We start from the raw sequence: 61232 nt of genomic DNA, 5'->3' as shown, positions 1-61232 counted from the left end.
TACTGCCCCTATCCTCTGCTCTTTTCCCTCTGCCCTCCTTCCTCTCCCCTCTTTTCCCTCTGCCCTCCTTTCCTCTCCCCTCTTTTCCCTCTGCCCTCCTTTCCTCCCCCCTCTTCTCCCTCTGCCCTCCTTTCCTCTCCCCTCTTTTCCCTCTGCCCTCCTTTCCTCCCCCCTCTTTTCCCTCTGCCCTCTTTTCCCTCGGCCCTCCTTTCCTCTCCCCTCTTTTACCTCGGCCCTCCTTTCCCCTCCCCTCTTTTCCCTCAGCCCTCCTCTCCCCTTTTCCCTCGGCCCTCCTTTCCTCTCCCCTCTTTTACCTCGGCCCTCCTTTCCCCTCCCCTCTTTTCCCTCAGCCCTCCTCTCCCCTTTTCCCTCGGCCCTCCTTTCCTCTCCTCTCTTTTCCCTCGGCCCTCCTTTCCTCTCCTCTCTTTTCCCTCTGCCCTCCTTTCCTCTCCCCTCTTTTCCCTCTGCCCTCCTTTCCTCTCCTCTCTTTTCCCTCTGCCCTCCTTTCCTCTCCTCTCTTTTCCCTCTGCCCTCCTTTCCTCTCCTCTCTTTTCCCTCTGCCCTCCTTCTCCTCTCTTTTCCCTCTGCCCTCCTTTCCTCTCCTCTCTTTTCACTCTGCCCTCCTTTCCTCTCCCCTCTGCTGCTGCTAAGCCACTTTCTACCACTCTAAATTCCAAGCATCTGCCTCTAACCGTAGGAAGCTCTTTGCCACCTTCTCCTCCCTCCTGAATCCTCCTCCCTCCTGAATCCTCCTCCCCCTCCCCCCCCTCCTCCCTCTCTGCGGATGACTTCGTCAACCATTTTGAAAAGAAGGTCGACGACATCCGATCCTCGTTTGCTAAGTCAAACAACACCGCTGGTTCTGCTCACACTGCCCTACCCTGTGCTTTGACCTCTTTCTCCCCTCTCTCCCCAGATGAAATCTCGCGTCTTGTGACGGCCGGCCGCCCAACAACCTGCCCGCTTGACCCTATCCCCTCCTCCAGACCATTTCCGGAGACCTTCTCCCTTACCTCACCTCGCTCATCAACTCATCCTTGACCGCTGGCTACGTCCCTTCCGTCTTCAAGAGAGCGAGAGTTGCACCCCTTCTGAAAAAACCTACACTCGATCCCTCCGATGTCAACAACTACAGACCAGTATCCCTTCTTTCTTTTCTCTCCAAAACTCTTGAACGTGCCGTCCTTGGCCAGCTCTCCTGCTATCTCTCTCAGAATGACCTTCTTGATCCAAATCAGTCAGGTTTCAAGACTAGTCATTCAACTGAGACTGCTCTTCTCTGTGTCACGGAGGCGCTCCGCACTGCTAAAGCTAACTCTCTCTCCTCTGCTCTCATCCTTCTAGACCTATCGGCTGCCTTTGATACTGTGAACCATCAGATCCTCCTCTCCACCCTCTCCGAGTTGGGCATCTCCGGCGCGGCCCACGCTTGGATTGCGTCCTACCTGACAGGTCGCTCCTACCAGGTGGCGTGGCGAGAATCTGTCTCCTCACCACGTGCTCTCACCACTGGTGTCCCCCAGGGCTCTGTTCTAGGCCCTCTCCTATTCTCGCTATACACCAAGTCACTTGGCTCTGTCATAACCTCACATGGTCTCTCCTATCATTGCTATGCAGACGACACACAATTAATCTTCTCCTTTCCCCCTTCTGATAACCAGGTGGCGAATCGCATCTCTGCATGTCTGGCAGACATATCAGTGTGGATGACGGATCACCACCTCAAGCTGAACCTCGGCAAGACGGAGCTGCTCTTCCTCCCGGGGAAGGACTGCCCGTTCCATGATCTCGCCATCACGGTTGACAACTCCATTGTGTCCTCCTCCCAGAGCGCTAAGAACCTTGGCGTGATCCTGGACAACACCCTGTCGTTCTCAACTAACATCAAGGCGGTGGCCCGTTCCTGTAGGTTCATGCTCTACAACATTCGTAGAGTACGACCCTGCCTCACACAGGAAGCGGCGCAGGTCCTAATCCAGGCACTTGTCATCTCCCGTCTGGATTACTGCAACTCGCTGTTGGCTGGGCTCCCTGCCTGTGCCATTAAACCCCTACAACTCATCCAGAAAGCCGCAGCCCGTCTGGTGTTCAACCTTCCCAAGTTCTCTCACGTCACCCCGCTCCTCCGCTCTCTCCACTGGCTTCCAGTTGAAGCTCGCATCCGCTACAAGACCATGGTGCTTGCCTACGGAGCTGTGAGGGGAACGGCACCTCCGTACCTTCAGGCTCTGATCAGGCCCTACACCCAAACAAGGGCACTGCGTTCATCCACCTCTGGCCTGCTCGCCTCCCTACCTCTGAGGAAGTACAGTTCCCGCTCAACCCAGTCAAAACTGTTCGCTGCTCTGGCACCCCAATGGTGGAACAAACTCCCTCACGACGCCAGGTCAGCGGAGTCAATTACCACCTTCCGGAGACACCTGAAACCCCACCTCTTTAAGGAATACCTAGGATAGGATAAAGTAATCCTTCTAACCCCCCCCCCCCCCCCCCCCCCTTAAAAGATTTAGATGCACTATTGTAAAGTGGCTGTTCCACTGGATATCACAAGGTGAATGCACCAATTTGTAAGTCGCTCTGGATAAGAGCGTCTGCTAAATGACTTAAATGTAAATGTAAATAAAAATGTGGAAACAGCATGAGCATCCACTAAACAGGTGCCAAATGTTGAGTACAGTACAAGGAGCAAGCTTCTCAGCTGTGGCAACGAGGCAGATGTTGATGAGGTTGCTCAATGCAAAACATGTTTGCATCTAGAAGGAAGTTGTGAATGAAGGACTGCCTAACAACAGTCATAAGTGCACAGCTACCTAGATATGTTGATGCTAGCTATCGTTACTAGGGATAGCCAGCTAACGTTAGCAAAACACAAAGGGAACTTACCTCGTTCATTTCTTTGACAATAGAATTTAACTTTTCATCGTCTTCAAGCAACTCATTTAACTGCGTCATGGTGAAAGAGCTGAATTTATCCATGAATTCTGCCATTTCTCCTATGATGGTTGTCGTCTATCGATCAGTCTTGCTACAGTTCTTTCGGCTCAAAACGGATAAGTGTTTGGATCACAAACCGGAAATAGGGATGATTTCTAGCAAATCAGAAGGGAGTGTAATGTAATAGGACTATGACGTCATCCGCCAGCGACGTCATTAAATGTTTTTTTCCACGACGTAGCCTTGTTAACCAGTTAAATGTAATCGAAATAGTAATCTACGTAATCCTCCAAAGTAATTATTTATCATGAGAGGGCCATGAACAATAACTAGTAATGCTGCATACTCCAAGAAAGGTTAAAGTCACCTTTCTGGTAAATATAGTTATAAATTGACGAGGTGTAGTCACATTTAAGGAGACATGCTCAAGAACACAATACAAATATGAAATTCAGAAATATTTTATATGATGTATTTATTATTCAACAAAACTGTATGAATGCTTGAAATTACTTATATGCTTTCTAAATATAGAATAATCAAAATTTGAAACGACTAACTATAAGATTTAACCTTTCTTATAACTGTAAAATACATATTTGTATGTTTAATGTTATAGAAAATGTGCATATTTTCTAAAGGTCTCTCTTGATCAAAAAGTCTGCCCCCATCGCTATGAATGTTTCACAGAGCTCAAGTTTTAATGTCACATGCACAAGTACAATGAAATGCCTTTCTTGCAAACTCAAAACTCAACAATGAAATAATCATAATGAAATATACATAAAAGTAATTAAGCATACTATATCCAGGAAATATTTAGAAAGTCAGTTCCAATACCATATTTACATGTGCAGGGATACTGGACTGATGGAGGTAGATATGTATAGGGGTAAGGGAACTAGGCAGCAGGATATAAGATAGTCAGAGTAGCAGCAGCTTGCATGTGAGTGGGTGTGCAGGTGTGTAGAGTCTGTATAAATGTATGTGCATATTATGTGTGAGTGAGCAAATGATGGAGTGAGTAGGGCCCTGTGAGTGTGTATAGAGACAGTGCAAGTACTGAAATAAAAGGTCCATAAAGATACAAGATACAACTTGGTCCGTGTAGCTATTTTGTTAGCTATATATCAGTTGTATTGCTTGGGGATAGAAGCTGTTCAAGAGCCTGTTGGTGTCAGACTTCTCTTGTCATGCGGCAGCAGAGAAAATAGTCTATGGCTTGAGTGGTTGGGGTGATTGACGATTTTCCAGGCCTTCTTTTTACACTGTCTGATATAGAGGTCTTGGATGGCAGGGAGCTCTGCCCCAGTGATGTACTGGGCTGTCCACACAACCATCTGTAGTGCCATGCTATCGAGGGCGGTGCTATTGGCAAACCAAGCAGTGATGCAGCCAATCAATATGCTCTCAATGGTAGAACCTTTTCAGGATTTAAGGGCCCATGCCAAAGCACTGTCGCGCCTTCTTCATGACTGAGCATGTGTGTTTGGACCATTTTAAGTCTTTAGTTATTTGGACACCGAGGAACTTGAAGCTGTCTATCTGCTCCACTGCCGCCCCGTCAATGTGGATGGGGGCGTGCTCGCCCTCCCCAATTCCTGTAGTCCACGATCACCTCCTTGGTCTTGCTGACATTGAGGGAGAGGTTGTTGCTCCGGCACCTCACTGCCAGGTCACTGACCTCCTCCCTGTAGGCTGACTCATCATCGCCGGTGATCAGGCCTACCCCCGTCTTGTTGTCAGCGAACTTAATAATAATGTTGGAGTCGTTTGTGGCCACACAGTCGTGGGTGAACAGGAAGTACAGGAGGGGACTAAGCACACACCCCTATGGGGCCCCAGTGTTAAGGGACAGCCTGGTGGAGGTGATGTTGCCTACCCTCACCACCTGGGGTCGGCCTGTCAGGAAGTCCAGGAATCAACTTTTTAAAGAATTTGTATGATCTTTTCTTGTATGCCAGTTAAAAGGTTGTTTTTTATTCCTGAAAAACATGAAGTTAGGTTGTTTACATGTTAAAGGATAAATGCTCCAGGATAAAAGATTTCACACAAACTTTAGACTACAAGGTTTTTTAATACTATTTTATTAACATGCATTTGTAAATCTTTACAATCCAATGTAAGTACACTCTGATATTAGTATCTCACTTTATCCAACAGTCATTTATACACATATATTCATAAAGGTGAATGCACTGAAAACAAAATACCTAATAAATGCAATAAACAATACATCAGTCATCAGTTAAACCATTATTATCACAACGCTCACATTTCTATATTTCTATATTTTTTCTTCTTTTTTTATAATTGTACAGATACATTTGCAATCAAGTAATTAATATATTTTTTTGTTGTTTATTTTTTGTTGATGTACTAAATCGGTGTAATGGGCAAGGGTACTGAATATATAAAAGTTATACTTTGTCTGTCTTCTTATAATAACTGACAGGTACCTCGGGTTAAAAGGCAAATCTTATTAATATAAACTGGAGAGAAACTGTAGTCTTGTATAGTTTTGAGGATTGCGCAACTGGTTATATGTGTCTGTGTGTCTATGTGCTGTCAACCTACAGCAAGGTTTCGCTGCCTACATCATAGGGATGAGAGTGTGAGTTTTTGTATTGGTACTGGTCTCGTTGAGTCTTAGAGGTCAGGTAGCGGCCATTCAGAGGGCAGGGGTTAATGCTGGGGTAAAGGTCGTGACCCAGTGGGTCGAGGTCAGACTCCTTGTATTCAGACTCCACCTGGATGTCAAACTGGGAAACAGGAGGGCGTGATGATGATCCGGGGGTAAGGCTCACCTGGGAGTGGGCAGGTGAGGGGGGGCAGATCTTCAGGTGCAGAGTAATTCTGAGGGAGGAACAGTCAGGTGGAACAGCCCAGGTTACACACACACATGCACTGTCACGAGCACAGGCAATCAGTCTCGTGAGCACAAACAAACATAGTTTCACACTTCTCAACCATACTCCCTGAACAGCAATGCAGACAAGAATGTGTTAACTGACAAGAGCAAGAGCACACATTACTACAAAGGGGAAAACAGACACGTGTGTGCATACAGACACACACACAGAGCGGGAGAAGAAGGTTATGGGGTAGTTAGAAAGATTTGGAGAAGGATGTGACTTTGAACGGTGACAAAAAGTAAACGGATTGGGTTGGGGGGTGAGGTGAAGGGGGTGAGGTGAGGTGAAGGGGGGTGAGGTGAGGTGAAACGAGGTGAGGTGAAGGGGGTAAGGTGAGGTGAAGGGGGGTGAAGTGAGGTGAAACAGGGTGAGATGAGGTGAGGTGAAGGGGGGTGAGGTGAGGTGAAGGAGGGTGAGATGAGACAGACTAGACAGACTAGACCTACTGTACTGCAGCAGGTTCATGACCTATATGTACCGGTAATCAAATACCTATTTCCATATTTCTCAGACAAACATTGATTGTCCCAGACAAACACATGGGTCCAGAATGCACTTGTCTTGCGAGAGCAGTGGCTGACAAACCAGCTGGGACTGACAAGGGAGAGATGTCAGAATAACATTATATTATAATATTGTATTACTGCCTACCGAGTGGCACAGAGGTCTAAGGCACTGCATCGCAGTGCTTGAGGCGTCACTACAGACCCGGGTTTGATCCCAGGCTGTGTCACAACCAGCTGTGAACAGGAGTCCTATACAGCGGTGCACAATTGGCCCAGCATCGTCCGGGTTAGGGGAGAGTTTGGCCGGGGGGTTTTACTAGGCTCTTCGCGCTCTAGCGACTCCTTGTGGCAGGCCGGGCGCCTGCAGGCTGACCTTGGTCGTCAGTTGAATGGTGTTTCCTCCGACACATTGGTGCAGTTGGCTTCTGGGTTAAACGGCGGGTGTTTAGAAGCGCGGTTTGGCGGGTCATGTTTCGGAGGACGCATGACTCGACCTTCGCCTCTACCAAGCCCTTTGGAGAGTTGCAGCGATGAGACAAGATCGTAATTGGATCGCAATTGGATATCACGAAATTGGGGAGAAAAAGGGGGTGAAATACAATTTTTTTTCAATAATAATAATATTATATTACTATAACATTACAACTCTTCCTTCGCCAACTGTGGCTTCAGAGGCGTCTTTACATTAGTACAACAGAGGTTGCTGCCACAAACCACACAGCACACGGTGAATAAATAACACATGGAAGACATCATCAAAACAAACAAACACACAAAAACTACTTCTGCATTGCTTTCAGGTGCATGGGCTGTGGTATTTGAACAACTGTCAGTCTGCCCTCACAAACACATCTACAGTAGGGCCAAAGTATAGCAGAGAAAAACATTACACATACAACATCCAGTGGCTTTGAGTAGGTGCTGGAGCTCAGAGAATATGTTGAACGAAAAGAAGATTCAGTCCACACACTGCGATTTATGCTCCAACAGCTTCGGACAGTAGACTTAAGGTTCAGAATGGCATGTGATCCATGTGTCTGGGTATGTCTACCAGACACTACAGTGATTTGTACAATGTTTAAGAGTAGAGGTGTTGCATAACACACTTATAATACAATAACTACTATCCAACTGAATCTAATAGACATATGTTTACATGTTAAATATCACGTCATATCTACAGTTTATGGAATATTTGTATATATTTATATGAAACTCAATGTGTATAAAGTGTTTAGGTGACAACAGTGCTAAAGAATGCTAATAGTGACTGGAACTTTGCTAAATGGTCCCTAGCATGTGTCAGTAATTGTACAGAAGGGAAAGGGAAAGAGGGATACCTAGTCAGTTGTACAACTGAAATCCTTCAAGTGAAATGTGTCAGCATAGTACGTGTGTGTGTGCGTGCGTGCGTGCGTGCGTGCGTGCGTGCGTGCGTGCGTGCGTGCGTGCGTGCGTGCGTGCGTGCGTGCGTGCGTGCGTGCGTGCGTGCGTGCGTGCGTCAGTAGTCGTAGTTGTGGTCCTGCTGGCAGTGCACTCCTCAGTCGGTGTGTGTGATTGCAGGTTGTATCAGGTCACTGTAGGGGACGTGCAGTTTGAGCACACAGTACCTGCGGTCCAGCTCACTGTCATCAGGATTCACACTAGAGTAAACGTTCTTCTCCTGTACACACACACACACACACACACACACACACACACGTACATAAGCAAATACACGTACATATGCATACATACACGCACATACACGCACGCACGCACACGCGCACACACACACAGAGATAGGAAGGGTTGAATGGCAGAGTGAAGAATCAGGTGAGGTAGGAGAGAAGGAAGACAAAAAAAGAATAAAACCTTCAGTGTCTCACAACATCATAACATACATCTAGCTGCTCCATCTGTCGCACAACAATGACATCACAGTAATACAAACAACAGTTCTCACTCCTTTGGTCAATCTCAAAAGAGAGGTTTACTCACAGTCAGAGACGGGGGGCTGGGTGGGTGGGGTTACAGAGGGATCAGGGTCTTTAGGCAGGTCTATGGTGTCCATGAGTATCTTCACTGGAGGAGGGAGGGGAGTCTTGGGCTGAGTGACAGAGGGGGGAACCGGGGGGAACCAATCAGCATGCAGGAGGAACCATCAGGGGAGTGGCTCAACAGAGGCGTGAGGGATGATGCCCCAAATATACGCGGACATGAACGCACACGCTCACACAATCTGTATGCTTAAATCGAAGCAAAACATCACAATCATAAAATCAAATCAAAGTTTATTCATTATATACACAGGATACAGCGTAAACAGTCAACGGTGCAATTAAATGCTTACATACTACACAGAGAGGATTTAACCATGCAGGTGAAAGTTGGAAGGAGAAAGACATCAAGACAGACAGACAGACAGACGTCGAGACAGACAGACGTCCAGACAGACAGACTATGAGACAGACAGTAGTAAGTGTTATACAGTGCCTTTTCAGCAACACTGTGGGACAGAGAAAGGAGAAACGTATTAGTCAGAGATAACACACAACACAACAGATAGAGCCAGTCCTACACACCACAACACACTCCCACTGTCAGCCTGATACTGTGTGTGTGTGTTTCTGCTAGTCCTCATCTCTTACCTCCTCGTCGCTCTCTGTCTCTGCTGCTGCTTTGGTCTTTTTGTTGTCTTTCTTTTTCTTCCCCCCTTTCTCCTTCTTCTTGTCTTTCTCCGGCAGGATGTCGTCCAGCCAGGCCAGGTCGTGTTGAGAGAACATCAGGTCCATCATCTTACGCACCACCATCAGACCCAGGATCTACACACAGAGGTTATCCCCATCAATCGATGCAACACACACACACACACACACACACACACACACACACACACACACACACACACACACACACACACACACACACACACACACACACACACACACACACACACACACACACACACACACACACACACACACACACACACACAGCTCTCACCATGACAGGGAAGATGATGGCAGCGACAGTAGACTTGAGGATCCAGAGGACAGCCAGGCAGATGATCTGGACCAGGGTGAACAGGTGAACCCTCCTCAGAGGAACATGACGCAGGAAGGAGAAGTCTGGCTGGTGCTTGGCTGGCATCAGGTACAGCTTTATACGTTCCCAGAACTAGGAAGGAAAGAGGAGGAGGGTGAGTAAACACATATACACACACACACACACACACACACACACACACACACACACACACACACACACACAGACACACACACACACACACACACACACACACACACACACACACACACACACACACACACACACACACACACACACACACACACGTGAAATGTACCTGTATTCCAGCAAGTGAGGCCACTCCCATGTAAAGGAAGACACCGTAGAGAACAGGCATGGGGATGTACTGGGGGAACACAATATACCGGTTAACACAATCCTCCACAACACCACCCACTGCATGTGACGGGGAGGCCCATTCTCTCACTGATTCACCTGCAGGACAGGAGCCAGGAAGATGGAGACTCCATTTAGGACAAACACCAGAATACCCGTCAACCTCTGTTCCCTGTACCACACAGACACACACACACATTTAGATTTGACATTTTAGTCATTTAGCAGATGCTTTTATCCAGTGCGACTTAGTTAGTGCATTCATCTTAAGATACACTATATATACAAAGTATGTGGACACCCCTTCAAATTAGTGGATTCAGCTATTTCAGCCACACCTGTTGCTGACAGGTATATACAATCGAGCATACAGCCATGCAATCTCCATAGACAAACATTGGCAGTAGGATGGCCCATCTTGAAGAGCTCAGTGACTTTGTACGTGGCACCGTCATAGGATGCCACTATTCCAGCAAGTCAGTTCGTCAAATTTCTTCCCTGCTAGAGCTGCCCCGGTCAACTGTAAGTGCTGTTATTTTGAAGTGGAAATGCCTAGGAGCAACAACGGCTCAACTGCGAAGTGGTAGGCCACACAAGGTCACAGAACGGGAACACCGAGTGCTGAAGCGTGTAGTGCGTAAAAATCATCTGTCCTTGGTTGAAACACTCACTACCGAGTTCCAAACTGCCTCTGGAAGTGTCACGACTTCCACCGAAGGTTGGCTCCTCTCCCTGTTCGGGCGGTGCTCTGCAGTCGTCGTCGCCGGCCTACTAGCTGCCACCGATCCATTTTTCCTTTTCGTTTGTGTCTGTCTGTATTGTTTACCTCCGCTGCCTGTTAGTCTTTGTGCGGGATTGTTTTCTGTGGTTACGTTTGTAGGGATGCGTGTCTGCACCATTGGGTTTATTTTCTTACGGCTGTTATGCCATTTGGTATTTGAGTTTAGGAGTAGAGGTTTCTCCTCCATGTGTAGCGCTTTCTTCCCTGTGTGTGTGGCAACCTCGTTTGGGCGTGTTTTCAGTTCCATGTTGTAGTTGAGTTGGGACTGCTCAATAAACATTTTTGCCACTGGGATTTCCTTGCTGTCCTGCTCCTGATTCCTGCACCTGCCTCCGTTAGGAGGCACGTAACAGGGAGCAACATCAGCAAAATAACTGTTCATCAGAAGCTTCATGAAATGGGTTTCCATGGCCGAGTAGCCGCACACAAGCCAAAGATCCCCATGCGCAATACCAAATGTTGGCTGGAGTGGTGTAAAGCTCGCCACCATTGGACTCGGGATTAGTGGAAACTATGTGTCACTATGCATTGGGGGAGGTGGCGTTCTCCTGGCATTTGCCAATCCCAGATTTGTCCGTCAGACTGCCAGATGGTGAAGCGTGATTCATCACTCCAGAGAACGCGCTCCACTACTCCAGAGTCCAATGTTGGCAGGCTTTACACCACTCCAGGCGACGCTTGGCATTGTGAAAGGATGATAGGTCCTACGGAAGTTTAGTTTTCCTCCGTTTTTGCTCCGCTGCCCGCAGCCCTCTTCTGTAAGCTCAGAGCATGATGGGAGGGCCAAGCCGGCCGGGAGGAAAGGGAACAGTGCAAGTCATAGGATGCGGTAAGGGAGGAGAGTAGGGTCGAAGAGGCAGAATCAGGAGACAGGAGGGAGAAGGACTTAGCAGAAGGGAGAGATAATAGGATAGAAGAGAAGAGAGTCGTGTGAGAGAGAAAGCAAAGATTGCGATGGCGCATGACCATCTGGGCAGTGGTGGGAAAAGTATCCAATTGTGATACTTGAGTAAAAGTAAAGTAAAAATAAATATAATTGCTAAAATATACTAAGTATCAAAAGTAGAAGTATAAATCATTCCAAATTCCTTTTATTAAGCAAACCAGATGACATCATTTTATTGTTTTTTAAATGTATGGATAGCCAGGGGCACATCCCAACACTAAGACATATTTTACAAATTAAGCATTTGTGTTTAGTGAGTCCGCCAGATCAGATGCAGTAGGGATGTAAAAGTTGTAAAAAAATATAAATAGTAAAGTACAGATACCCCCAAAAACGACTTAACTAGTACTTTACACCACTGCAGACCAGCAATATTCTGATTAATTGGGAGTCTACCTCATCTGCATCTGCGTAGAGTCTGATTGGCTAGGGTTGGAGGAGAGGGAGACAGAAAAGGAAACAAAGTAGTGATCAGAGACCTGGAGGGGGGTGGCAGTGAGATTAGTAGGCAAACAGCCTGACTTGTGAGTGGGAAAGGACTGGGAAAGGGTGAGGTAAAAAGAGGAGAGGAACGGGAAAGAAAGAGTTGGAAGGTTGAAGTCGCCAAGTACAAAGCGCGGTGAGCCATCGTCAGGAAATTAGCTTATCAAGGTGTCTGGCTCATTGAGGAACTCTCTAAGGGCACCTGGTGAGTGATACATGACAACAATGTTAAGCTCCCACACACTCACTCACTCACTCACTCACTCACTCACTCACTCACTCACTCACTCACTCACTCACTCACTCACTCACTCACTCACTCACTCACTCACTCACTCACTCACTCACTCACTCACTCACACCCCTAACCCCTCCCCCAACCTCTCCTTACCTGACTCCCAGGAACTGGGGCTGCTCTCCTGGGGCACTGGACTCACTCTCCATCTTCAGAGAGTCGATGTGGGCGATGGAGATGACAGTGGCAGCCACGTACCAGGGCAGGCCCAGGAAGGAACACACTGCCATCAGAATACCCACCCAGAACAGGTCCAGATGGTACCCACAACCTTTCTGTTGGAGGGGGAGAGAAAAGGTGGGGGGAGGTAACGTTCAAGAGTTTTTATCTGCAGTTTGTTTTCTGTTTTGCTGTTGTGTTTATGGGTATAGAATGGTTGTTGAATGGTTGTGTTTAGATTGACATTATGTTAATATTTTTTTTAGAAGACTCATAACGATGGAGTTGGGGAGCGACAGGCCTAAGTAAGTAAGTATGTTTCTGTATTCTGTTGTGTTATAATTGCGGTCATACTGTACCTTGAGTTTGTTCTCTTTGCGGTTGACGATGACAGCGCTGATCTGTTGGTCCATGAAGATGAGGATGGTGACCAGGAGAGCAGGGACGGCGCTGGCCACGTACACCCACCACGGGTTCTTACCAAACGGCATCACCAACCAGCCACGGTCTGGACGCGTCGGCTATAACACACACACACCTTTATTCACCCTGCAAGCTCATCACTAAAGTCAGGACCCTGGGACTGAACGACGCCTATGCAACTGTATCCTGGACTTCCTGATGGGCCACTCCCAACACATCCACCACACTGACCATCAACATGGTGGTCCCTCAGGGGTGTGTGCTTAGTCCGCTCCTGTACTCCCTGTTCACCCTCGACTATGTGGCTGCGCATGACTTCAGCACCGTTTGTTGACACGACGGTGGTAGAACTGATCACCGACAACGATGAGGCAGCCTATAGGGACAACAACCTCTCCCTCAATGTCAGCATGACAAAGGAGCTGATCGTGGACTACAGGAAACGGAGGGCCGAGCACGCCCCCATGCACATTGACCATCCAGATCGATGGGGCTGTAGTAGAGCGGGCCGAGAGCTTCAAGATCCTCGGTGTCCACATCACTAAGGAATTAAAATGGGCCACACACACCCACACAGTTGTAAAGAGGCCATGGCAGTGCCTCTTCCCTCTCAGGAGGCTGAAAATATTTGTCATGGGCCCCAAGATCCTCATAAAGTTGTACAGCTGCATCACTGGGGCTGAGCTCCCTGCCATCTTATTTTGACTTATTATTGTTATTAGCTATTCACTATGTATTCCTCGTGCCACTATTTATATTTAAAAATATATATCTTTATCTTTAATTGTTGGAAAAGGACCCATAAGTAAGCATTTTACTGTCAGTCTACACCTGTTGTTTATGACGCATGTGCCAATTAAAATGGAATTTCTTTAACTGAGCCCTGTGTGGTGCTAAACACATGCACATCAACCATGCAGTTTACACAGTCAAATCAAAACTAGGTGCATCACTAAATCTGACAAAAAGACACATGCAACTCACACACAATACACCTACAAACAGAGATTGAATTACAGAATGCATGCATCTGTGAATCACACACACACACATATTGGGTTAATGGTTAGAAATACCTTAAACTCTGTGGGTACGATTAGTTTGGGTGTGTCCAGCCCTACAAGCATATCCAGACCCACAAACGTCATGATTGACATGAAGATGGAGAAATCACTGATCAGCTTCCTCAGCTAGGCCCGCCCACACACACAGACAGACAAGAAACAAAATGGGAAACAGACAGATGAACAGAGGGGTGGTAGAGATGGAGAGACAAAGGTACAAAACAAATACACAACCAGGAGAGAGAGATGAAATAAAACGGAGAAGAAAGTGTCAGTATGTTAATGTCTCAATATCACTCAAGTGATGTTTTCTTCCTAATCATTTCAGGAAGAAGGAAGAGATAAAGAGGGAGAAAAATAGGAAAAACGAGAGAGGGAGAGATGGAGCGAGGGATGAGGGGACGAGAGGACCTTGATTTCAGTGGGCACGTGCAGTTTGGGCGTCTCCAGCCCTAACAGGTAGTCTATCCCACAGAATACCAGGATTGAGATGATGATCGAGAAATCACCAATCAGGGAGCGGCACTGGAGCACAGACAGGAAGAGGAGGGGCATGGACAGGAAGGACAGGGGGGGAGGTGGGCGGGGCGTAAGGGAGAGGGGGGAGTTGGCAGCCAAGAAAAGGGAAGAAGTTAAGTTTAAACTTCCAACCTATTACTCAAAAAACATAAAGGTCCCCCTGTGTCTTCTGTCCCCGTGTCCTCTGTCCCCTGTGTCCCTGTTTCCCCAAGTCCCATGTCTTCTATGTACCCCTGTGTCCTCTGTCCCTCTGTGTCCTCTGTCCCGTATGCCTCCTGTGTCCTCTGTCCCCCTATGTCCTCTGCCCCCCCATGTCCCCCTATGTCCTTTGTCCCATATGCCCCCTGTGTCCTCTGTCCCCATGTGTCCTCTGTTCCCTGTGTCCCCCCATGTCCCCTGTGTCCTCTGTCCCCTATGTCCCCCATGTCCTCTGTCCCCTGCATCCCATGTCTCATGTTCTATATCCCTCTGTGCCTCTGTGTCTCACCTTGGTGGGGAAGTAGCGGCTGGTCTTGAACTTCTTGAGTGAGACGGTCATGGAGTAGGTCCCGAAGAACAGGATGAAGGACATGAGGGCCAGGTCAGGGACGTACTTACAGGTGTTTCCCAACAGGGCGCCGCCATACTTCACACACTCCTTCTTACTCAGCTGACTCCAGTCCAGACCTGTTATGTTATACTACAGAGACGGGAGGGGGGGTGGGGGGTGGGGGGGTGGGGTGGAGAGAATAGAGAGATAGAGAGACAGAGTAGAATAACAAGGGAAGAGAGAATACAGAGTAGTGCGGACATGGAAGTGGACAGACAGCACAGGGCTGCTAGTGTAGAGACCTGCCACTAAGTCCTGTGACTATGGTAAGTCCTACTATGTTAAGTCTATTTGGACCACATGCAGACTGTCCCCGTAGATTGTTAGTTCCCAAGCCACTTACCAAATCAGTCATGTTATCGTCCGCTAGTGGAACTGAAACATTCAAACCCATTGCAGCGGCTGTTAGAGAAAGAGAGACAGGGATAGAGAGACGTCAGGTGCCCCAGCTAGATTACATGATGTCAGTTTCATGGTAACATGACAGGTTTGTAGCATGCTGTAGCTGTAGAGGTATACTCACTCAGATAGCAGCCAGCGAGAGATAGATAGAGCGGCAGAAACAGAGAGAGAGACAGGCAGAGAGAGACAAGACAGAGAGAGAGAGAGAGAGAGAGACATAGAGAGACATAGAGAGAGACACAGAGGCAGAAACAGAGAGAGACAGAGAGAGAGAGACAGAGAGAGAGAGAGACAGAGAGAGAGAGAGAGAGACAGAGGCAGAAACAGAGAGAGAGAGAGAGACAGAGAGAGATACAGAGAGAGAGAGACAGAGAGGCAGAAACAGACAGCACACACATCAGTTACAGTAGTTAGGAAAGAGAACACAGACAGTAGTTTATACACTTCCCAAATTATAGTGCTGTCAAGGATGTGCACTCCCTAAACTGTCCTGCAGATGGCAATAGTACACTTAATGTGTGAGGTCTAGTAAAGCTACCAAAAGAGAATGAGGAGGGAGAGGAAGATCAGTAGAAGGAGGAGGGTGAGGATGAAGAGTAAAAGGAGGAGGGAGAGGAGGAGAAGGAGGAGAGAGAGGAGGAGAAGGAGGAAGGAAAGGGAGAGGAGGAGAAGGAGGGGAGAGAGGAGGAGGAAGAGAGAGAGGAGAAGGAGGAGAGAGGGGAGGAGGGAGAGGAAGGGCAGTAGAATGAGGGGGAGCGGAAGAGGGAGAGGAAGATCAGTAGAAGGATGAGGGAGAGGAGGAAGAGTATAAGGGGGAGAGGAGGAGAAGGAGGAGGGAGAGGAGAAGAAGGAGGAGGGAGAGGAGGAGAAGGAGGAGAGAGTAGGAGGGAGAGGAAGAGCAGTAGAAAGAGGGGAGAGAGGAGGAGAAGGAGGAAAGAGAGGAGGAGGGAGAGGAAGAGCAGTAGAAGGAGGGGGGAGAGGAGAAGAAGGAGGAGGGAGAGGAGAAGAAGGAGGAGAGAGGAGAAGGGAGAAGAAGAGCAGTAGAAGGAGGAGGGAGAGTAAAAAGGGTAGAAGGAGGAGGGAGAGGGAGTGGAGGAGAAGGAGGAGGGAGAGGAGGAGAAAGGCTCACCCTGGTCTGGTGCGATACATTCACACTTGTATGAGGTAACGTAGTCGGGCTTGAAGCCACGGTTGATAGGGTAGTACTTGAAGGATCCCACCTGTAGTAACACGTTACATAGACAGTTAAGACACTGTGTGTGTGTGTGTGTGTGTGTGTGTGTGTGTGTGTGTGTGTGTGTGTGTGTGTGTGTGTGTGTGTGTGTGTGTGTGTGTGTGTGTGTGTGTGTGTGTGTGTGTGTGTGTGTGTGTGTCCCCACCATCTTCTTAATAGCATCAGAGATGAAGATGAAGGAGATGAGGCTGGAGAAGCCCTCCTCAGTGAAGCGCGTGATGTATTTGATGATGTAACTGGCGTCCGTGGCAACCAGGATCAGACACTGCAGACAGGAGTGGAGACCAATCCACAGACGCAGCTCCATATAGTCTATAGTGTTAGACCTGGGACACAGATACACACACACCAGTCAGTATCAGAAGAAAGGAACTAAGTTAAGGAACCTTAAAGGTCCTCAATCATGTCACCATTGCCCTTGATTCTAAGCAATAGTGTGCTGCTATTTTTATTGACTTGGCCAAAGCTTTTGATACGGTAGACAATTCTATTCTTGTGGGCCGGCTAAGGAATATTGGTGTCTCTGAGGGGTCTTTGGGCTGGTTTGTTAACTTAACTACCTCTCTCAAAGAGTGCAGTGTATAAAGTCAGAAAGTCTGCTGTCTCAGCTACTGCATGTCACCAAGGGAATACCCCAAGGCTTGATCCTAGGCCACACGCTTCTCAATTTACATCAACAACATAGCTGAGGCAGCAGGAAGCTCTCTGATCCATTTATATGCAGATGATACAGTCTTATACTCAGCTGGCCCCTCCCCAGATGTTGTGTTAAATGATCTACAACAAAGCTCTCTTAGTGTCCAAAAAGCATTCTCTGCCCTTAAACTTGTTCTGAACACCTCCAAAACAAAGGTCATGTGGTTTGGTAAGAAGAATGCCCCTCTCCCCACAGGTGTGATTACTACCTCTGAGGGTTTAGAGCTTGAGGTAGTCACCTCATACAAGTACTTGGGAGTATGGCTAGATGGTACACTGTCCTTTTCTCAGCACATATCAAAGCTGCAGGCTAAAGTTCAATCTAGACTTGGTTTCCTCCATCGTAATCGCTCCTCTTTCACCTCAGCTGCCAAACTAACCCTGATTCAGATGACCATCCTACCCATGCTAGATTACGGAGATATAATTTATAGACCGGCAGGTAAGAGTGCTCTCGAGCGGCTAGATGTTCTTTATCATTCGGCCATCAGTTTTGCCACCAATGCTCATTATAGGACACATCACCGCACTCTATACTCCTCTGTAAAATGGTCCATCTCTGTACACCTGTCGCAAGACCCACTGGTTGATGCTTATTTATAAAACCCTCTTAGGCCTCCCTCCCCTCTATCTGAGATATCTACTGCAGCCCTCATCCTCCACATACAACACCCATTCTGCCAGTCACATTCTGTTAAAGGTTCCCAAAGCACACACATCCCTGGGTCGCTCCTTTTTTCAGTTCGCTGCAGCTAGCGACTGGAACGAGCTGCAACAAACACAAACTGGACAGTTTTATCGCTATCTCCTCATTCAAAGACTCAATCATGAAAACTCTTACTGACAGTTGTGGCTGCTTTTGCTGATGTATTGTTGTCTCTACCTTCTTGCCCTTTGTGTTGTTGTCTGTGCCCAATAATGTTTGTACCATGTTTTGTGCTGCTACCATGTTGTGTTGCTACCATGATGTTGTTATGTTGTGTTGCTACCATGCTGTGTTGTCATGTGTTGCTGCCTTGCTATGTTGTTGTCTTAGGTCTCTCTTTATATAGTGTTGTGTTGTCTCTGTTGTTGTGATGTGTGTTTTGTCCTATTGTATTTATTTTTTATTTTCAATCCCAGGCCCCCGTCCCCGGAGGAGAACTTTTGCCTTTGGTAGGCCGTCATTGTAAATAAGAATTTGTTCTTAACTGACTTTCCTAGTTAATAAAGGTTAAATAAAATAAATTAATTAAATAGAAGTGCATGAAATAAGTATCAGACAGATACAGTGTGTGTGTGTGTGTGTGTGTGTGTGTGTGTGTGTGTGTGTGTGTGTGTGTGTGTGTGTGTGTGTGTGTGTGTGTGTGTGTGTGTGTGTGTGTGTGCGTGCGTGCGTGCGTGCGTGCGTGCGTGCGTGCGTGCGTGCGTGCGTGCGTGCGTGCGTGCGTGCGTGCGCACGTATGGCTCACTTGCAGAACTCGTAGAGCAGTTTCTCAAAGATGAGGATGGGTCCAGTGGAACTGAGGATGATGAGAGGTTGACCTCCTAACAGACAAAACACTGTACCTGCTAACGCTGTACCTAGGAAACTCTCCATCACACCCTGGCACAGAGAGCGAGAGTGAGGGTTTTAGGGAGAAAGGGGGAAGGGGAGAAAGAGAGAGTTAGGAGTTGAGCCAGATGTTTGCGTAGGAGTGAAGACAGGTGTGTGTGTGTTTTGGTGTGTGTGTGTGTATGTGTGTGTTTGTGTACTTGGTAGTTGTCTGTGGCGTCCCCCAGCAGGCCTCCGAAGGTGATGGCGTTGGTGATGCAGCCCAGGTAGATGAACAGCACAGCAGAGATGGACTGGATGTGGAATCCCTGGGAGAAATCACTAAGGATCCACGGAACCTTCCTCTTAATGTCCAGCCACAGGCCTCCACAGAACCTGGGGAACGCACACAGAGGTGACTCCATCCACTCTCATTGACTCTGAAAGCAGCCTGAAAGCAGGCTGGAGTCAGGGTTGGAGTACATCGTGTACTCTGTACATCGTGGTGAAATTACTAAGATATCTATAGTATCTTCAGTACATTATTGTTTATCTCTTGAGGGATAGCATAATGAAGGATAAATAAGTTGTATGAAAGGTAGGGTCAGCAAAATGGCGTTGCCACAAGCAGCACCGCTGCTGTTGTTATAAAAGCACTGGTATAAGTGGACACAAGTGGCATTTTGGCAACTTAAAAAATAAAAACTTTATATCGGAGTTGTGCTTGTTCACACGCGTATCTGCCCTCTCATTGGCTAGAATGGCCCCACCTGATCTCGTCTCCTCTTGTCTGCCTTCCATCTTGGTGTACATGTATTTCCATTGGCAGAGCGGTCACTCGACCATCTTGTCAATATAACTGATAAACTTGCCCCGACTGACTTCCTAAATGTAATTTTGTTTTTGTCGGGGGCCCCCTAGCTGTCGGGGGCAGTACGCGCAGCACGTAGTCTGCATATAGGCAGAGGCGGCACTGATCTACGTCATATCGCTGACTCTACCTTTACATTGAACTGAGTCAAAATCCACAAAATCGGGTGTAATGCACCACAAAGCCCCTCTACCATCGCTCCCAGTTCTCCCATCGCTCCCAGTTCTCCCAGTTCTCTCAGTTCTCCCAGTTCTCCCAGTTCTCCCGGTTCTCTCAGTTCTCCCATCGCTCCCAGTTCTCCCATCGCTCCCAGTTCTCCCAGTTCTCTCAGTTCTCCCAGTTCTCCCATCGCTCCCAGTTCTCCCAGTTATCTCAGTTCTACCAGTTCTCTCAGTTCTCCCAGTTTTCCCAGTTCTCTCAGTTCTCCCAGTTCTCCCATCGCTCCCAGTTCTCCCATCGCTCCCAGTTCTCCCTTCGCTCCCAGTTCTCCCAGTTCTCCCATCGCTCCCAGTTCTCCCAGTTCTCCCATCGCTCCCAGTTCTCTCAGTTCTCCCAGTTCTCCCAGTTCTCCCAGTTCTCTCAGTTCTCCCAGTTCTCCCAGTTTTCCCATTGCTCCCAGTTCTCCCAGTTATCTCAGTTCTCCCAGTTCTCTCAGTTCTCCCAGTTTTCCCAGTTCTCTCAGTTCTCCCAGTTCTCCCATCGCTCCCAGTTCTCCCATCGCTCCCAGTTATCTCAGTTCTCCCAGTTCTCCCAGTTCTCTCAGTTCTCCCAGTTCTCCCAGTTCTCCCATACCTGCCAGTGAATTGCAGTTCCTCTCCCAGCTCGTGGGGGGCGGGCATCTCCTCATCCTCTCCTCCTCCTGCCCCCCCGATCGTCCCGTTTACCTGGCCCAGCTCGTTCAGGTTCAGCACAGACTTCCTGTTGGGGGTTGGAGGGGGGAGGTGGAGGGGTAGCAAGTTTTAGGTGTGGTGGGAGGGGAAGGGGGAAGAGATCCCTGACCCAGTCCAAACACAATCACTTCTCCTTCTTCCCTCCCCTCCTTCACTTCCTCTCCTCTTCTGACTAACTAACTCCCTAACTAACTGCCTAACTGCCTAACTAACTCCTTAACTGACTGCCTAACTGCCTAACTAACTCCCTATCTGACTGCCTAACTGCCTAACTAACTGCTTAACTGCCTAACTGCCTAACTGCCTAACTGCCTCCCTATCTGACTGCCTAACTAACTAACTGCCTAACTGCCTAACTGCCTCCCTATCTGACTGCCTAACTGCCTAACTGCCTAACTAACTAACTAACTAACTAACTAACTAACTAACTAACTAACTAACTAACTAACTAACTAACTAACTAACTAACTAACTAACTCCTTAACCGATTGCCTAATTGCCTAAATAACTAACCAACCAACTAACTAACTGCTTAACTGCTTAACTGACTGCCTAATTGCTTAACTTACTTACTAACTACACTGAACAAATGAATAGATCTGATAGGTGGTTCATCCTCTGTACCTCATGTCGGCAGAGGGGACTTTCTTGGGGGGCTCGATGCGTATTTTGGGGTCCCACTCCCCTGGTGGCAGAACGATGACCTCATCCAGAAACTCATCAATCCCAGCGATCAGGTCATCACGGTCCCGGGCTTTATACGCTACATCACTAAACAACTGACAAGACAGCACACCACACAGTTACACACAGCATATGATGTTATGAGTGAGTGTGTGTGCTTATGTGTGTGTTAATGAAGAGGTCAGAGTTGAACTGCAGAGCCCTGGCTGTAACATATTGATTGAGTGTGTGAGGTAATGTATCCACTGAATATCTTGAGGTTATGAAAAACCCCATGAATCTAAACACTCTTATTTATGGCTCAGCTTAACTAACTTTTAAGCACACAAAAAGATTGTCATTCTTACGTCATCCACCATGAGCGTAGCAATGGCTCGACCAATCTCGTTGTAGGACTTGCCTTTGCCATGAGGACCAAGCAAGACAAACAGAAACCTGCCAGAAGACAAGGGGTTAACACACCTGTAGAGCAGCAAGACACACACAGACGCATGCTCACACACATGCACGCACGGGCACACACACCTGGTAGGTACGGGGACCTCGGTCAGGCCTCCCAGTGTGGTAGCTTGGGCCAGACGTACGAACGCTACAAATGGTTTGTCCAGGAAGTCCACTTCTCCAATCAGAACGTTAGACGCCTCGGCATCACGAGGAATCTTCTTCATGAACTTGTTCTTCAGCTGGAGTGGAGAGAAAGCAGGATGGTCGAGAAATAGAGAGAGAGAGAATGGAGAGAAGGCAGGATGGTAGAGAAAGAGAGAGAGAGAATGGAGAGAAAGCAGGATGGTAGAGAAATGGAGAGAGAGAATGGATAGAAAGAGGTGGCTGAGGATCAATAACTATTTATTTAGGGATCAAATAGAGAGCAGGATTCAGAATAATTATAAGGCATCTTGGCATTGTCATTAAACCTAATGAAGGCTATTGTAGCCAACATGCTGTCTGTTATAGTGCTAAAGTAAAGCAGCATTTACAATGCAAAGGCATTTCTTTACTGTCCTTTCACACAGCATTGCAGCTGAAGTTATGTCATCATTATGTCAGTGTCGATATCTAATCGATAGCTGATCACTCAACGCATGTGATGCCTAGGACACGATGCAAGTACACACACTCCAATGGTGCTGTAGCTCATTATTGCTACACACACACACACACACACAATCTCCATTGGCCACTCAATACTTCTGCATACTTCACTCATACAAAATCATACAACCCTGCTGAAAAAAACAGCATGCTGGTCTATGCTGGTCCATGCTGGTCTATGCTGGTCTATGCTGGTCTATGCTGGTCTATGCTGGTCTATGCTGGTCAGTGCTGGTCCATGCTGGTCTATGCTGGTCTATGCTGGTCTATGCTGGTCAGTGCTGGTCCATGCTGGTCTATGCTGGTCTATGCTGGTCTATGCTGGTCCATGCTGGTCAGTGCTGGTCCATGCTGGTCTATGCTGGTCTATGCTGGTCTATGCTGGTCAAGCTGGTCTGACAAGTATGGCCTAACAGGTTATGTTGGCCGACCAGCATGGTTTAGCTGGTTATGCTGGCAGACTAGCATGGTCTAGCTGGTTATGCTGGCAGACTAGCATGGTCTAGCTGGTTATGCTGGCAGACTAGCATGGTCTAGCTGGTTATGCTGGCAGACTAGCATGGTCTAGCTGGTTATGCTGGCAGACTAGCATGGTCTAGCTGGTTATGCTGGCAGACTAGCATGGTCTAGCTGGTTATGCTGGCAGACTAGCATGGTCTAGCTGGTTATGCTGGCAGATGAGCCTTCATTGTGTTTTCACCGGTGACCAATTTTCATTGTGTTTTGGACACTGGAGACTGGCTTACAAAGTGATGTTTAATTCCTATTGGAATCCAGCCAGAGTGGCTTCCCACAATCTACATTCAGAATAATGGCCGTGGTTTTGCAGACCAGCAGTGGTGGAAAAAGTACCCAACTGTCAGTTGAGTAAAAGTTGACCTTTGAGTAAAAGTAAAGACACCTTAGTCGAAAATAACTCTAGTAAAAGTGAAAGTCACCCAGTAAAATACTACTTGAGTAAAAGTCTAAAAGTATTTGCTTTTAAATATACTTAAGTATCGAAAGTAAATGTCAATGCTAAAATATACTTAATGTAAGTATCATAAGTAAAAGTATAAATCATTTCACATTCCTTATATTAACAAACCAGACAGCACGATTTCCTTGTTATTTTATTTAGGAATAGCGAGGGCACACTCCAACACTCAATTTACAAACAAAACATTTGTGTTTAGTGAGTCTGCCAGATCAGAGGCAGTAGGGGTGACCAGTGATGTTCTCTTGATAAGTTTCTGAATTGGACCATCTTCCTGTCCTGCTAAGCATTCAAAGTACTTTTGGGTGTCAGGGGAAATGTATGGAGTAAAAAGTACATTATTTTCTTTTGGAATGTAGTGAAGTAAAAGTAAAAATTGTCAAAAATATAAATAGTAAAGTAAAGCACAGATACCCCCCAAAACTACTTAAGTAGTACTTTAAAGTATTTTTACTGAACTACTTCACACCACTGCAGACCAGCAATATTCTGATTAATTGGGAGTCTACCTCACTTGGAATTTGAACTCACAACCTCTCAGTCACTGACATAGCACACATCCCTGCAGCCCCCGCGAATTATTTTAGATTTGTATGATTTTTTTGTATTATTTGTGAGCCATAACTTTTATTACTTTGATTTAATTATTGGAGTCCTCCAGGTTGATGCATTAATATGCACCGAAAGTTATTGATACCACTAGGTGGATCCAACAGATCTGTTTGTTGGTGGCCTTTACACTAGTGATCGTGACCTCACTACCTCATTCTATTGAGATAACTTTTCCTGAAACCAACCAACTTTCTCTTCTCTCATAATAGGTTTGTAATACATAACTATACAAAATATACCTTGAATAGTAAGATAACATGTTTTGCTAACACTTTTATGGGTTGTGTGATGTTTAAGGTTTATTTTTTTGTTGTTTTTATCGAACCTAGAAAATGCTAAGTCTCCCCATTGTAAGTAATGAAGCCACGCTAGGTGGAAAGGATTTAACATGGAGGTGAACCTAACAAAATGGCGTTGCGTACTTCTCAAAGTTAAAGATTACTTTATTATATTAAATGAAGGCTCAGATTTATATACTTATATGTTGCACTATTGAATACTTGTGGTTGATGTTTTAGTAATTTATATTTTTTACCTAATTAATGGTTAGAAAGTTCACTAGCTAGCCTAGCCTCATGCTAATTACTAGTTTAGCCCTAGCTATATGCTAAGATGTTCATGTATTTTACTGTTAGCTGTAGCATAGCTAGTGGGGGTCATTGTGGTCGATTGTGTAGCATTGGATATCATGTTTACACTACTATAATGGGAAATCTGTTGAAATGTGTTGGACAAATGCACATACAATTTCATGGTTTTACATGCTAGATATCATACCACTATAAGTGAATAGCCTTTTTTTTGGAACAGATACTAGCTAACTATTTGAATAGCAATAGTTACGTATATGTACTGTTAAAGAGACTGAATATAGGACATGAAAGCATGTGAATGTATATTTTTTTATATATATATTTTCTATTGATAATGAGAACTGTGAATTTATATTTTTCTACAAAACAATTGTACTGAACCAGATAATTGACCTTTGACACTTTTGGAAAAATATGTTTATTAAACTCATTGAAAGTACTTTTTCTGAAACCAGCCAACTTGCTGTTTTACAGGCAACATAATATATGTTTTTCTGGTCTCAATCCTGGGCCTGTTAACAAACACGTCATAAGCCATTTATTACAGGAAAATAGCTTTCAAACTGCAAAGTTATCTCAATCTCATTGCAAAATGTGTAGGATAGCATGAAATTAGCTCTAAAACAGTAATTTTTTCAATCTGCTAGATGGGACAAAAAGAATCCCCCCAAATAAAAAATAAATTGTTTTATTTTGTGTTTTTGGTGGGGGTTGGGGTCCGGAGGTTGGGTCCCCCAGACAAAACAGGGTTGTGCATGGCTTGTATGCAAGGCACACTTGATCTACTGGTGGGCAAACACTTTTGTGTTGATCTAGTAAACAATTGGACAGGTCTTTGTCATTGAACAGCATCACTTTCACTCTATCCTGATGGTACTTTAGTCACATACGCATTGCCAGCACTGCCCATCCCCCACCGAAATGGTCGGAACCCAACATGGCTTGTTGCTTTTCAGCACGTGGACTTGTTTTGGAGGAAGAAGCATTCAAGCAAGCAAGGGATGGCCTTATTGATGCTGTACATTACTTGTAAGTAGCAACATTGGATATTTATATTGATTATTGGTGTTATTGTTATAATGTGTAGTTATTGCTATAATATTAGTTACATATTGAGTTCAGCTAGTGTAGCTAGTAGCTTAGCCTAAAGAAAGGGACAGAGTGGAAACATAAGGCACATTATAATGAGAACAAAATGTTAAGATTGAAATATATTATAGAACACTATGCATCTGACATGTAGAATATGGAATCCTGTCTGTTCTGTTTATGACATTTGTTTCTGCCACGGAAAATGTATAACTATCGCCGGAGAAACTTGAATCAGAAATGCTAGTCTACCAAGAGACTCAACTAGCGATTACATTAATTCCTGTAATGCGCGCGTGCGCAAGGAAGATTCAGGCAGAAGTCAAGGGAAAATTGTCACGTTCTAAGCTACAGGAAGTAATCGCATTTTGAGTGAAAGTTGGATCTTGTTTTTCTATCGACTACTTTCCATTATATGTCAAGTTTCATAAGCGATATAAACATTTTTCAATAGCATAACCAGTTTGATATGTCTTTTATTGGAAACATGTTGTTATGATCATGTTATCTGTCTTCGGGCTGACTAACGCTACCACACATTCATTGACGATACCCTGCACATATTGAATCATTTTACTTCAGGAATGATGTTGAACCCCTGCTCGAATGAAACCTCTCTCCTGGATGAAACAATTGATCAGTCACTCTCCCCAATCCTCACCTACAGGTACTCCTGTCTGACTGAGTAAGTGCTGTATAGCCTATTTGAGGCGATGATATAAAGAAATGCTGAACATGCTGAAATCTATTGTGGTCCCACAGGGACCCTGTTTATAGTGTCTGTAAGCTATCCAGGGCTTTAAAACATGTATCTAGACATAATTACTAGACATTTGCACAAAGTATTCAGACCCCTTCACTTTATCCACATTTTGTTACGTTACAGCCTTATTCTAAATTTTATTAAATAAATAAAACATCATCAATCAACACACAATACCCCATAATGACAAAGCAAAAACAGGTTTTTAAATTGATTGGACATGATTTGGAAAGGAACACACCTGTCTGTATAAAGTCCCATAGTTGACAGTGCATGTCAGAGCAAAAACCAACCTTGAGGTCGAAGGAATTATCCATAGAGCTTCGAGACAGGATTGTGTCGAGGCACAGATCTGGGTAAGGGCACCAAAACATTTCTACAGCATTGAAGGTCCCCAAGAACACAGTAGCCTCCATCATTTTTAAATGGAATAAGTTTGCAACCACCAAGACTTCCAAGAGCTGGCCGCCCGGCCAAACTGATCAATCGGGGGGAGAAGGGCCTTGGTCAGGGAGGTGACCAAGAACTCGATGGTCACTCTGACAGAGCAACAGAGTTCATCTGTGGAGATGGGAGAACCTTTCAGAAGGACAACCATCTCTGCAGCACTCCACCAATCAGGCCTTTATGGTAGAGTGGCCAGATGGGAGCCACTCCTCAGTAAAATGCACATGACAGCCCCCTTGGAGTTTGCAAAAATGCACCTAAAGGACTCTCAGACCATGAGAAACAAAATTCTCTGGTCTGATGAAACCAAGATTGAACTCTCTGGCCTGAATGCCAAGCGTCACATCTGGAGGAAACCAGGCACCACTCATCACATAGCCAATACCATCCCTACGGTGAAGCATGGCGGTGGCAGTATCATGCTGTGGGGATTTTTTTCAGCAGCAGGGACTGGGAGACTAGTCAGGATCGAGGGAAAGATGAATGGAGCAAAGTACAGAGAAATTCTTGATGAAAATATGCTACAGAGTGCTCAGGACCTCAGACTGGGGCATAGGTTCACCTTCCTACATGACAAGACAATGCAGGAGTGGCTTCGGGACAAGTCTCTTAATGTCCTTAAGTGGCCCAGCCAGAGCCCGGACTTGAACCCGATCTCTGGAGAGGCCTGAAAATAGCTGTGCAGCGACGCTCCCCATCCAACCTGGCAGAGCTTGAGAGGATCTGCAGAGAAGAAAGGGTGAAACTCCCCAAATACAGGTGTGCCAATGTTACGTTCCCCAGTTTCTGGTTTGTATTTGAGTGTGTGTGTTTCAGGAGATAGATTCCTGAAAACTCCCCAAGCAGCTGATTGGTCGACCCCAGGCTAATTGATGATTGGAGAGCTGACCCCGCCCCCTCGTCAAGAAGCAGCTGACTCTAATCACCATTGCGACCAGAAGATATAAAAGCCAGTGTTCTGTTCAGAAGAAGGAAGATCATGAGAAAGATTAGAGAGAGAGAGATTTTTTTGCTGGAGAATTAGATTGTGATATAGTGTTGGTTGTTTAACAGAAAGTGTGGTATGTAATGTGTTAGTTGTTGTTGGTAGCAGCTTTGATATGTTCTGTGTTTGTTGCTTTGTCAAAGCTTCTTTAGTGGCCTGAGTTAGTTTACTCAGTTTTGTTGTAAAGTGTTTGTGAAATTGTTAATAATTATTCTGTTTCATTTGTTCCCAGGGGGGAAGGGGAAGGCACTTAGGGAGTGCTTAGGCAAGAGGCCCGAGGGCATACATATACCCGTAGTATATTCAATGTCTAGGCACACTAGGTAAGACCTGGGCGGACCACCCCCTGTATTTTGGTTAGGGCACCAGGTGGTGCTAAGTTAGGTAAGTTAAGTGGGTAGGCAGGTTAGATAGGAGAGGGGGAGCTTTGATATTTACTTTCTTTCCTTTGGTTCCGTCCAGCCCCTTTTCCCCATATTAGCGTGTAGGAAATAAATCCTAGTAACGGTAAATTCTGCCTTTGTCGTCCTTTCTCGCACCTACGGTCCATACCTCTTTCGCTTCACGGAGAGTTGAGTTGCAGCAGGGAGTTGCGTTCCCTCTTTTTAGAGGCGTGCGTAACACCAAGCTTGTAGCGTCATCAAATCAAAATTTGTTGGTCACATACCCATGGTTAGCAGATGTTGTTGCAAGTGTAGCGAAATGCTTGTGCTTCTAGTTCCGACAGTGCAGCAATATCTAACATGTAATCTAACAATTCCACAACTACCTATTAGTATGCGCCCGGCCCGCCACAGGAGTCGCTAGAGCGTGATGGGACAAGGACATCCCCTCCCCTAACCCGGACGACGCTGGGACAATTGTGCGCCGCCCCATGGGTCTCCCGGTTGCGGCCGGCTATGACAGAGCCTGGACTCGAACCAGGATCTCTAGTGGCATAGCTAGCCTTAGACCACTGCACCACTCGGGAGGCCCCACAAGAACTAGCTAATACACACACATCTAAGTAAAGGAATGGAATAAGAATATATACATTTAAATAAATGGATGAGCATTGACAGAGTGGCATAGGCAAGATGCAATAGATGGTATAAAATACAGTATATACATATGAGATGAGTAATGCAAGATATGTAAACATTATTAAAGTGGCATTATTAAAGTGACTAGTGATCCATTTATTAAAGTGATTTCAAGTCTGTATGTAGGCAGCTGCCTCTCTGTGTTAGTGATAACTGTTTAATAGTCTTATGGCCTTGAGATACAAGCTGTTTTTCAGTCTCCTGTACTGACCTCGCCTTCTGGATGGTATCGGGGTGAACAAGCAGTGGCTCAGGTGGTTGTTGTCCTTGATGATCTTTTTGGCCTTCCTGTGACATCAGGTGTTGTAGGTGTCCTGGATGGCAGGTCGTTTGCCCCCGGTGATGCGTTGTGCAGACCGCACTACCCTCTGGAGAGCCTTGCGGTTGTGGGCGGTGCAGTTGCCGTACCAGGCGATGATACAGCCCAACAGGATGCTCTCAATTGTGCATCTGTAAAAGTTTTTGAGGGTTTAAGGTGACAAGCCAAATTTCGTCAGACTGCTGAGGTTGAAGAGGCGCTGTTGCGCCGCCTTCACCACACTGTCTTTGTGGGTGGACCATTTCAGTTTCCACCTTCTCCACTGCTGTCCCGTCGATGTGGAAAGGGGGGGTGCTCCCTCTGCTGTTTCCTGAAGTCCACGATCATCTCCTTTGTTTTGTTGACGTTGAGTGAGAGGTTGTTTTCCTGACACCACACTCCGAGTGCCCTCACCTCCTCCCTGTAGGCTGTCTCGTCGTTGTTGTTAATCAAGCCTATTACTATTGTATCCACTGCAAACTTGATGATTGAGTTGGAGGCGTGCATGGCCACGCAGTCGTGGCTGAATAGGGAGTATCTTCATACCCAAGAAGTTTCTCGGCTGTAATCGCTGCCAAAGGTGCTTCAACAAACTACTGAGTAAAGGGTCTGAATACTTATGTAAATGTAGTATTTCAGTTTGTATTTTTTTTAAATTAATTTCCAAACATTTCTAAAAACCTGTTTTTGCTTTATCATTATGGGGGGGGGACTATTTAATCAATTTTAGAATAAGGCTGTAAGGTAACAATGTGGAAAAAGTGAAGGGGTCTGAATACTTTCCGAATGCAATGTATTTCAACTTTCATGCTACACAAAGATAAAAAGCATACATTTTTCTAAGGTAATATAATCTGTTAGTTGGATTTATTGCACCTTTTACTGAAATGGTTGTTCCAGTTTAGATGGTTTAGGTAGTCTCATGTATTCATCTTTCTAACCATGGCAGTCATTCTGAATGCAGATTGTGGGTGGATAAAGGTTAACATTTTTGGATGTTCCCAGTCAGGCTGGATTCCAATAGGAATTAGACATCACTTTGCACTCCAGCATAATGTGACTTGATTCTGGTTTTGCGGGTGACCGGCATATGTTTCTAAAACACAACACAGGCTGGTCACCAGCGAAAACACAACGAAGGCTGGTCACCAGCAAAAACACAACGAAGGCTGGTCACCAGCAAAAACACAACGAAGGCTGGTCACCAGCAAAAACACAACGAAGGCTGGTCACCAGCGAAAACATAACTAAGGCTGGTCACCAGCAAAAACACAACGAAGGCTGGTCACCAGCGAAAACATAACTAAGGCTGGTCACCAGCTTATGCTGGCCTGTGCTGTTTTTTCTTTCAACAGGGAAGCTCAAATCTCAGTGCAGTAAACATGCCTCACTCCTACCCCCCAGTAGCACGTGGGAGTGGAGTGGTTGGTGCTTAGGTCAAAATCACCTAATCTTTTAATGCTGCTTTCAGAGTCAACTCATTTTCTGCCTCTCTCACCCCCTCTCGCTCTACCTCCCCCTCTACTCCTCTTTCGCTCTCTTTCTATATATATATATCGATCTCTGTGATCTACACTCTAGAAAAGAAGGATCTAGAACCTAAAAGGGTTTTTCGGCTGTCCCCATGGGAGAACCTTTTAAGAGCCCTTTTGGGTTTCAGGTAGAACCCTTTTGGGTAGAACCCTTTCCACAGGATTTTACCTGGAACCCAAAATGATTGTTCCATGGGGATAGCAGAAGAACCCTTTTGGAAACCTTTTTTCTAAGAGTTTAGTCTGTTAACTTACTGCCTGAAACAGACATAAACAAAACCTCCATACAGTTTAAACGTGTATATCTAGTAATTTCTCTCTCTCTCTCTCTCTCTCTCTCTCTCTCTCTCTCTCTCTCTCTCTCTCATTGTGGATGGACCCAATCAATTAAGCCAAGACGAACAACAGGAGCTTAGGGTTGTGCAATGTAAGGACATTCCCATCATCATCATTCATACACAGACATACACACAGACATGGAAGTGCACACACACACACACACCAGGCTACACAGGCACACGCAGAATAGTGATGTTCGTTGTTACCTGGTCTGTGCTTGGCGTGTCTGAAATATCGTTCATACTTCGGCTTTGCGCATGATCTGAAACATCATATCAAAAACACGTGTATCAAAAAAACACACACACACAACAATTAGTACTCCACACAAATTCACCTCAAGTTAGCAATCTTCTCTGTCTTCTCTGTGTGTGTACAGTTTAGAGTTTGTTTAGTGGGTGTTTAATTTTTACATTGAGTAGAAAAGGCACTATCCACATGAACAATTATAACATGATATAAATACTGTGGTATTATTATATTTATATACTATAGTATACACACTGTAGTGTTTTTGCGGACTTTACTGTAGTAATTATTCATTGTAGTGTTTTTGCACAAAAAACACTACATCATATGGACAGTTTACTGCATACAGACCCACGTCTGACGCGACCCACGTGACTCACGATGCAGGGAGAGCTCTGACTACACTGGTCTGAAAAGGAGAATGTATGCAATATTCCTGCAGAAATTGTACAACAGGTTTGATTTGTTTTCAACAACAACAACAAAAATTCCCCTCAGGGTTGAGGCCTCTCTTGTTTGGATTTGAAAATCCAACCGTTGTAATGGAAGGGTGTGGTGCTCAGGGGGCGGTGCTCAGGGGGCGGTGCTCAGGGGGCTGAATGAGAAAGACACAGAGGAAAGCACCAGTAAAAGCTCAGCCCCCTTCATTATTGACGCATTGTGACGAGAACATCAACGAGCCATTCCATACTCTGAAGTCAGGAGGACTTTGAGAGTTAGGTGTTAGCTAGACTAGGATTGGACCCCCCTGCGCTGGCCGTACGCGGACCGTATGTTTGACACCCCTGCTGTAGTATTTACTGTAGTGATTTTGTGGAAATTATTGTAGTATTTACAATATTGTTTTTTGTTTTATTATCTTTGACATAGAAGTGAGGGCTTTCTCCTCGAGGAAACCTACTGGACAAATATTAAAAAAGCACATTTTCCATAACCTGTAAGTAGGTAGGACTGGACTGAAGTAGGTAGGTCTGAACCTCTTTTCTATAACCTGTAGAGAACACAATATATGGTCTATAATTGGCATATGGTCTCGTGGATAGCACAAATTGGGCCATGGGGGAGGGGAATGGACAGGGTGTATGCAAATGACCTATTAGCAAATCAATACAGTGTGTAGTATAGTATTCTACAGTTTACTACAGTGTACTACTGTACTTAATGATATAGTAAGTACTACACGATCGAGGGATACTACAGTGTGTCCCATACGGAGAAATAACATATACAGTGGGGAGAACAAGTATTTGATACACTGCCGATTTTGCAGGTTTTCCTACTTACAAAGCATGTAGAGGTCTGTAATTTTTATCATAGGTACACTTCAACTGTGAGAGACGGAATCTAAAACAAAAATCCAGAAAATCACATTGTATGATTTTTAAGTAATTAATTAGCATTTTATTGCATGACATACGTATTTGATACATCAGAAAAGCAGAACTTAATATTTGGTACAGAAACCTTTGTTTGCAATTACAGAGATCATACGTTTCCTGTAGTTCTTGACCAGGTTTGCACACACTGCAGCAGGGATTTTGGCCCACTCCTCCATACAGACCTTCTCCAGATCCTTCAGGTTTCGGGGCTGTCGCTGGGCAATACGGACTTTCAGCTCCCTCCAAAGATTTTCTATTGGATTCAGGTCTGGAGACTGGCTAGGCCACTCCAGGACCTTGAGATGCTTCTTACGGAGCCACTCCTTAGTTGCCCTGGCTGTGTGTTTCGGGTCGTTGTCATGCTGGAAGACCCAGCCACAACCCATCTTCAATGCTCTTACTGAGGGAAGGAGGCTGTTGGCCAAGATCTCGCGATACATGGCCCCATCCATCCTCCCCTCAATACGGTGCAGTCGTCCTGTCCCCTTTGCAGAAAAGCATCCCCAAAGAACGATGTTTCCACCTCCATGCTTCACGGTTGGGATGGTGTTCTTGGGGTTGTACTCATCCTTCTTCTTCCTCCAAACACGGCGAGTGGAGTTTAGACCAAAAAGCTCTATTTTTGTCTCATCAGACCACATGACCTTCTCCCATTCCTCCTCTGGATCATCCAGATGGTCATTGGCAAACTTCATTGGCTTGAGCAGGGGGACCTTGCGTGCGCTGCAGAATGGTTTTCTTTGAGACTGTGGTCCCAGCTATCTTCAGGTCATTGACCAGGTCCTGCCGTGTAGTTCTGGGCTGATCCCTCACCTTCCTCATGATCATTGATGCCCCACAAGGTGAGATCTTGCATGGAGCCCCAGACCGAGGGTGATTGACCGTCATCTTGAACTTCTTCCATTTTCTAATAATTGCGCCAACAGTTGTTGCCTTCTCACCAAGCTGCTTGCCTATTGTCCTGTAGCCCATCACAGCCTTGTGCAGGTCTACAATTTTATCCCTGATGTCCTTACACAGCTCTCTGGTCTTGGCCATTGTGGAGAGGTTGGAGTCTGTTTGATTGAGTGTGTGGACAGGTGTCTTTTATACAGGTAACGAGTTCAAACAGGTGCAGTTAATACAGGTAATGAGTGGAGAACAGGAGGGCTTCTTAAAGAAAAACTAACAGGTCTGTGAGAGCCGGAATTCTTACTGGTTGGTAGGTGATCAAATACTTATGTCATGCAATAAAATGCAAATTAATTACTTAAAAATCATACAATGTGATTTTCTGGAAATTTGTTTTAGATTCCGTCTCTCACAGTTGAAGTGTACCTATGGTAAACATTACAGACCTCTACATGCTTTGTAAGTAGGAAAACCTGCAAAATTGGCAGTGTATCAAATACTGGTTCTCCCCACTGTATGTATATATTTCAATAAAATAGAAATATATTTAAATATATTTAAATGATAAAAAAAAAATCAAAAATATAAATAAATCAACTAGACACTCACACCTCACAACCTTCTCTACCCCAACATTAATGTTGAGTCTCTATTGGCCCCTGCTCTATTGGCCTCTGCTGCTATGGAACCCTGACCTGTTCACCAGACGTGCTACCTGTCCCAGACCTGCTGTTTTCAACTCTCTAGAGACCGCAGGAGCGGTAGAGATACTCTTAATGATCGGCTATGAAAAGCCAACTGACATTTACTCCTGAGGTGCTGACTTGCAGCACCCTCGATAACTACTGTGATTATTATTATTTGACCATGCTGGTCATTTATGAACATTTGAACATCTTGGCCATGTTCTGTTATAATCTCCACCCGGCACAGCCAGAAGAGGACTGGCCACCCCTCATAGCCTGGTTCCTCTCTAGGTTTCTTCCTAGGTTTTGGCCTTTCTAGGGAGTTTTTCCTAGCCACCGTGCTTCTACACCTGCATTGCTTGCTGTTTGGGGTTTTAGGCTGGGTTTCTGTACAGCACTTTGAGATATCAGCTGATGTACGAAGGGCTATATAAATAAATTTGATTTGATTTGATTTGCTACCTTAGACTATGCTTTAATAGCTGATATCTGCCACTTATGAAACATATGGAGTTTATTTTGAAAAGACACTTGAACGTATCTGTAAATATATTTTTAAATAAATGAAAATATGTTTCCAGAGCTGTCAATCATAATTTGAAATGTTCCCGAGCCCAACCCTCAGCCCTGCTTCCAACTGACTGAGCAACCATTACAATATAACATTTTCTTAGAAGAAGAGCAGCCGTCACCGCCAAAAAGCAATATTGTGGATAATGGTGTTTTATTTGATTATATATTCATAACATTTCATTAAAATATGTTTTTAACATGGTAGATGACAGAGGAAGAAGATCATTTATTCAACTGCAAGCAATAATTTTCATCGAGCTTGCTAACACAGCTAGCTACCTAGCTAGCTAGATAGGTAGCTCCTTCTTTAGCTTGCCACCAACATGAAATGTGACTGACCAAGGTAAGAATTGTTTTGAAAATGAAAGTTGAGTAGAATTCAGCAGAGTTAATGTTATGTACAGTTGAAGTCGGAAGTTTACCTACACTTAGGTTGGAGTCATTAAAACTCGTTTTTCAACCACTCCACAAATTTCTTGTTGACAAACTATAGTTTTGGCAAGTCGGTTAGGACACCTACTTTGTGCATGACACAAGTAATTTTTCCAACAATTGTTCACAGACAGATTATTTCACTTATAATTCACTGTATCACAATTCCAGTGCGTCAGAAGTGTACATACACTAAGTTGACTGTGCCTTTAAACAGCTTGGAAAATTCCAGAAAATGATGTCATGGCTTTAGAAGCTTCTGAGAGGCTAATTGACATCATTTGAGTCAATTGGAGGTGTACCTGTGGATGTATATCAAGGCCTACCTTCAATCTCAGTGTCTCTTTGCTTGACATCATGGGAAAATCAGAAGAAATCAGCCCAAAAATTGTAGACCTCCACAAGTCTGGTTCATCCTTGGGAGCAATTTCCAAACACCTGAAGGTACCACGTTCATCTGTACAACCAATTGTACGCAAGTATAAACACCATGGGATTACACAGTCGTCATACCGCTCAGGAAGGAGACACGTTCTGTCTCCTAGAGATGAACGTACTTTGGTGCAAATTGAGTGCAAATCAATCCCAGAACAACAGCAAAGGACCTTGTGAAGATGCTGGAGGAAACAGGTACAAAAGTATCTATATCCACAGTTAAATGAGTCCTATATCGACATAACCTGAAAGGCCGCTCAGCAAGGAAGAAGCCACTGCTCCACAACTGCCATAAAAAAGCCAGACTACAGTTTGCAACTGCACATGTGACAAAGATCATACTTTTTGGAGAAATGTCCTCTGGTCTGATGAAACAAAGGGAACTGTTTGGCCATAATGACCATCGTTATGTTTGGAGGGAAAAGGGGGAGGCTTGCAAGCCGAAGAACACCATCCCAACCGTGAAGTACAGGGTTGGCAGCATCATGTTGTGGGGGTGCTTTGCTGCAGGTGTAACGGCTGTCAATGTCGTTCTCCTCCTCGGACGAGGAGGAGCATGGATCGGACCAAGATGCGGAGGGATAAGTGTTCATTATTTAATGACAAAACAACAAAGCACTTCAACATACAAAACAACAAACGTGACAAACCCGAAACAGTCCTGTGTGGCCCAAACGCTGACACAGGAACAAACACCCACAAAACACAAGTGAAACCCAGGCTGCCTTAGTATGATTCTCAATCAGGGACAACGATAGACACCTGTCTCTGATTGAGAATCATACCAGGCCGAACACAAAATCCCAACATAGAAATAGAAAACATAGACTGCCCACCCAAAACTCACGCCCTGACCAATAAACACATACAAAACAAGAGAAAACAGGTCAGGAACGTGACATAACCCCCCCCTTAAGGTGCGAACTCCGGGCGCACCAGCACAAAGTCTAGGGGAGGGTCTGGGTGGGCATCTGACCACGGTGGTGGCTCAGGCTCTGGGCGAGGTCCCCACCCCACCATAGTCACTCCCCGCTTCCGTATCCCCCTCCCAATGACCACCCTCCAACTAAACCCACCTAAATGAAGGGGCAGCATCGGGATAAGGGGCAGCACCGGGATAAGGGGCAGCAGCTCCGGGATAAGGGGCAGCAGCTCCGGGCTGAGGGACGGCAGCTCCGGGCTGAGGGACGGCAGCTCCGGGCTGAGGGACTCTGGCAGGTCCTGGCTGAGGGACTCTGGCAGGTCCTGGCTGAGGGACTCTGGCAGGTCCTGGCTGAGGGACTCTGGCAGGTCCTGGCTGAGGGACTCTGGCAGGTCCTGGCTGGACGGCTCTGGCAGGTCCTGGCTGGCTGGCTCTGGCGGATCCTGGCTGGCGGCTGGCTCTGGCGGATCCTGGCTGGCGGCTGGCTCTGGCGGATCCTGGCTGGCGGCTGGCTCTGGCGGATCCTGGCTGGCGGAAGGCTCTGGCGGATCCTGGCTGGCGGAAGGCTCTGGCGGATCCTGGCTGGCGGAAGGCTCTGGCGGATCCTGGCTGGCGGAAGGCTCTGGCGGATCCTGGCTGGCGGAAGGCTCTGGCGGATCCTGGCTGGCTGGCTCCGGCAGCTCCTGACTGGCTGGCAGCTCCTGGCTGGACGGCTCTGGCTGGTCCTGGCTGGACGGCTCTGGCTGGTCCTGGCTGGACGGCTCTGGCTGGTCCTGGCTGGACGGCTCTGGCTGGTCCTGGCTGGACGGCTCTGGCTGGTCCTGGCTGGACGGCTCTGAAGGCTCGGGACAGACGGGCAGCGCTGGGCAGGCAGACAGTTCAGACCACGCTGGGCAGGCAGGCAGTTCAGACAGCGCTGGGAAGGCAGACAGTTCGGGCAGCGCTGAGCAGGCAAGCAGCGCAGGCGGCGTTGGGCAGACGGCCGACTCTGACCTGCTGAGGCGCACAGTAGGCCTGGTGCGTGGTGCCGGAACTGGAGGCACTGGGCTGGAGACACGCACCACAGGGAGAGTGCGTGGAGGAGGAACAGGGCTCTGGAAACGCACTGGAAGCCTGGTGCGTGGTGTCGGCACTGATGGTACTGGGCTGGGGTGGGAAGGTGGCGCCGGATCTACCGGACCGTGAAGGAGGACACGCGCTCTTGAGCACCGAGCCTCCCCAACCTTACCAGGTTGAATGGTCCCCGTAGCCCTGCCAGTGCGGCGAGGTGGAATAGCCCGCACTGGGCTATGCAGGCGAACCGGGGACACCACCTGTAAGGCTGGTGCCATGTACGCCGGCCCGAGGAGACGTACTGGAGGCCAGATACGTTGGGCCGGCTTCATGACATCCGGCTCGATGCCCAACCTAGCCCTCCCAGTGCGGCAAGGTGGAATAGCCCGCACTGGGCTAAGCACGCGTACTGGGGACACCGTGCGCTTTACCGCATAACACGGTGTCTGACCAGTACGACGCCCTCTCACTCCACGGTAAGCCCGGGGAGTTGGCTCAGGTAACCAACCCGGCTTCGCCACACTCCCCTTTAGCCCCCCCCCCCCCAAGAATTTTTTGGGTGAGCCTCTCGGGCCTCCAGCCGCTCTGCCTTGCTTTAGCCTCATACAACCTCCTCTCCGCTTTCGCTGCCTCCAGCTCCGCTTTGAGGCGGCGACACTCCACTGGCTCTGCCCAGGGTCCTTTACCGTCTAGGATCTCCTCCCAAGTCCATTCCTCTTTTCCCCATTGCTGTTGTTCCTGCCTTCCTTCTCCACTCCGCTTGATCCTGGTTTGGTGGGTGTTTCTGTAACGGCTGTCAATGTCGTTCTCCTCCTCGGACGAGGAGGAGCATGGATCGGACCAAGATGCGGAGGGATAAGTGTTCATTATTTAATGACAAAACAACAAAGCACTTCAACATACAAAACAACAAACGTGACAAACCCGAAACAGTCCTGTGTGGCCCAAACGCTGACACAGGAACAAACACCCACAAAACACAAGTGAAACCCAGGCTGCCTTAGTATGATTCTCAATCAGGGACAACGATAGACACCTGTCTCTGATTGAGAATCATACCAGGCCGAACACAAAATCCCAACATAGAAATAGAAAACATAGACTGCCCACCCAAAACTCACGCCCTGACCAATAAACACATACAAAACAAGAGAAAACAGGTCAGGAACGTGACAGCAGGAGGGACTGGTGCACTTCACAAATAGATGGCACCATGTTTCCTTGTTCCTTGTCAATCATTGGCTCATTGGTGAAATTAGCATTATGACAATATCTTTAATTAAATCATTCAATCATAATTAATGCAATTGCAGACAGAAGTTGACAACAGGAACATAACCCATGTTTCTGAGTAAGTTCTGCAAAATATAAAAGGTCCCAAGTTATTTTATTAAACCCGAAGTCCAGCCCTTGTGATGTCACTGCATACGTCATTACCTTCTACTTATCAGACCAAGCTCATGCATACACAGCTATATAAACTTGCAAGAGAGATACAATAGTTCCAGTGATTTTTAAGGCCTCGGCAATACATGTTCACTCCCCAAAGTTGATTTATTGTGGAATGTCTGACTAGTCTCTTTTCTCCTACACTGCCCTGCAGTGTTCTGTCTGTCACACATTTCTCAGAGGAGTCTCTTTATAAGAGGCAGAGAGACTAGAAAACAACTGTGGAACAATACTAAACTTCTATAATTAATATGTATATTGTTAATCTGTAGTCTAGGACCCTAGAAATGTAAGGAGAGCGGGTTCTTATAACCCCTCCCCTTCTATTAATACAACGTAAGCATAATCAATTATTATAATACATCAAACATTTGGTACAGCCCCTATCATGACCCCTAGGTGAACTGACAGAAGCTTGTGGAAGGCTACCTGAAACGTTTGACCCAAGTTAAACAATTTAAAGGCAATGCTACCAAATACTAATTGAGTGTTTGTAAACTTCTGACCCACTGGGAATGTGATGAAAGAAATAAAATATAAATCATTCTCTACTATTATTCTGACATTTCACGTTCTTAAAATAAAGTGGTGATCCTAACTGACCTAAGACAGGGAATTTTTACTAGGATTAAATGTCAGGAAAAACTGAGTTTAAATGTACTTGGCTAAGGTGTATGTAAACTTCTGACTTCAACTGTATGTATTAGATATAATTTAATTGCCAAAGCTATTGTTAAATATTCTTGGTTTGCCAACCAATGTGTTTATCTTTAGTGAGGTTTGGGTGTCTCGATAGAAATGGCTAGCTAGATAATATTTTGCTAGAAATAATCTATCTTGTTTTTCCCTCCTGCAGTAGATCCATCTGGTCTGGAGCCTCAGCTGCCAATTGACAGACCCCAGCCAATGTAAGTCGTCTTTTGTATCATTTAGCTGCCTATTTCCTAATGAAATTAAAATGTGTTCATGAACATTAAACCCTGATTTATTATTAATCTTGTGTGGAATTGTTTCACTGACTCTCTGTCTCTGCATTATCCACAGCGTGAGTCTGCAGTGGACACAGGAGGGGAAGGAATCTGCATTGGAAGTATAAATTTGATGTTCATCAACATTAACCCCTAATTCTTCATCTTATGTGGAATGTCTCTGCATTATCCACAGGGTAACTGTCAACTTGTGAGCAATGTTCGCTCAAAAATTTTCAGTCACTGAGCAAATTTCAGGTCTGCTGAGCGCGTTTACTGTAAACACTGCGGCTGTACCTGCTTTAAGTTAGTTTTAACAATGGTCAAGTAGGCTACTGTGGCTATTTGATCATAATGTAGGCCTCCCAGAGTGACCTACCATAAAAAAAAACAATGGAGAAAATGCATCTGATAACATTTTACATGGAAATAGCTGTTCTATCGTTCAGCCTACAGTAGCAGCCAATGTGTGGTGTTCAATGTAGGCCTACATTCTGAGACTTTTGAGAAGAAAAAAAACATGCAGGGCTTGACATTAAGCTGTTTATCTACTTGTCCTTCAGACAAGGAGGAGGTGACTGAAAATGTTGTTGTGTTGTTTGATGCAAGAAACCACTTTACAAAATAAAATGCATCATTATGCCCACACCATTATTACAGAGAATCAGGCAAATTATGCTACCTCCTGCCTATTGGCTACTTAGCTTATTAAAGCCTCTCTCAAATTACCTGACTTGCTTTTCAAAGATAGAAATGTAGGAAGCAATCACTTCCTCATTGCTGACTAGAAATGATTTATACCTGTGCTAATAATAACTCATTAACTAGCAAAGGATATGAGCAAATGTACAAATGTGGACACGTTGTTACATGTAGCTCTCGCTTTGATCTCAAAATAAGGCCATCTATCTACTCACGACTGTTCATGCTATAAAAACAGTCCAGTTCAAAGTGAATGGCACAGATCCATATATGGCAGTGGTCTATTTGCACAGAGGCCTAATGCAGTTCTGATTGGTTATGGCGCACAGGTCTGTGTAGATTAGAGTAAGGTTCTGGGTCGTGCCTGTCAATGCAATAGAATCCCACTCTGATGCGTTCTGCCTACAACAAAATCTCTTTCATAGTTAGTTTTTTATACTAAGTCATAGTTTCTTTTGTTTCGGTATGCTGCATTGAACGTGGCTAATATTGCGTTGATTCGATCACAATTCCCACAGTAAAGGGAAACGTTAATAGTGTTAACTAACAGGGAAAACTCTAGAAAGTTAAGTGAAGTTTAATCTCGTGCTTCTCTGTGCAGGCTGATATTTCTGCTGTGCTGCAGTCCCAGGGGAGCTGCACACCCACGCACGCAGCTTAGAGGGAACATTTCTTGTGAGTCTGAAAATCGATACTGGAGGTGAAGGAATTTGCAATGTAAACATCAATTTGATGTTCAAATACATTATTTTCAAATACATATGTTAATTGCAAAGAGGTAATTTATACATTATATTTTTTGTTTCAGATGCCACAATTCAACAATGGACCCAGTTATTTTAGCAAATTATTTTGGATATAGAAAGCTCTTTTAGTTGTCAGTCATGAGTCATTCATTCAAACTTTTCAAAGTATACCACAGCATGCTATTGTGATTTAGTGCTGAATTTGTAGTTTTATGCATTGAATTGTAGCTACAGAAAAATGTAGCTACAGAAAAATGTTCCATTTATTAAAATACATGGCAACATATATTTATGAAATATATTTTGGAATATATTTTACTAGCTAGCACAACATGCTGTCAAAATATATTTCCACAACATATATTTAAATATAAACATTTATGAAAACAGACAATTTTGTAATATGTCCATATATCTTTGTACAAAATATACGTAAATAAAGTATTCACCCCCTTGGCATTTTTCCTATTTCGTTGCCTTACAACCTGGAATTAAAATAGATTTTTGGGGGGTTTGTATCATTTGATTTACACAACATGCTTACCACTTTGAAGATGGAAAATATTTTTGGGGTGAAACAAACAAGAAACAAGACAAAATAACTGAACTTGAGTGTGCATAACTATTCACCCCCCCCCCCCCCCCCAAATTCAATACTTTGTAGAGCCACCTTTTGCAGCACTTACAGCTGCAAGTCTCTTGGGATATGTCTCTATAAGCTTGGAACATCTAGCCACTGGGATTTTTGCCCATTCTTCAAGGCAAAACTGCTCCAGCTCCTTCAAGTTGGATGGGTTCCTGCTGGTGTACAGCAATCTTTAAGTCATACCACATATTCTCAATTGGATTGAGGTCTGGGCTTTGACTAGGCCATTCCAAGACATTTAAATGTTTCCCCTTAACCACTTCGAGTGTTGCTTTAGCAGTATGCTTAGGGTCATTGTCCTGCTGGAACTTGATCCAAACATTTCAAACAACTTTCCTAATCCAACTTTAGGTATTTTTAAACGTAAATAATCGATAAAATTTAAGACGGGATAAACTGTGTTCAATATGCTGCAGTAGTTTATGTGTCGGGGGGCTAGGGTCAGTTTGTTATATCTGGAGTACTTCTCCTGTCTTATCCGGTGTCCTGTGTGAATTTAAGTATGCTCTCTCTAATTCTCTCTTTCTTTCTCTCTCTCTCGGAGGACCTGAGCCCTAGGACCATGCCTCAGGACGACCTGGCATGATGACTCCTTGCTGTCCCCAGTCCACCTGGCCGTGCTGCTGCTCCAGTTTCAGCTGTTCTGCCTGCGGCTATGGAACCCTGACCTGTTCACCGGACGTGCTACCTGTCCCAGCCCTGCTGTTTTCAACTCTCTAGAGACCGCAGGAGCGGTAGAGATACTCTTAATGATCAGCTATGAAAAGCCAACTGACATTTACTCCTGAGGTGCTGACTTGCTGGACCCTCAACAACTACTGTGATTATTATTATTTGACCATGCTGGTCATTTATGAACATTTGAACATCTTGGCCATGTTCTGTTATAATCTCCACCCGGCACAGCCAGAAGAGGACTGGCCACCCCTCATAGCCTGGTTCCTCTCTAGGTTTCTTCCTAGGTTTTGGCCTTTCTAGGGAGTTTTTCCTAGCCACCGTGCTTCTACACCTGCATTGCTTGCTGTTTGGGGTTTTGGGCTGGGTTTCTGTACAGCACTTTGAGATATCAGCTGATGTACGAAGGGCTATATAAATAAATTTGATTTGATTTGATTTGAATACCGGATGAAAACAAAGTGGAGCGAGCTTTCAGGTCGCACGCCCCAACCACAACAGTACACTAGACTCGACCCTCGTTCTGAACAGCCCTACTTCTTCATTTCTCAAAGGAAAAACATCAACCAATTTCTAAAGACTGTTGACATCTAGTGGAAGCGATTGGAACTGCAAGCAAGTGCCTTAGAAATCTAGATCCACGTAGAAAATTATTGAAAAGAGAGTGACCTCAAACCAAAAAAAATCCTGGATGGTTTGTCCTCTGGGTTTCGCCTGCCAAGTAAGTTCTGTTATACTCACAGACATAATTTTAACAGTTTTAGAAACGTTAGAGTGTTTTCTATCCAAATCTACCAAATATATGCATATCCTACCTTCTGGGCCTGAGTATCAGGCAGTTTACTTTGGGCACACTTTTCATCCGGACGTGAAAATAGTGCCCCCTAGCCTTAAGAAGTTTTTAAACAAGTAATTTTTTTCATTTCACTTCACCAATTTGGACTATTTTGTGTTTGTCTATTACATGAAATCCAAATTAAAATCCATTTGAATTACAGGTTGTAATGCAACAAAATAGGAAAAACGCCAAGGAGGGTGAATACTTTTGCAAGGCACTGTATATGTACACGTTGTTAAAATATATGTCAATATATAATGTTTCTGTATGGGGTCGTATAGTATTCTACAGTATACTACAAAATTCTATAGTAAGCACTACACGATCAAGGGATACTACAGTGTGGAGCATAGTATTTATTCTACAGTATACTACAAAATTCTATAGGAAGCACTACACGACCGAGGGATACTACAGAGTGGAGAATAGTATTCTACAGTATACTACACAATTCTATAGTAAGTACTACATGAAGGATACTACAGTGGGAAGTATAGTATTCTACATTATACTACAGTTTACAACAGAATACTATAGAATTCTAAACTGTAGTATTTTTATATGTGGGATAGTAGACATCTCCAACCCATCTTTGTGGTTAAATATAGCTTTAGCTATTGTGTGAATGTGTGTCTGTGTGGCCGATTAGACCTAATGATCATTACCCAGAAAGCTGATTATTGATGTAGGGACAAATTAAGTTGCAGGGAAAGAACAGGAAAATACCTCGGTTAGGACACACACACAGACAAACTAATCTTGTTCACCCTACAAACCCCAAAGACACACTGTGTACTGGGAGCTCTTGAAAGTACTGTGTGACCAAAGCTTGCACGCAATCACACACAGTAATCCAACATACTGTGTCTCTACTGGTTTATGAGGTTAGATATGTCAATTAAAACACCTATCTCTATGAGGATCATAGATAAGAAAAAGGGTGAAAGAGTATTAGTTTGTATGTATACGTGAGTGTTAATGGATCCGTACGTTGAGTGTGTGTGTGTCTATGTGTCCGTGCTCTTGAGTGTGTGTGTGTGCGTGTACACTCACGCAGGCGGGCAAGGCTGCCTGACTTGGCGCGTAGGTCTTCTGTAGAACGATGGAGGCCAGAGGCTGAACTAGGACTACGACTGAAGTTAGTACGGCTGGCATTATGAACAGACTGGGGACTACGGCCTAGAGAGAGAGACGGAGTAAGGAAGGAGCGAGGGAGAGAGAGAGAGAGAGAAGGAGAGATAGGAGAGAGAGAAAAGAGAAAGGGATGGAGTGAACAAGATAGATGGTGAAGGTGTTTGTTAAAAGAGGAGAGAAATTATTATTTTTGTTTCAGTAAAATCAGCATGATAAGAGATGAAATCAACAAGATCACTCAACACATACACACACACATGCACGCAGACCTACAGATGCACACACACACTCACTGGCGGGGCAATTGTTTGATTTGCCCATGTCGGCTAGTGAGCGATGCATGGGTTTCTTATGCTGGTGGCGATGTTTCCGTAGCAACACGAAGCTGACTTTCTCCCTCAGCTCTGGACCAATCAGACCATCAGCTACCTGACGATCCACAATGTCATCTGGGGTCAGGGGTGAGAGTTCAAGGGTCAAACATAGAGAAACAGAGTGAGATATAGAACAGACGGGTTGCAGGTGTGACTGGTCACAGTGAGATCAGAGTGGTCTCAATCCCAGATCAACCCCCTATCCACTTCAGAGGAGGCTGCTGGGAGTGGCTATAGGAGGACGTGCTCATTGTAATGGATAGAATGGAATCAATGGAACAGTATCAAACATATGGACCAACATGTTTGACTCCGTTCCATTAATTCTATTCCAGACATTGCAATAAGCCCTATAGCTCCTACCACCAAACGCCTCTGATCCACATCCACCTGGCCTATCAGAGGGCAAGATGGAGCTTTACTATATTGCTTACACCTATCAAATTTTCTCAGATCTCCACAGGTGCACAGGAACTATGGGTTGATTTTAGAAGGAAACATAGCCTGGGTCACACTAACCTAACCTAGCAGGCGTAAAATAAGTGCCTGAAACTAAATCCCCTACATATTGGTCTTGACAATAAGAAGAAAAACTGCCGGGGGAGGTTCTCTTCTCCACTGTTCAACCAATCCAGTCAATTTGGAGGAGGATGGAGTGTTATCTTGTTAACGTCCAAAAGTGGAAGTCTCGTCACAGGTTCTCTTTCCATTTCCCCTGAAAACCAGAACATCAGGTTGTTGGGGACTTGGCAGAGGGTCACACAGACACACACTCACCCACTATCTCTGGCAGGGAGTATCCCTCCAGATCCAGCAGTACACTGCCAGTCTGTATACAGGTCCTCAACTCAAACAGACTGTGGAGGGTCAAGGTGGACACATGGGGCTTACTCCACCTCTCTCCTCCCTCCTCCACCTTCTCCTCAAACTTCACCCACCTAGAGAGAAGGAGCGAGAGGAAGAGAGACAGAGAGATAGAGAGCGACACACACACTGAAAAGAGAGTAAGGCAGAGAGAGCAGACAGGAAAATACTATAGAGGCATACGAAATACTGTCTGCTGGACTCAAATATGACAATTTCCCGTTTCTTCAAAAGCCAGAGGGTGTCGTTTTTGTTTCACCGCTTAATTCCCTTCTAGCTCTGCTGTGTATGCATGTGTATTATTGAATGTTTGACATATTGATTGATTAGTCAGCTGGTTTATTGCCTGCCAGCCTGTGACCTTGAGGGATGCTGGGATTGACCTCTAACCCCCAGAGTCATAGAGGGGAGTCAGATGTAGCCCACTGTAGGGCTCTGCTGCTAACACTCTTCTAATGAAACTATCTACAGGTCCCCTACTGACACCTCCCCCAAATCCCACCCAAAGCCCCCCAACAATCCCAAACTATAGAGGGCAAACACTCCAGGGTGGAAACACACAAGGGTTGAAGTGTGTGTGTGTGTGTGTGTGTGTGTGTGTGTGTGTGTGTGTGTGTACCTAGCAGACTCTTTCCACTCCATATCGTCTCCATCGTGTTGCAGTGTGTCCATCTCTGTGAACAGAGTGGGCGTCGGCAAGTCATCATCTTCACCCAGGATGTAACGCAGCCTCTCCGCCGCCGGGGACACTGGGAAATGGAGTTCAAACACAAGAGAAGAACTATCAAACCAAAGAAATAGAATTAGAAAATCTACTGTATGTATCGAACACTTTTACTTACAGTGTGTGTGAGTTCTGTATAGGATATTCTACTTTGATGTACGGGGGACAGACAGTTGCTGCAGCTTTGGATTGTCATGACAGTGTGTACTAAACCATTTACTCAGACAAATCAGACATTTTATAGAATGTGTGTTTATTTGTTTATCTATTTGGAACTCTTTGTAAAATGTATAGCCTGCAACTGTAACTGAATAGAACTGGAAAACTGTAGTGTTCCTAAGACTCTCAGAATTTCCTGTCGGTGGAACAAAACCTATTAACATGCTCCTAGCCCAGGGCCATCACACCACTCGTCTGCATGGGTGTGTGCTGTATGTGTGTCTGCGTGTGTCGCTCCTCTTCTGATGGTCTTAGCTTACTTTGATCATGTGTGAGTTCCCTTCCACCCCTAACCCAAAACAACCACTAATCTCTGATGCTCTTACCCCTGTCAGTCACAAAGTCCCAGTGAAAGCTGGTAAATAAATACCCCCCTGATCCATCTAATCCCCACTTACCCCTCACCCCCTTTATACAGTCAATGAATAACCTCCCTCCTTTCTGCCCCCCCACCCGGTCCATACATTGATTCCCTGAAATGCCAAATGACATGTGACTGATACATAGCACAAACATCTGCATACATACTGTACACACTTCACACAATATACTCTGTAAATTAGTGTGGTGTGCTGGTGTGTTTGCATGGTATTTCACTTTCAGAACCCATATCTGTGCTACGGTTTGAGGATAAGAAGTGTGTGTGTGTGAAGTGTGTGTGTACATGTGTGTTTGTGTGTGTGTGTTGTTCTGCTCCTTGGCAGCAGTAGTTTTTAATCCCAGTGGTCTGAGGTACAGGAGCTCACAGACAGACAGGAGGGAGGGAAGGGTTGGTATGTAATGTATGCAATGTTCCTGATGCAAGCCAGAAAGATAAGTCACGAGCTTGATGATTTTCATCACTTTGGTTCCGGATTGAACAAAACCCACACAAAAACGAAGCAAGTATTTGATATGATTCTGTTAATCTCTTTGTCGCCTACAGTATAAAACTATTGGTATTGGGTTGCTAAGATAAGCATCAAGAGTCAGCGCATGTTAACAGCACATGGACAGACCCTGTCTCTAAGAGGGTTTACTGAGGACAGACAGACCCTGTCTCTAAGAGGGTTTACTGAGGACAGACAGACAGGCCGTGTCTCTAAGAGGGTTTACTGAGGACAGACAGACAGGCCCTGTCTCTAAGAGGGTTTACTGAGGACAGACAGACAGGCCCTGTCTCTAAGAGGGTTTACTGAGGACAGACAGACCCTGTCTCTAAGAGGGTTTACTGAGGACAGACAGACAGGCCCTGTCTCTAAGAGGGTTTACTGAGGACAGACAGACAGACAGACCCTGTCTCTAAGATGGTAAATTACTGAGGACAGACAGACAAATAGATCCTGTCTCTAAGAGGTATTACCCTCTTAGAGACAGGGTCTGTCTGTCCTCGGTAACCTCTTGGAGACAGGATCTATTTGTCTGTCTGTCCTCAGTAACCTCTTAGAGAGGGCCTGTCTGTCTGTCCTCAGTAAACCGTCTTAGAGACAGGGCCTGTCTGTCTGTCCTCAGTAACCTCTTAGAGACAGGATCTAATTGTCTGTCTGTCCTCAGTAACCTCCTAGAGACAGGGCCTGTCTGTCTGTCCTCAGTAACTCTTAGAGACAGGGCCTGTCTGTCTGTCCTCAGTAAACCCTCTTAGAGACAGGGCCTGTCTGTCTGTCCTCAGTAACCTCTTAGAGACAGGGCATGTCTGTCTGTCCTCAGTAAACCCTCTTAGAGACAGGGCCTGTCTGTCTGTCCTCAGTAAACCCTCGTAGAGACAGGGTCTGTCTGTCTGTCTGTCCTCAGTAAACCCTCTTAGAGACAGGGCCTGTCTGTCTGTCCTCAGTAAACCCTCTTAGAGACAGGGTCTGTCTGTCCTCAGTAAACCCTCTTAGAGACACGGCCTGTCTGTCTGTCCTCAGTAAACCCTCTTAGAGACAGGGCCTGTCTGTCTGTCCTCAGTAAACCCTCTTAGAGACAGGGTCTGTCTGTCTGTCTGTCCTCAGTAACTGAGGACAGACAGACAGACTTTGAGGACCAATTTTTTTATAACAAAGGCAATCTAATAGTTCACAGAGGGAGATTGAGAGAAGAGAAGCAGAGTGAATCAGACAAAGAAGCAGAGTGAATAAGAGAAAGAAGCAGAGTGAATCAGACAAAGAAGCAGAGTGAATCAGACAAAGAAGCAAAGTGAATAAGAGAAAGAAGCAGAGTGAATCAGAGAAGAAGCAGAGTGAATCAGAGAAAGAAGCAGCAGAGTGAATCAGAGAAAGAAGCAGAGTGAATAAAAGAAAGAAGCAGAGTGAATAAGAGAAAGAAGCAGAGTGAATCAGAGAAAGAAGCAGAGTGAATAAGAGAAAGAAGCAGAGTGAATCAGAGAAAGAAGCAGAGTGAATCAGAGAAAGAAGCAGCAGAGTGAATCAGAAAAAGAAGCAGAGTGAATAAGAAAAAGAAGCAGAGTGAATCAGAGAAAGAAGCAGCAGAGTGAATCAGAGAAAGAAGCAGAGTGAATCAGACAAAGAAGCAGAGTGAATAAGAGAAAGAAGCAGAGTGAATCAGAGAAAGAAGCAGAGTGAATCAGACAAAGAAGCAGAGTGAATAAGAGAAAGAAGCAGAGTGAATCAGAGAAAGAAGCAGAATGAATCAGAGAAAGCAGCAGAGTGAATCAGAGAAAGAAGCAGCAGAGTGAATCAGAAAAAGAAGCAAAGTGAATCAGAGAAAGAAGCAGAGTGAATCAGAGAAATAAGCAGAGTGAATAAAATAAAGAAGCAGAGTGAATCAGAGAAATAAGCAGAGTGAATCAGAGAAAGAAGCAGAGTGAATCAGAGAAAGAAGCAGAGTGAATCAGAGAAAGAAGCAGAGTGAATCAGAGAAATAAGCAGAGTGAATAAAATAAAGAAGCAGAGTGAATCAGAGAAATAAGCAGAGTGAATCAGAGAAAGAAGCAGAGTGAATCAGAGAAAGAAGCAGAGTGAATCAGAGAAAGAAGCAGAGTGAATCAGACAAAGAAGCAGAGTGAATCAGAGAAAGAAGCAAAGTGAATCAGAGAAAGAAGCAAAGTGAATCAGAGAAAGAAGCAGAGTGAATCATAGAAAGAAGCAGAGTGAATCAGAGAAAGAAGCAGAGTGAATAAAATAAAGAAGCAGAGTGAATCAGAGAAATAAGCAGAGTGAATAAAATAAAGAAGCAGAGTGAATCAGAGAAATAAGCAGAGTGAATCAGAGAAAGAAGCAGAGTGAATCAGAGAAAGAAGCAGAGTGAATCAGAAAAAGAAGCAGAGTGAATCAGACAAAGAAGCAGAGTGAATCAGAGAAAGAAGCAGAGTGAATCAGAAAAAGAAGCAGAGTGAATCAGAGAAAGAAGCAGAGTGAATCAGACAAAGAAGCAGAGTGAATAAAAGAAAGAAGCAGCAGAGTGAATCAGAAAGAAGCAGAGTGAATAAGAGAAAGAAGCAGAGTGAATCAGAGAAAGAGATGTGACAGAGCGAGAGAGACTTGTCCTTCAGAGAGCACTGAGGCAAACAGACACTTTGCTACAGTCTCCACATTAGATCCAAACTATCACACAAGAACTAATTGAACAATCTGTCAACTACATCCCAGAGACAGCTGCTGGTCCAAAGACCAGAGGTTGAGAAACACCAGCCTCATATGACATCTCCAATGCCATGTCCACGTGACAGTGACACACATGTTTCACATGCTTTCTATACCTCCTCCCATCCTCTCTTCCTGTTTTCTATACTTCCTCCCCTCCTGTTTTCTATACATCCTCCCCTCCTGTTTTCTATACTTCCTCCCCTCCTCTCATCCTCTCTTCCTGTTTTCTATACTTCCTCCCCTCCTCACCTCCACTCTTCCTGTTTTCTGTACCTCCTCCCGTCCTCTCTTCCTGTTTTCTATACCTCCTCCCTCCTCCCATCCTCTCTTCCTTTTCTATACTCCCCCCCTCACCTCCTGTTTTCTATACTTCCTTCCATCCTCTCTTCCTGTTTTCTATACTTCCTCCCCTCCTCCCCTCCTCTCTTCCTGTTTTCTATACTTCCTCCCCTCCTCTCTTCCTGTTTTCTATACTTCCTCCCCTCCTCTCTTCCTGTTTTCTATACTTCCTCACCTCCTCCCCTCCTCTCTTCCTGTTTTCTATACTTCCTCCCCTCCTCTCTTCCTGTTTTCTATACTTCCTCCCCTCCTCTCTTCCTGTTTTCTATACTTCCTCCAGTCCTCTCTTATTGTTTTCTATACCTCTGCCCCTCCTTCCATCCTCCCTTACTGTTCTCTATACCTCCTCCTATATCATCTTCCTGTTGTTACCTGTTTTAGGCAGTGTCCAGTGAGAGGCCATGCTGGAGGTGATGGAGGAACCAGAGTCCTGCATGATTTACCACAGGAACCACAACATCTCAAATCAAGAACCAGAGACCTTCAGTATGCACCTGTACTCCCAGTCAATCTCTGTCCAGCCCAGAGAGGTAGCACTCCAATACCAGGCAAGACCCAAATACCGGTATGTTCCGTCCTGTAATGGAACTGTTGTGCTGTGTTCTTGTGGAGCGGGTCTGGTCTGCTCTAAATCTCGGAGCAGTGAAGGGCCAGAGGCTTAAGAGGCCACCCCCTGACACACACACACACACACACACACACATAGGACCGCTGGTGGTTGGACCAGGGTTTGAGTTCCTCAGCTCTAATCAGCTTACCAGCTTCAGAAACTGGCCCCCATGGAAACAGGAACCATGCTTCAGAATGCTGACCCCCATGGAAACAGGAACTATGCTTCAGAATGCTGACCCCCATGGGAACAGGAACCATGCTTCAGAATGCTGACCCCCATGGGAACAGGAACCATGCTTCAGAATGCTGACCCCCATGGGAACAGGAACCATGCTTCAGAAACTGGCCCCCATGGAAACAGGAACCATGCTTCAGAATGCTGACCCCCATGGAAACAGGAACTATGCTTCAGAATGCTGACCCCCATGGGAACAGGAACCATGCTTCAGAATGCTGACCCCCATGGGAACAGGAACCATGCTTCAGAATGCTGACCCCCATGGGAACAGGAACCATGCTTCAGAATGCTGACCCCCATGGGAACAGGAACCATGCTTCAGAATGCTGACCCCCATGGGAACAGGAACCATGCTTCAGAATGCTGACCCCCATGGAAACAGGAACCATGCTTCAGAATGCTGACCCCCATGGGAACAGGAACCATGCTTCAGAATGCTGACCCCCATGGGAACAGGAACCATGCTTCAGAATGCTGACCCCCATGGAAACAGGAACCATGCTTCAGAATGCTGACCCCCATGGGAACAGGAACCATGCTTCAGAATGCTGACCCCCATGGGAACAGGAACCATGCTTCAGAATGCTGACCCCCATGGGAACAGGAACCATGCTTCAGAATGCTGACCCCCATGGAAACAGGAACCATGCTTCAGAATGCTGACCCCCATGGAAACAGGAACCATGCTTCAGAATGCTGACCCCCATGGGAACAGGAACCATGCTTCAGAATGCTGACCCCCATGGAAACAGGAACCATGCTTCAGAATGCTGACCCCCATGGGAACAGGAACCATGCTTCAGAATGCTGACCCCCATGGAAACAGGAACCATGCTTCAGAATGCTGACCCCCATGGGAACAGGAACCATGCTTCAGAATGCTGACCCCCATGGGAACAGGAACCATGCTTCAGAATGCTGACCCCCATGGGAACAGGAACCATGCTGCTTCATCTTTCACACACACACACACACACACACACACACACACACACACACACACACACACACACACACACACACACACACACACACACACACACACACACACACACACACACACACACACACACACACACACACACACACACACACCCTGCTGCTAGCTCTAACCATGCCTGGCAATGACAGGCGATCATTCCTCAAGACGGCAACAACAGTGGCTGGTCGTATGCTTCTCATATGTGCGTGTGTGTGAGAGCGCTCACCTGTGGAGTCAGGGTGAAATATGTCATGTTGTTCCATCTCCTCCTCATCTTCGTAGTGTTCCTGGTTGTCATAGTGATGGTCATGGTGTGTGTGTTGGTCATGGTGGGTGTGATGTTTCTCGCGTTGGGAGCGGTGTTTACGCCGTCTCCTTTTACTGTAACCGTGTGTTAACGGAACACCAATATACACTGGCTGGGGTTCTGAGAGAGAGAGAGAGAGAGAGAGAGAGAGAGAGAGAGAGAGAGAGAGAGAGAGAGAGAGAGAGAGAGAGAGAGAGAGAGAGAGAGAGAGAGAGAGAGAGAGAAAGAGAAGAGAGAGAAAGAGAAGAGAGGTTACCATCGACACAACATTATCTTCCTTAACACTCTACTTGACATATTGGACAAACAGATGTCTGTTCCTTCCATACAGTGGACATTGCGTGTGTGTGTGTGTGGCCGTACTCACCTTCATCATCTTCCTCATATCGGTGGTGACTCCCACTTCTACCTCCCTGCCAATCATGTGCCATCCTGAGAGAGAGACAGAGACAGAGAGAGAGTGACAGAGACACAGAGAGAGAGACAGAGACAGAGAGAGACAGAGAGAGAGTGACAGAGACAGAGAGAGACAGAGAGAAAGCCATGTAGATTGCAAAGGAACAACTTGACAGTGTGTATAAACTTTTGAATTGCAGTTGTGTAGAACATATCACCCTGAGTCCTAGACCTCTAATTTGGCTGTTGTATGTTCTTCTACATTTTGAATATGTGGTCACTTTATTAAAGAGGAACCTTATTAATCCTCAACGTATTCCCCAAGTAAACTCATTTGTATTCCACGTAGTGATCCTGCCCTCTCCTGGTGAGGATCATCACAACATATCACCTCAGCTACCATCTGGCAGTCTTGTACTAGTCACTAACATTCAGGTCACGAACATTCAGGTCACTAATTTTCAGGTCACTAACATTCAGGTCACTAATTTTCAGGTCACTAACTTTCAGAGTTTTTTTTACTAAGATGTTGGATGCTCCTCTCCTCCTTTCATAAACAAAACATAAACAATAACAAATGTGCCTGGGGTAACCAGTGGCACTGTTTCACCAAATGCAGATTCCAGCTTTAAAGGAATAACCCTGCTGGCCATGTGACACCTGGCCAAACCACACAGCACCACACGTGCATTTGGTAACCCGGGAGATCGATGGGTGACTGACATGAGGAAAACTCATTGGAAAACCATAGCTGACCGGAGGTTGACCACACAAGAGCTAGAGAGATAAAGAGGGACAGCAGTGTATGGGGACATGCTCAAGGAGTGTCCCTCAAAATATCAAGTCTGTAACATTATGAACAGTCAATAATCAATCCCTAACTCCTATCCCATAGACACTTTTCACAGATCGGAAAGGGTCGGATTAGTGTAAGCAAAATGCCGGAAATTCCATCTGGGCTAGGTGGACATATACTTGTGGCTTAAACCCAATCCCATTCCTTCAGATCTATGAAAATTGTCCTGGGGGGTAGGGGTTAATTTCTGACTGGGCATTAATGTACACACCACATTCAACAATGCATTTAGCTTTAGGCCTACATTAACCTTTAAGGATGACAATGAGGCAACAGATTTGTAATGATTTAATGATTTTACGTCTGTCTGTCTGTCTGTCTGTCTGTCTGTCTGTCTGTCTGTCTGTCTGTCTGTCTGTCTGTCTGTCTGTCTGTCTGTCTGTCTGTCTGTCTGTCTGTCTGTCTGTCTGTCTGTCTGTCTGTCTGTCTGTCTGTCTGTCTGTCTGTCTGTCTGTCTGTGTGTGTGTGTGTGTGTCACACAGGGTTTTTGTAGGCTGATCAATACCTTTGTCAGTCCAGATCACCAGCTGGCCCCTGAGCTCCTGATCATTGGGTGTGAAGGGCATGTTTCACACCCCACATACACCCTGAGTGCTGTTCATTGTAAGGACAACTCAGAACATGGAATACTTTGACTGAGTGGGCTACTGACAATACTAGTGGTAGGCTTACAGCTGGGGTGCCCAGCTCTGGTCCTTGAGGGCCACAGTCCTGCTAATTTTGGGTGACTGATTCATTTGATTTTGAATGGTTTTCTACCTGAAAACCAGGTGTATGCATTCACTGCACAGCCATTCAATAGCATTCACTGATTAGGTAAGTACAATGGAGAAATTCAAAACAGCAGGATGAGAAGCTGCAGGGCCTGAGTTGTGCACCCCTAGTCAACACATTTCACTGGATCACAATTCTCCTATTTGGTAATGAGTTGGGTTGGAGTCAATTCCATTAAGTTTACTCACCCTGGTAACAAGGCAGAGCAGATCACACAATCAACCCAAGCCATAACTGCCATAACTGCCAGGCTTAAAGATAAAACAGAGATAAAATGATTCTAAAATCTGTAAGGCAGCTCAATTCTGATATTTCTCCACTAATTGATATTTTGACCAATAAAGATCTTTTCATATCAGATCTTTTTCAGAGCTGATCTGATTGGTCAAAAGACCAATTAGTGAAAAAAATATCAGAATTGGGCTACCTGTGTAGACACTGCCTAAAATCAAGGTTGCATTGCCCTGCTCAGAAGTTGCATACATGCATCAACCAATGGTTGCATGCTATGTCATCGACGGTGTCATCAACTGACAGATTGCTGTAACATAGTTGTGGTTAGCTGATATGTAAAATACCTTTCCAGGTGTTGGGAACTTGAAAAAAACAAGGTCAAATCATGACGTCAGTGATCTTCCGGTTGGAAAGTCGGAGCTCTAGAAAAATGCCAGAGTTTCCGACTTGGAATTCCAACTTAGATGACAGTTCAAAAAGATTTTTCCCATTCGGAGTTCGTTTTTTTCACAGTTCCCAGTTGTTTTGAAGGCGGCATATATGCACAACAGCACCATTGATTCAACTAATATGGTAATGATCAAGCCCTTGATTTTGTATAGTCAGGTGTGCTGGTGTTGGGATAGAACAAATATGTGTAACTAGGGTTCCCCAAATCCTGGGTTAGGAAACAGAAACACTGCATAATAATACATGTCCTCTGTAAACTAACAAAGCAACACAACTAGCAGAGAAACAGCTCCTGTTCAGAATACACAGCTCATCTGGCCATGGTAGATTATATCAGGATTCATCTCATATCTAACATCTGGACATGGTAGGTTATATCAGGATTCATCTCATATCTAACATCTGGCCATGGTAGGTTATATCAGGATTCATCTCATATCTAACATCTGGCCATGCATGGTAGGTTAAATCAGGATTCATCTCATATCTAACATCTGGCCATGGTAGGTTATATCAGGATTCATCTCATATCTAACATCTGGCCATGGTAGGTTATATCAGGATTCATCTCATATCTAACATCTGGCCATTGTAGGTTATATCAGGATTCATCTCATATCTAACATCTGGTCATGGTAGGTTATATCAGGATTCATCTCATATCTAACATCTGGCCATGCATGGTAGGTTAAATCAGGATTCATCTCATATCTAACATCTGGCCATGGTAGGTTATATCAGGATTCATCTCATATCTAACATCTGGACATGGTAGGTTATATCAGGATTCATCTCATATCTAACATCTGGCCATGCATGGTAGGTTAAATCAGGATTCATCTCATATCTAACATCTGGCCATGGTAGGTTATATCAGGATTCATCTCATATCTAACATCTGGCCATGGTAGGTTAAATCAGGATTCATCTCATATCTAACATCTGGACATGGTAGGTTAAATCAGGATTCATCTCATATCTAACATCTGGTCATGGTAGGTTAAATCAGGATTCATCTCATATCTAACATCTGGACATGGTAGGTTATATCAGGATTCATCTCATATCTAACATCTGGACATGGTAGGTTATATCAGGATTCATCTCATATCTAACATCTGGACATGGTAGGTTAAATCAGGATTCATCTCATATCTAACATCTGGCCATGGTAGGTTAAATCAGGATTCATCTCATATCTAACATCTGGCCATGGTAGGTTATATCAGGATTCATCTCATATCTAACATCTGGACATGGTAGGTTATATCAGGATTCATCTCATATCTAACATCTGGCCATGGTAGGTTATATCAGGATTCATCTCATATCTAACATTTGGTCATGGTAGGTTATATCAGGATTCATCTCATATCTAACATCTGGTCATGGTAGGTTATATCAGGATTCATCTCATATCTAACATCTGGCCATGCATGGTAGGTTAAATCAGGATTCATCTCATATCTAACATCTGGCCATGGTAGGTTATATCAGGATTCATCTCATATCTAACATCTGGACATGGTAGGTTATATCAGGATTCATCTCATATCTAACATCTGGCCATGCATGGTAGGTTATATCAGGATTCATCTCATATCTAACATCTGGACATGGTAGGTTATATCAGGATTCATCTCATATCTAACATCTGGCCATGGTAGGTTAAATCAGGATTAATCTCATATCTAACATCTGGTCATGGTAGGTTATATCAGGATTCATCTAATATCTAACATCTGGTCATGGTAGGTTATATCAGGATTCATCTCATATCTAACATCTGGCCATGGTAGGTTATATCAGGATTCATCTCATATCTAACATCTGGACATGCATGGTAGGTTAAATCAGGATTCATCTCATATCTAACATCTGGTCATGGTAGGTTAAATCAGGATTCATCTCATATCTAACATCTGGTCATGGTAGGTTAAATCAGGATTCATCTCATATCTAACATCTGACCATGGTAGGTTAAATCAGGATTCATCTCATATCTAACATCTGGCCATGGTAGGTTATATCAGGATTCATCTCATATCTAACATCTGGACATGGTAGGTTATATCAGGATTCATCTCATATCTAACATCTGGCCATGGTAGGTTATATCAGGATTCATCTCATATCTAACATCTGGCCATGGTAGGTTATATCAGGATTCATCTCATATCTAACATCTGGTCATGGTAGGTTATATCAGGATTCATCTCATATCTAACATCTGGCCATGCATGGTAGGTTAAATCAGGATTCATCTCATATCTAACATCTGGCCATGCATGGTAGGTTATATCAGGATTCATCTCATATCTAACATCTGTATGTGATGATATATACTCTATCAATTATTCTCCTGTCTTTTCAATATACTCTCCAAAGGCATTAAATAATGTAATAAATACAATGAATGGCTGAGCAAGCTTTCCAACTCATCACTGATCGATCAGATCTATTGATTAAGATAAAACATGAGTCCAGTCTCTCCTAACGATGCTACTGTTTCGTTAAGCACACATTCATCTTTCAATGAAACTCCAACAGTACAAGCTCATGGCGTACACAATAGAACACAATATACAAGTTGACCGTTTCTCTTATTGAGTTCATTTCCACTGAACTGTATGGATAAAAATCCCAAGTCAAAGCAAACCGTTTATTTCCTGATAATGCGTATATTTAAAAGAGGAATGAGAATGCAGTCAGTGATGTTGTTAGAAAAGGTAGCCCTGTTTGTAAAGAACACACAAAAACAGCAAAAACTCAACCACCCAAACAAGTTATGAACTCCATTCACAACAGAGCATGCATTAACAGTAACAGGAGTCAGTGGCTTACCTTAGCAGACAGTTAGAGTTGAACTGAGAGGAATTAAGTTAATGATGAACTAATAATAGATTCAGTAATGGACGCAGGTCTCAATGTCACTCTGGGCTCTGCTGCATACAACTGTCCTGCACCAACGACAGATAGCTGTTGGTTCTCCTTCCTGTGTATGTGTATGTGTGTATGTGTGTGTGTATATGTGTGTATATGTATATGTGTGTGTATATGCACACACACACACACACACACACACACACACACACACACACACACACACACACACACACACACACACACACACACACACACACACACACACACACACACACACACACACACACACACACACAACCATCGACCCAACCATCAGTAGCCTACCACAACCTGACACGGAACCAAACCACAGAACAATCGATTTGACAATCAGCCCCATAGTTCTTGCCAATAGAACTAGTCAACCACACAGGAAGGCAATTTTTTATGTTTTTCTGAGATTTTCATAAGGTGGAACTCCAGGAGGATATAAATACATTGTTTAGAAATAGTGCAGAAAGCACTGGGGAGTGGATGAAGGATATGTCAAAACTTTTCTTTCACCCTCAATAGCCTTTTGTCATGTGTGTAATATTCAGATAGGAGGGACATTGTCTATGCAATATAATAGTCTGGAGGAAATCTATAACTATTTGGCATATATAGCGTGAGCATGGAAAAGATCAATAGGTCCTGCTGGAACTAAATAATCAGTGTAAACTCTTGCAATTTTCTGGCATCCACTGTCTCGTTTTCTATGAGTTGATTGATTTATTTATCTGTCGATCGCACACTCCCCATTGCAGTCACCCGTCAGCAGGAAAATAGAGAGGTTGAACGCTAGATTTCTCACAGTAGATTAAACAGAGGTGCGAATTATAGCCTATCAAAAGTTCCAGCTTTCAAAGTTTTCTGTTTAACGGTCAAATCCTACATCTGTGTGCTGTCCGTCAAGCCCCAAAAAAACATTATTCACTTGTCAGTCATAATAGTTTATTGATCTGAATGAATGAACCATCCGATTCCGATATGATTACACCCAATTCATGTGCAATATGAATATCAATAAGCTGTTGATTGATCATAGGCTATAGAAGGACGTGAGTCGTCTTCTTCTTCAATTAGGTTTTATGGCAGTTGGCATCCAATATGTTGCATTACCACCACTAACTGGACTGGTGTATAAATCCATTATACTTTGTGACACAAAATGTGGAAAAAAACTTACCCACCACCCTATTCCACTGAAGGACAGGATGTAAAGTATTGACCAGGAAGTAAATGGGAGCACGTCAAAGTTCAAGGATCAGTTATACACCCACGCCCCATTGAATAAACAAACCTATCCACCTAATTTTCGAACGTTGCTATGGGCACAGTTTAACAACGGAAGTGATGTATTCAACTTCCGCTTTACTTCCCTATTGCAATGCGGTCATCCCTTCTAGCCATAACCGTGGAAAACTTGCCAGAGTAAATTATTTGAAGGAGTCAATTTATAGAGTATAAAAGTCAAGTAAACAAGTCTTGGTGTATAAGTGTAATTTTATATTTATTTCATTCAAGTTCGCTAACGTTAGCTAGACCTACGAGTAGGCTGGTACTGTTGTGATAATAACACGATAGGCTACATAACTATAACAATAACTACAATGATAAACTATAGGCTACATAACTATAAAGGTTGGTGTGCATCCACACTAGAGGAAAGTTTGTTGTTTATCATTCTGTAGTCCTACACCTGTCAATCAACTGATCAACGCATCCTACTGCACTCTGCCTGTTAATAATGCGGTAACACAAGACCGTTCATGAGGCACAGATACTGGTTCAGACCCTTCAGGGTGTGTTCATTGTCACAGCGACAACTGCAAATAATACTTCAATGTAGGCTACATGTAGGCCTAAAAAAAAAGAATATAGTAACTCGTAATTAAATGCAGCAACAACAAATGCCATTTAGACTGCACATCTATTAGCCTACAGCAAGTCATTCCCTCATTGCTCAAGTGGTTTGCAAGTGATTTTTCTAATGGTTGTCAATTCCTTTGGATCTTATTCTTCACTGTGCTCATCTCTCTGTCTGTCCTATGCAACTATTTGCAATGTATGAGCGGAACAATGTTATCAAAACCAGCCAAAAGTCATCACACCAATGCACTTTCTCTCCTCAACATTCCCCAACATGCATTTTCTAATCTGTAGGCCTGTTTACATTAATCAGTTAGCAAGACCAAGCCTGCTTCTTTCCCCAAATACGCTATTAGGCTTAGTATACATTTTTTTTAAATAAATAAATGTCCTATAGCTTCTATTATAGCTTTTCCTGGGATTTCACGAGAAGAGGAGTGGCCTATTGCGGAGAGGCTAGTGTAGCCTATAGTCCAGGAGTCAGTGTTGCCAACTCCTCAGTAAGGAAAGTAGCTATTGGCTGTCCTAATTTGCATAATTGGCCATGTGCATGTAATTGTGATGGACGCTGTAGGAGAGAGGAATAACGTCGTGGGAGAGACAAAAAGTGAGTAAAAAACACCCTAAAT

The 61232-nt window shown here is 44.9% G+C and overlaps 2 protein-coding genes and 1 non-coding gene across 3 annotated transcripts in view; all 3 read right to left on the bottom strand.

The window, feature by feature from the left end:
- The window catches only part of LOC120026211 (vacuolar protein sorting-associated protein 37B-like), a 31565-nt gene extending 28483 nt beyond the window's left edge, over nucleotides 1–3082 (bottom strand). Inside the window, exon 1 of the mRNA XM_038971035.1 lies at nucleotides 2884–3082. Within this exon, the coding sequence (XP_038826963.1) occupies nucleotides 2884–2988 (105 nt within the window). The 5' untranslated portion in view covers nucleotides 2989–3082. The remainder of the gene's footprint in view (nucleotides 1–2883) is intronic.
- Nucleotides 3083–12357: 9275 nt separating this feature from the next.
- On the bottom strand, nucleotides 12358–53548 carry LOC120025853 (electrogenic sodium bicarbonate cotransporter 4-like). Its single transcript, XM_038970555.1, has 19 exons — nucleotides 53485–53548; nucleotides 53037–53237; nucleotides 46753–46882; nucleotides 46047–46207; nucleotides 45189–45344; nucleotides 31324–31379; nucleotides 21835–21992; nucleotides 21657–21744; nucleotides 21250–21404; nucleotides 20528–20653; nucleotides 19086–19260; nucleotides 18803–18936; nucleotides 16801–16981; nucleotides 16551–16641; nucleotides 15363–15421; nucleotides 14918–15109; nucleotides 14323–14436; nucleotides 12784–12945; nucleotides 12358–12540 (listed from the first exon to the last, which is right to left on the bottom strand). The coding sequence occupies exons 1-19, from the start codon at nucleotides 53546–53548 to the stop codon at nucleotides 12358–12360; spliced, it is 2586 nt and encodes an 861-aa protein (XP_038826483.1).
- Nucleotides 32241–32293, bottom strand: LOC120026595. The gene has a single exon (XR_005473167.1). It is a non-coding gene; the product is annotated as a U7 small nuclear RNA (small nuclear RNA).
- Nucleotides 53549–61232: the final 7684 nt, after the last annotated feature.

Source organism: Salvelinus namaycush, chromosome 31 (genome assembly GCF_016432855.1).
Source record: "Salvelinus namaycush isolate Seneca chromosome 31, SaNama_1.0, whole genome shotgun sequence".
Lineage (NCBI taxonomy): Eukaryota > Metazoa > Chordata > Actinopteri > Salmoniformes > Salmonidae > Salvelinus > Salvelinus namaycush.
Note: the sequence above shows the minus strand (reverse complement) of the source record. Positions and strands in the feature narration are given on the sequence as shown.

Coding starts and splice junctions, on each gene's coding strand:
- LOC120025853 (XM_038970555.1), bottom strand. CDS start 53,548: ATGGCACATGATTGGCAGGGAGGTAGAAGTGGGAGTCACCACCGATAT. Junction 46,883..53,036: donor ATTTCACCCTGACTCCACAG/GTGAGCGCTCTC, acceptor TCCATTTCCCAG/TGTCCCCGGCGGCGGAGAGG. Junction 31,380..45,188: donor ATCAAACAATTGCCCCGCCA/GTGAGTGTGTGT, acceptor ATGATGTTTCAG/ATCATGCGCAAAGCCGAAGT.